This window comes from Mauremys reevesii, linkage group 15 (assembly GCF_016161935.1).
Source record: "Mauremys reevesii isolate NIE-2019 linkage group 15, ASM1616193v1, whole genome shotgun sequence".
Lineage (NCBI taxonomy): Eukaryota > Metazoa > Chordata > Testudines > Geoemydidae > Mauremys > Mauremys reevesii.
The window spans coordinates 15,002,534-15,074,101 of NC_052637.1; the positions used below are offsets into that span (position 1 = coordinate 15,002,534).

Sequence of the window (71,568 nt, forward strand, 5' to 3'; positions counted from 1 at the left end):
GCCTGGGGACAGTGCGGTCCTCTAACCTATCCTCTGTCCCCCCTGGTTGCAAGCTCCTTCCATTCCTATCATTCCTTGTGGTTCCCGTTAAGCCATCCCTTGGCCCACACTTGGTGCTGCCTCCATAGACTCCTCCCCTCTTTCTATCGGACTAGCCGCTCTTCTCTTTTTCCTTGGCCTTCCACCGTCAGCTACCACCTGCTTTACCCCTTCCTCATTCTCCAGACCTTCGAACCTGTTCCTTAGCTCTATTTCTCCCTCACTGGCTCTCCTTTTTCTCGGCCTGCTTCTCACGGTCACATCCTTCCACCGCCCATCTTCCTCATCCGGCGCTCCCCCCTCACTGGCCTTAGCCCCTGCTTCCCCCGTACCCCTGGGCATTCCCCTTCGGTCACTGCTTGCCATTGCTCCATCAGCTGCTCAAACCCCCTTCTATGCTCTACCAGGGTTTCTACCTGCAGCTCTAGGCCTTGGATCTTTTCCTCCAGCAGCTCTATTAGGCGGCACTTCATGCATACATAGTACTGTTCTGGGTCCCTCGCTAGAACCATGTACATACCGCAGCTGCTGCATGCTCTCATCCTCGGTGTATCCTCCGCTGCTTGGCTCATGGCTGCTGCTGTCTCAGCCTCGCTCGGCGTTCTTACCTGGGGAACTCAGGGGACACGGCGCCGCCCCCTTCCACCTCCCCCTGTAAACTCCCACTCAAACTCCCCTATTAGCAGCCCTGTTGACCGGCTCCTGGGCCGCTGCGATCAGCTGTGCCGCTGCCTGGCTGGGCGGACGCTTTTATAGGCCCCCTCCTCCGCCTAGCTCCGCCCCCTAATCAGGGCTCAGCAGTCTGCCCCGACAGAGAGAGACACAAGCACCCCAAAGACAGACGCAAACACAAAATACCTGGCTCCTCCAATGGGAACTCCCACTCAAACTCCCCTGTTAGCAGCCCTGTTGGCCGGCTCCTGGGCCGCTGCGATCACATATAGTGCCACTCCTCCCTCTGTATGACCTGTTCTGTCCTTCCGATATATTTTGTACCCCGGAATGATTGTGTCCCATTGATTTCTCTCAGTCCACCAGGTTTCTGTGATGCCTATTATATCAATATCCTCCTTTATCACAAGGCACTGTAGTTCACCCATCTTATTATTTAGACTTCTGGCATTTGTGTACAAGCACTTTAAAAACTTGTCCCTGTTTATTAGCCTGCCTTTTTCTGATGTGCCAGATTCTTTTTTATGCGACTGTTTATCATCTGATCTGGCCCTTACATTATACTCTTCAGTCCTCTGCTCCTGACTATAACCTGGAGATTCTCTATCATCAGACTCTCCCCTAAGAGAAGTCTGTGTCCGATCCACACGCTCCTCTGCAGCAGTTGGCTTTCCCCCATCTCCTAGTTTAAAAACTGCTCTACAACCTTTTTAATGTTTAGTGCCAGCAGTCTGGTTCCACTTTGGTTTAGGTGGAGCCCATCTCTCCTGTATAGGCTCCTCCCATCCCAGAAGTTTCCCCAGTTCCTTATGAACGTGAACCCCTCCTCTCTACACCATCGTCTCATCCACGCGTTGAGAGTCTGAAGCTCTGCCTGCCTACCTGGCCCTGCTCGTGGAACTGGCAGCATTTCTGAGAATGCCACCATAGAGGTCCTGGATTTCAGTCTCTTCCCTAGCAGCCTAAATTTGACTTCCAGGACATTTCTCCTACCCTTCCCTATGTCATTGGGAAGGGTAGGAGAGATGTCCTGGAAGCCAAATTTAGGCTGCTAGGGAAGAGACTGAAATCCAGGACCTCTATGGTGGCATTCTCAGAAATGCTCCCAGTTCCACGCGCAGGGCCAGGTAGGCAGGCAGAGCTTCAGAGTCTCAATGCTTCTTCAGGGAGTTTCTTGAGCAGATGGTGTAGTTTCCTTTGGTACTCCTCAGTGAGATCAGAGGATAGTGGCCTGTAGAATGTGGTGTTGGAGAGTTGCCTGGCAGCCTCCCGTTCATAATCCAGCCTGTTCATGATGACTACAGCACCTCCTTTGTCAGCCTCCTTTATTATAATGTGTTCTCACCTTTTCATCTAGTGTTGGGAGTGGACCACATCTGCCCTGATTGAATTGACCTCGTTAGCACTTGGTCCTCCGCATAGTTATGTAACACACCCATCTCTGTATGTGTATGTATATCTGCCCACTGAAGTTTCCACTTCATGAAACTGAGAAGTGGGCTCCAGCCCACGAAAGCTTATGCACAAGTAAATTTGTTAGTCTTTAAAATGCCACAAGACTCCTCATTGTTTCCATTGATATGTGTTGATTCCAGCCCAGACACTCTGAGTGGCTCTACATCTCAGATCTCTGGCCTGTTCAGCCTAGTCCCAGTGAGAGAAGCAATTGTTTCCCCCAAAGTAGTAGCGATGCCAAGGGGAACAGTAGAGCGTCCTACTGATAGTTCATTAAAATATTTCAGTAAAGTTCCCCATCTGTCACACCTTCATGGAGAAAATACGGGGTACTAAGGTTCCCTTTGATATAGGGTAGAAAGGCAAAACAAGACCCAATGGCTGGAAGTTAAAACTGAACAAATTCAAATTAAAAATAAGACACAGAATTGTAACACTGTGGGTGATTAATCTTGGAACAAACTACCCAGGGAAGTGGTGAATTGTCCATCTCTTGCTGTCTTCAGATCAAGGGTTGGTGACTTTCTGGAAGATGCTTTAGTCAAATACAAGTTTGGGCTGAGTACAAGGGTAAATGGGTGAGAGTGTTTGGCCCATGGCACAGAGCAGACTAGATGATCTAATGGTTCCCTCTGACTTTAGTCTATGAATACTGGGAAGTGAGCTAATGTAAACGTAACTGATCCATGGACCAGGGCTATGAAAGTCTGACAACCGTGGCACTGTCACTGCGTCCAACTCACTCACCGTCTGGTTTGTTATTTCTCCTGTTCCCCAGACCCAGCTACGATGACGTTGAAGGTTCCCTCATTCTCCCCTGGCTCCACAATGAGCTCTGCTCTGCCCGGCTACATCGCTCTCTGCCTCACTCTACAGGTTCACAGGCTGGTGTCAGGTAGGAGCTCCAGCCTCCTCGCTGGGTTTGCTGCTGTTGGTATTGCTGGTCATTAACATCCATCTCACATCACTGCCTTGTCTTGTAAACCACTGCTCAACGTGCCCACAACCAGCAACATGGAGAAACCACAGGGCACTGCTGGGTCCCCACTAATCATGGTTACTATCTATACATCATCATATCAGGCCTTGACACTACTACTGCTCTGGCTGATTTCTGGCAGCTTCAAACACACAGTACACAGTGAGCACCACTACAGGGCTCACAAACTATTTAAAAAGTCACTTCCAATTCCTAGACACTTCACTGCCAGACCATATATGTTACAAGTCAGACTCTTCGGTGACGAAGGAGTCCTGAATCCTAGACTCTCCAGTTTAGAAGTAACAACCCACATGTCATTCATGCTGCACTGAACACATCTGACTAGGACTCAGAGCTAGACTTCATCTCACAGTGAGGCTGTTTGCTGGCTTTTTCATCCCATGCCTTCCGTGAACCCCTTATAGTGACCCACTCCACCCCCAGGGCTGCCTCCACAGCTACTCGGGCATTTTGGTTCCCTCCTATAGTTTCCATCCTGCTAATTTAACTGGTTCTCTCTGAATGCTGTGTCTCTCCACCGAGATCCCCCACCCCCCACTACCCACCCCTTCCTGTGCAGTTCCACAGTGACTAGCTCTCTGTTTCCTTCACTTTTTTTATCTGCCTCCTTCTCCCCTCCATTATCTGGCCTCTGACTTTACCTTTGAAGCCATCGCCTGTGTAGTGATGATCTGTTTTCACCTTGCCGGCTTTTACATCACCCCTCCTGCAGATGAGGAGGCCCCAGTGCTGGAGCAGCATGAAAAGGCCTGGGTGTATCAAAGAGCCAGTGCCCCAGCACCATTATCCCCAGGGAGCCCATGAGATGTGTTGAGCCCCATTCAGAGATAATAGGGACAGTGTCTAACACTCACATGTGAACTCTGCGTGGCAGATGTTGCAACAACATGTGACATTTTGGGGACTGTTGAATTCACTTTATGAATGTTCTGCATATTTTTGTGTCCCTTTTATCCATGGCCTCTATACATGTCATATGTACCTTTTGCGGGCTGGGGATTGTAATCTATGCCATGGGGGAGGGTTACCCCACCTCCCAGCCCCACACACTCTGTTTCTCTCTTTCACACACACCCTCTCACATTTCCCCCCACACATACTCTGTTTCTCACACTTCCCCCATACACGCTGTCTCTTTCTCACACACTCTAACACACACTGTCTCTCTCTCTCTCTCACATACACACCCTCTCACACTTCCCCCCCACACACTGTCTCTCACACTTCCCCCATACACTCTGTCTCTCAAACTCCCCAACACACACAAACTCTCCCCTCAACACACACTTGTACTACTGTTGTTGTTAATTCTTGGTACTTCCTGTCGAAATGCACAATGCACATATATTTCCTGTAATTTTATTCTTTCAAAGTTCCTTAAGGATAACAGTGCTGCTATTTTATTTATTTATTTATTTTACGTGTCTGTGCATTTCATAATTTTATTTCTCTCTTATGCTTAAATTTAAGTCTTTGAGTAGTGAATTCTAAAATGCCCAACCTGTCCTGGCTGGAGTAATTCTCATTAGTACTTTTATTACCATATTGTGCTTTGCCATTCATTATTTAAAGTGGTACACTCAGATAATAGTATCCTTCTAAAATGTAAATTTAGCTTGTACTCACCTTAGCAGTGCCAGTTTAACAACAACAAATGCTAAACACGTAACTTTAGCCATTGTGCAGATGAAGGTCACTTATTTTCAAATGGCATTTTTAGTTATATCTGTAAAATAACTTAAAATTCATATGAAAATAAAAGCGGTTCCAAGTCTGACACTAATAGTAATGATGGAGTCAAATGTTAGTGAGTCACGTGCATGACTGTGATAGGTAAACATGAACGCAAACACAATTAGAAAACTAAATTCCCATTGGTAATAAAAGAGAAAAAAACTTTTTTAAAATTAAGTAAATACTTTAGTGGAGTGAAGAACAATTGCCTAGAATAGAGTAGATAATGGCAGTAAAAGAGATTGTGTCTGTTAGCGAAAGTAAGCAGATTTTACTTATTTTTATTTATCTCTACTAAAGAGAGAGTACAAAGTATCACACTTGTGTTTCTTATATCTGTGTTAAAACTCCAGAACTGATAGCTCAAGGTTTAGGATTGGGAATATCTTGCTATTTTATCTCCTGAATGTTCTAAATTTATATATCAACATAAAAAGTGGCTTTAATTGGAGTTTGTCTATATTTTTTCTTTCTTTTTATATGTAACCTTTCTGTCAGGTGGAGTCAGCAGCAACCAGGGCCAGGTTCAATATCTATGGGTTCCTCTTCAACAACCCAGAACTGGCTCCATTCCCCACTCAGTAACCTAGGCAAATTACACACCACCCCTGGGTGCCTCTGAGAGACAACGCTTCCCCGCTCACAAGCACAGAATCTGAGTGTAGAAAAGAAACTCAATGAAAGGAGGGGGGAAGTCAGTTGACATTAATTAGGGAAAATGCCACAAGCAGGACACCCACCCCAGAGTGTGTAGGGCAGTGTCTTCTGCTTCATGTTCTTGAATTCCACAACCAAAAGTCCCCTTTCTGAGTCCCTCTCTGCTCCCACACCCCACCCCACCCCACTCCACTCCACTCCACTCACAGTGGTTGTCCTTGGTCAGTGAGGAACCAGGGATCAGAGGTACGTCTGTGTGGGTTAACCTCCCACCCAGGGAAGAAAGCACCTGGCTTGATCTACCATCTGAGCACTTGCTCTGACTAGTTCCCCACCAGCCCCTGATCCTCTTGCCAATCCCCTTCTACCATCTGTGTCTGCTGTGATCTTGGCAGGTCAGTCTCTTGAGGTTTTAGCCAGCTCTTAGTAACTGGAAGCTCTGAGGCTGGGTAGACACACTATCCCACCAGAAGTGATTATCATCATCAGCTCTTTTAAACACTAAATAACAAAAAGCTCCTAATGGAGCCTATTTAGTACTATCTTTGAACCATGAGAAGAAACAAGTTAAACCAGACTATGGACCCTTACAAAGCATCATACCTCATGGCTAAAACACTTGCCCCTATTCCTGCTCTGTTTTCCCAGGAAGATCTGGTATTCCAGTCCCTGGCTTAGCGAGGTCCTTTCAGCTCAGGGTGACCCCTCATTTGGGACAAGTTAAGCACAGTTCTGCTCCCTTCTACTCAGACAATAAAGACAACAACACTGATAACAGCATTTCACTACCCCTGCATTCAGTACTAAAGTGATCTGTAACCCAACACCAGCCACAGTTGATCACTTGGAGATACACAGCTCCTGTCTGCTAGATATTTACACAGAGTAGGTGTGTTCATGTAAATACAGTTTGCTCCTGAAGTCTCTCTCCCTCTCAGCTAGCTGTCAAGGGAGAGTTCATTCAGACCCTGCTTACCTCTAGGAAATAGATACAGTGCTCCTGTCAGCTAATTACTAAGTGTTATATATATATATAAAACAAACCCTAGAGTTTTCAGGTATCTAAGTAGTCCCTGGAATCACAGTTAAAATTACCTCCACTCCCCAAAATCAGAAATGGCACCTCAGTGAGACAGGAATGGCCCAAGGGGCTGTGGGCTTTGGCAAGATGCAGCCCCTGTGCGATAGTGTAAAGCCTGCCTTGAGCTGCAGGCTGAGTGCCAGGCACCAGGAGTCGCAGCAGAAGACAGGGTAGCATTATATCACGCCACCCTTACTTCTGTGCTGCTGCTGGTAGCACTATTGTCTTCAGAGCTGGGCACCCGACCAGCAGCCACCCCTATCAGGCCACCCTACCAGTGCTGGGGCTGAGCTCTAGCACCTCTTTTAATATAATTTAAGCACTGGGGGGGGGGAGGCAGTGGGGCAAGGAGGTGATGGGGAAGTGGGAAGACTGTGGGTGCCAAGAGTGATGGGGGGAGGCACCAAAATACAAGTTTTCCCAAGGCACCATTTTCCCTAAGGCTAGCCCTGAGACCAGGTCAAGAAGCCCAAGAGAACAAAGATTTTTGGTTTAAAAGCTGGATTTGAACTGACCAGAGACCCAAGATCTTGGGCTACAAATTGACATGACCTGTTTACCAAGGGGACAACCTTTACAGAAAGGTTTGAAAGACTTTGAACCCTACCAGTGAGTCCCATGTGCCAGATGAGAATCCTTTGGCACAAGCGTAACGTGTTCAGACCTTTGATTGGTTTATGGTAACTTTTCTCTGTCAGGCTTTTCTCCTTAAATGTTCTCTGCTTTAGAAGAGCTCTTTGGTTATTGGTAGCCACTGGCACATGCTGTTCATAGCCCTGAGAGAGAAAACAAAGCACAGATGCTGGTTTTTGATCAGGCCTGCTGAGAAAACCACAGTGAATTAAGTGGCCTGAAACCCCAGTGTGGAGTAAGAGGGTCCCCTGTTCAGAGAGAGGTGACGGCTGGAGGCCTGAGACCTAAGGAGACATTCCTTGAGCAGACCACAGAGGGGTCAGAGGTGCAGTTACCTCAAGCCTGTGACTCTCTGAACTCACAGATGTGCCTAGGGCACTACATGGGGCATGGTGTTCACTTCTAACCCAGGGTGCTCTCTTACTGTGAGTCTTACTGCTGAGTTAATGCTACCCCCAGCCCCTCACCGATTTAATTTCCATTTTCCTTTGTACATTTCACAGCACAGTTCATAGTGACTGGACCTGATCATCCAGTCATTGCCTCTCTAGGTGAGGAGGCCGTCCTGTCCTGCCACCTCTCCCCCAGGATGAGCGCTGAGAACATGGAGGTGAGATGGTTCCGATCCAAGTACTCTGAAGTCGTGCACCTGTACCGTGGTGGGCGGGATCAGTATGGAGAGCAGATGCTGGAATATCAAGGAAGAACTGAGCTCTTGAAAGATGACATCACCAATGGGAGAGTTTCCCTGAGAATACGCAATATTCAACCCTCCGACGATGGGCAGTACACATGTTATTTTCAGTCCAGTGTCTCTTATGAAGAAGATTTATTGGAACTGCAGGTGGCAGGTCAGTAATTTCTTCTGATACTTTGACGTCTTCAACAGGGTAATAAGTGGAGTCTGAGGGTTCATTGTGAGATAACAGTGGACTTTTCTTGTTATAGTGGGTCAGTAGCTCTGCTCTGATTAAGATTTGTTCTAGTTCACTGTTTAACAGCTGCTTTTTTTCTAAGGCTCTAAAATTCACACTCAGATTGCCTTGAAAATTTCTGTGACTCGTCGGAGTCTGGGGTTAGTGGCCTAAATTTGAGGTCATTAGAGCAGCGATTCTCCACCAGTGGTACATGTACCCCTGGGGGTATGCAGAGATCTCCCAGGTTGTACATCAGTTTATCTAGATATTTGCCTAGTTTTACAACAGACTACATAAAAGGCACCGGTAAAGTCAGTACGAACTAAAATTTCATACAGACAATGACTTGTTTATATTGCTCTAAACGCTATACACTGAAATGTAAGTTCAATATTTATATTCCGATTGATTCATTTTATAATTATGTGGAAAAAATAAGAAGTCAGCAATTTTTCGGTAATAGTGACTGTGACACTTGTATTTTTATGTCTGATTTTGTAAGCAGGTACTTTTTAAGGGAGGTGAAACTTTGGAGGTAGCAAGACAAATCAGACACCTGAAAGGTTAAGAGCCACTGCACTTCTGCTGACACAGCCTACCAACCTTGGCAGTGCAATGAGACACCTATGTGATCCGTCTCGTCATATCACAGTGACCTGCTCTAACTAACCCCTCCCCCAGTCAGTACAACGACTCCGAACATGGGGAAGGCAGTGGGAGTGCAGGCGGAGCGATGCTGGAATCCAAATCCGAGAAACACCAGAAATGGCACCTTCCTCATGCCTGTTTATCATGGCACCACCCTCACTGAACTGCTCCCTGTGCCTATTGCCAGTCCCAGGAGGCAGAGTTAAGGTTGCAGAGCAGGGGATCTGTGTGCCGTTACTGTGTATCTCTTGGGTTTCAGGAATGTATGTTTAGCTGCTCTCTGCATTTGGAAAGGCACAAGGCCCTGCTGGAAAACTGTAATTCTGCGTTGGGAAGTACTTTGTGTGAATTAATACATAACTGTAGAGCCCTCATGGCCAGGATGGAGTCTGCTCTGCAGGGTGGCTCTGACCAAGAACAGGCACACACTGGAGCACAGCGGGGTAACTCCCTTCCACCCCAGGGGCACCTGTTCCAAACCTCACCGGTGTAAATACACACACACCAGAATAGATCAGTGAGTATAGGAAAGTGGACATATTTATTTTGCAGAGGGATGAAAGTAGAAAAACAACAGGGGGAAAATATGTGCGCACTGGTAAAACAGGTTACAGTCAATCCAAGGACCCATGGGTCTAGTGGTACCACAATAAAAATGGGAGATGCCAAGCACAGTACCATAGGACAGACACCGAGCTCTGTGTCTACACTCAGAGTTCAGGAGTCCTGGCCTGAGTTCCCGTGCAGCAGTGAGTCTGGGGGGCTCCTGGTTGTCTTTGACACCAGTGAATTTTGCACAGTAAACCCCTCCAGTGCCCTCTTCTGCTACTCTCTGCAAAGCCCCACAGAGCAACAACCTCCCCACTTACCTGGCTAACAGCCTCCTACCTTAATCCCAATGCAAAGTCACAAGCCCCAGTACTCACAGCCCCATACAGCTCTGGGTGACAGCAAAACTGGGTCTGGCTCTGGTTTGTCCTTATCAGGTGATTCCTCCCTGGCACAGTGCTCCTCCTGGCTCCCATCCTGGGATGTCCCCAGCCAGCCACTTTGTACCTCCTAGGCTTTGGGCAGGTTCTCAGCTGCTTCACTAGGTGAGGGTCTGCTCACTGTAGACTTCTTTTCAGGAGGTACAGACGCACACACACCCTCTTGCTCTCCCTTTCTCCACTCTCCTTCTCTTGAAGCACCCAGGAATTCCTCTGCCCAAGGGGATCACAAATGTTTGTAAAATTATCTTTGTAACTAAGTGGAAGTAGTGGAAGACTTTAGCCTCCCTGCCCACTCCTTCCAACGGTTCTTCTGATCCAATCCTTTTTCCTTTGTGTACCTGCGAATCCCCAGCTAGTTGGAATCAATGAGCTGTTAAAAGGGAACAACAACAGAAGCATGGAGGGTTACACAGAATTTTCACATCAGGCCTTTTAACCTCAGTCCTTGTCTGTGGCTCTTGGGCATTTCCTATGAGTCTGTCAGACCAAAGCCGTGTGAGTCACACCCCTTCTGGGTGAGCACTCCGTAGCCTGTTGTCTTCTAGTCAAGAATCCCATATGGGGAAGGCTCCAGACACTGGTAGCTTCTTTGTCTCTCTTTGTAGGTCATTTTCCTTTCTTGGTTGGTCTGTGTGAAATTTCCAAACAGCCTAAGGGCCTCTCTGCACATACACACTGACCCTGCAATAATGAATCTCTTTGAATTCACACTTTTGATTAAGGTACAAGACTCTTGTTTCAATTAAGATAATTTTATTTCAGTTTAGCTCATCAATAATAAACTCCCCAATTGTGATCTGGAGTGAGAGGTGTTACCTTAACCCTACATTTCCTTGTTGAGTGTTTGTGTTTCTGTTTTGCTGAGTTTATTTCCTGTTTTCTGCTGTTCACGTCTTTATTCTGGAAGGCTACATGGCACTGCCAAGCAACCCAAACTCCCCTATAACAAGGGTTTTTTATTTGCGAATTAATTTAAAGTTTGTCTACACATACATGGGCACTAGTTTTGATGAACTAGTGCAAAGCTCTGTGTGGACACTCCTAAAAGAGTTTGGAAAGGGCTTATATTGATTTAGCTTGAGTCAATTCCTTCTTGATTTAAGAGTGTCCACACAGGGATCTATACTTGATTAACTAAACCAGTTTAACTAAAGTGGAGCAAATTTGTGCATAGAACGGCCCTGACATTAATATTAATTTTACTGTAGAAGCTTCTACAGAACCAGACTAACACAGCTACCTCTCTGATATTAATTTTACTGTTTATCAAATATTAATCTGACCAGATTAACTGACCAGCCACACTCATGGACTCACATTTGATTATTAGTTTAACAGAAAATGGCTTTCGATAGTGTAATAAAGCTTTTGGCTTGTTACTGGGCACTGTAGGATTATCACAAGTTCATTTATTTCTTCTGTAGGTTTGGGCTCTGATCCTGTCATCTCTGTGGAGGGACATCAGGATGGAGGGATCCGGGTGGTGTGTCGATCATCCAGATGGTACCCAGAGCCCGAGGCTCAGTGGAGAGATCTCCAGGGGAAGATCTTACCATCAGCCTCTAAAGAAATAACCCCAGAGGCAGATGAGCTGTTTCAAACAGAGATTGCTATTGTTATACCAGAAGAGTCTAACCAGAAAGTGTCCTGCTGTGTCAGGAACCTCCGACTCAACCAGAAGAGAGAGTCAGCAATTTCAGTAGCAGGTCAGTGCCCGTCCATGCCACATCTGTATAGACTGAGATGCTGCAGACATGGGTAGAGAGTATTTATCATTGTGTCTCCTGTTCATTGGCCTGAACCTTCAAGGTGCTGAGCACGTCTTGGAACATAACATAAGAACATAAGAAAGGCCGTACCGGGTCAGACCAAAGGTCCATCTAGCCCAGTATCTGTCTACCGACAGTGGCCAATGCCAGATGCCCCAGAGGGAGTGAACCTAACAGGCAATGATCAAATGATCTCTCTCCTGCCATCCATCTCCATCCTCTGACGAACAGATGCTAGGGACACCATTCTTACCCATCCTGGCTAATAGCCATTTATGGACTTAGCCACCATGAATTTATCCAGTCCCCTTTTAAACATTGTTATAGTCCTAGCCTTCACAACCTCCTCAGGTAAGGAGTTCCACAAGTTGACTGTGCGCTGCGTGAAGAAGAACTTCCTTTTATTTGTTTTAAACCTGCTGCCTATTAATTTCATTTGGTGACCCCTAGTTCTTGTATTATGAAAGTCCTGAGCAACCTCAGTTCTCTTTGCATATGTCTACACTGCAATTAGACATCTACTGGTGGCCTGTGCCAGCTGGCTCAGGCTAAGGGGCTCAGACTAAGGGGCTGTTAAATGGCAGTGTAGACATTCAGGTTCAGGCTGGAGACCAGGCTTTAGGACCCTGTGAGGGTCTGTACAAGAGTTCACTGGGGCTCGACCCTCTCCGGGGCAGAGGGGAGCCTCGCCGGCTCACTACACCCCGATGGGTCTGGGGGATTAGTCCGGCCCGGGGTCTCCCTTGGTAGCCCTTGCGGGAGTCCGCTGAAATGTGGTTAGTCTGGCCCTGGCTCCGGCGGGCAACAACCACTGAGTCAGGAGGCTCAGGCCGGGCTGAGCCGCAACAACAGTTACAAGCCCCAGCCCTAGGTCAGGGCGAGGCAACAACCACTGAGTCAGGAGGCTCAGGCCCTCAGGCAGGGCTGAGCCATAACAACAGTCACAGGGCCCAGCCCTAGGTCAGGGCAAGGCAACAAACGCTGAGTCAGGGGTGCTCAGGCCCTCAGGCAGGGCTGAGCAGGGATAATAGGCTTCGGCCTCCTCAGGCCAGGGAGAGGGGAGACAGGCCCTCCCACTCCACTGCGGCCCAGCCCGGGGCCCTAGCAGAGGCTGAAGATCCGCTGCTTAGTCAGTGGGGATCCTGGCCGCAACACACTGACATAGGCTCTGGTAATGTTGCAACCAGACTGGGGTCAGCTGCCCCTGGGCTACTTCCATACTCCCTCTCGAGCCCTACCTGGGTCCTGGCGTTGGCTTCGGGGGGGGGGGGGGCGGGGTCCAGAAGCATGGGTTCATTGGGCCAGGGGTTGGTCGGCACATCCAGCAGCTCCTCCGGATAGCGGGCATGGGGTAGCTCTGGCCAGTCTGGGCAGCCACCTTGGGCCGCAGGAGCTTCCCAGTCTCGGGCTCCCCTAGGGACATCTGCTCTCTCCTGTTACTGGGCTCCTACTGAGCTCTGAGGGCTGGCCTTTACAGTTCCGGGTCGCCGCCTGACCCTTTGAGGGGTGGGCTCAGAGTTCCCTAGCTCCGTCCACTCTGACCTCTGGTGGGCTTTTCCTTCTCCGGGGCAGAGGGGAGCCACACCGCCTCACTACAGGGTCCCAGAACTCGGGCTTCAGCCTAAGCCCATCTACACTGCCATTAAACAGCCCCTTAGCCTGAGCCAAGCGCACCTGAGTTAGTTGGCACAGGCCAGCTGCAGGTGTCTAATTGCAATATAGACATAAACTTTGACTCCAGTAGCAGCTGAGGGTGTTTAGCACCTTGCAGGCTGGGACATCATTGGCCACATTTTCAGAATAGCTCATTACCCAGCTGTGATTGGTCAGACCCCCTTGGGATGCCACCTGATATGTTGGGATGCCACTGAGTCAGTCTATTCTACCAGCCTGGGTCCCCTTTACCTGGTCTTGCTGGGCCAGGCTCACAAGCCTCTTCCAGCCAAGCACACAGGCAGGGCCATGTCCTGCTGCAGAACAATACAGATACTGAGATCAGCTATGGGAAGACTCAGCTTAAGGGACTTGCCACAGCCCCAGGTGTTCATCTCCCTTGGAGTGCAAACCCAGATTTATATGAAATTCACTCCTTCCCTCAATGTGGAGGAAGGTATGCACACACACACACACACACACCCCTTGAAATTATATAAACTGGATTATATTATAAACAAGAAATATGTTTACTAACTACAAGAGATGGATTTTAAGAGGTTAAAGAGGTAGCAAACAGAACAAAACAGATTACTAAGAAAATAAAGCAAAGCACACACACTAAGCTAGATTGACTAAAGAAAATGGTTACATATAACAATTCCTTACTCTAGATAGTGGTTAGTTTTAGGTCGATTCCTTCACAGACCAGATATCTTTCCAGCCCAAGTCAAGCAGTTCTTGTTTCCAGGTGTTTTTCAGTGTCTCTTTGGGTGGGAAAGCAGAGGAGAAATGAACTGAAGACCTTGATTGTTTCCATCTTCCACCTTATGTAGGATTGCCATAAGGTGGGAATCCTTTGTTTGATTCCCCCAACTCCCAGTGGAAAAGTTCAGCAGTCCAAAATGGAGGTTAGTATCAGGTGACCAGGTCACCTGACTCTGTAGCATCACAGCATCCATGAGTTAGTGGTACTATGGAGTGTCTGCAGGAAGGCCAAGCCTTTTCACAGTCCATTGTCTTCACTGATTGGTCATCAGCCCTGTCTGGCTTCTCCGTTGTTGTACCTGAAGTGTTAGCAGTGGGTGTCACTCAAAGTAATATAGTTGGAATACAGATACATAGTCAATATTCCTAACTTCAGATACAAAAAAGATGCATGGATGCAAATGGGATAATCACATTCAGTAAATCACAACATTTTAAATGATACCTTACTTGCATAAAGTACACAGTAATGTCATATCCATATCATAAGCGTATTTTCAAAAACAATATGAAGTCTAATGTCACACCAGCAATCATCATACTTCTCAGGAAGGGTGGGGGAGGGAATTCTTTTTGTTCTTGTGGTGTAGTGAGGGCTGTGTTGGTATTGCAAGTTGTCACTTTAAGAGACGGGTGTTTGCCAGGTGCTGTTTGCAGAACAGAGGGCTCTGTAAAAATGCAAAATCAGAGCTTGTCTTCAGGAACAGTTAGTTTGTGGCAAGCTAGGGTGTAAATCTGGTGCACACTAATTGTCTGTGTGGCCCCTGCTACGTGCACTCATAATTCCATAGTGTGCTTTGATCTGCCCCACTTTGAAATGGGAACAGATCTACGTACACCAGGGAACTTTCAGTGCACGGCAGCAGGGTGCACACAGCAGGCTAGTGCAAGGTGGATTTACACCCCAGCCTGCCGGGCACTAACTGTTCCTATAGCCAAGCCAACGTAAAGCAAGGTGCCCACTGCCTTAGGGAGCAGCCCCTCTCTGGTTTGGGTTCTTGTGTGTTATGGTTCTGGATTCTAAGAAGTAAAGTCCTGTTTATGACATGCCCTAGGGTACAGTCTGGACTGTTGAACTGCTGTGTCCCTTTAACTCTCCAGCCCAGGATGCCTGTTCCATGGCTTTGCTAGTGGAAAGCAGCCTCTCTGGGCTCTGCTCACACACAGCCATTAGCATGTAAAGTCACTCCCAGCAAAGATACATGAATGCTTTCCCAGCCACTTATGAACTACATAACATACAGGGTAACACTCAGAAATTCCCCAGCCTTGTACCTGGAAATGTGTATCCTGTCATGTCCAGCACATTACTGAACAATCTTTAATAGCACTGCTCTACAGCCAAAATGCTTCTGAAATAAATGTAGTCAAACTTTACTAATTCTGGGTCACTGAGAACAAAAATGATGCTTAAAATTGTTGATTGGCTCTAGTTTTCAAGTTATGTTATTGGGTCAGTATATACGACCCTTGACTTGGGAATAGCGGAGGATAAGTGAGTTATAAAGGGAAGGGATCTCAATTTAAACCAGAAATGACTAAAATACATCTTTGACTGGATCTATGAATAAATCTATGACTGGGTTTGGACAGTACTTGCTTTTTAGGCAAAACAATGAATGATGCAATCTGAAGCTGGTATTGCATCATACATGATATGAATTGCATAATGTTATTCCTAGAAGTCATGGATGATGCAATCATAACGAAGCTTACATCACTCTGCTGAACAAATTGCCCTATATCAGCTCTAGAAATCATACAGTGTCGTGCTCTCTTATTTGTCAGTGTTTGATTTTGCAAAGGGACACATTTCTGTTTAGCCAAAGTGAGCAGAGATGCCTCATACTTGTGTGAACAGTGCAGATAACTTCTGCTATGTTTGTGGTGAAGTGACTTTTGCATCACAAAAGTGCAGTATAACCACTATGGTTAAGAAAGTCTATCACCTTTATTTTGGCTGCAAAATTGGAGATCAGGACAAGAGGTGGGCCCCACACATATGCTGCAACACTTGTGCAACAAATCTTCGCCAGTGGTTGAACAGGAAAAGGAAATCTATGCCTTTTGCAGTGCCAATGATTTGGAGAGAGCCAACAGATCATACCAGCAATTGTTACTTCTGCATGGTGCCTCCAGTTGGGAAAGGTGTGTCAAAGAAGAAAAAGTGGACTGTCCATTATCCAAACATTCCATCAGCTATACGCCCAGTACCCCACGGAGAAGGACTGCTGGTTCCTGATGCACCAGAATCATTCTCACTTGAGTCAGACGAGGAAGAGGATGAAACTTCTGGTCCTGAACCATCAATGTCACAGGACCCACATTTTCTCCCATCCTCCTCCTCTGAACCACACCTCATAACACAAGGTGAACTGAATGACCTTGTCAGGGATTTGGAACTACCCAAGAGTAAGGCAGAGCTGTTGGGCTCCAGACTACAGCAGTGGAATCTCCTGGCAGGTGATGTTAGGGTTTCCATGTTCCGTGACCGTCAAAAGGATCTTGTCCCATTCGTCTTCATGGAAGGTGATCTTGTAGCCTGCAACAACATCGATGGTGTGATGGCAGCCCTCAACATCGTTCACGATCCAGATGAGTGGAGACTGTTCATTGATTCGACACTGCTAGATTCTCGCTAGAAAGGATCAAGGGAGACTATGCCAGGTTGGGTAAGACGCTCAAGGAAATTGAGGCTCAGGTGATCTTCAGTGGGATTCTACCTGTCCCTAGGGAAGGGTGCCAAAGGGGTGAGAGGATCGTGACGATTAATAGTTGGCTGAGGGAGTGGTGTTACAAGGAGGGCTTTGGGATGTATGGGCACTGGGAGGCTTTTGGGGACAGACAACTGTTCTCAAGGGATGGGCTCCACCTAAGTAGGGAAGGAAGTAGACTTCTAGGAGGGAGGCTGGCTCATCTGATTAAAAGAGCTTTAAACTAGACACTGGGGGGAGACGGTTGGGAGAGGTCCTGGTGCTCTCCACGCCAAATTTATACATTGGGAGTGAGAACAACAGGATAACAACAGATATAGCCAGAGGGGGGCAGTTACGTGTAAGGAAGAGGAGGGGGACGGATACTAGATCTATAAGTCATACTGGAAGTACTGTGTCCCTACCGAGTTGGGTGAAAAGAGTGAGAGGAGCCCAACAGGAAAAATTAGGATGTTTGTTCACCAATGCGAGAAGCTTAGGTAACAAAATGGAGGAACTGGAGCTCCTGGTCCGGGAATTGAAATCGGATATCGTAGGAATAACCGAAACATGGTGGAACGGTAGCCATGACTGGAGTACAGGTATGGAAGGGTATGTGCTGTTTAGGAAAGACCGATGCAAAGGTAAAGGTGGGGGAGTAGCACTGTATATCAATAATGAGGTGAAATGTAATGAGGTAACTAGCAATGCAATGGATAATACAGAGTCTGTTTGGGCAATGGTCACATTGGGGAAGAAAACTACCAGAGCCTCACCCGGGATAGTGATTGGGGTGTGCTATAGACCGCCGGGATCTAGCTTAGAGATGGATAGAGAGCTCTTTAATGTTTTTAAGGAGGTAAACACTAATAGGAACTGCTTGATCATGGGGGACTTTAACTTCCCGGATATAGATTGGGAAACAAATGCTAGTAATAATAATAGGGCTCAGCTTTTCCTAGACGTGATAGCTAATGAATTCCTTCATCAAGTGGTTGCTGAACCGACGAGGGGGGATGCCATTTTAGATTTGATTTTGGTAAGTAACGAGGACCTTGTTGAGGAAATTGTTGTAGGGGACAACCTTGGCTCGAGTGATCATGAGCTAATTCGTTTCCAAATAAATGGGAGGATAATCAATAGTGCATCTGAGACTAGGGTGTACGATTTCAAAAGGGCTAACTTTACTAAATTAAGGCGACTAGTTAGGGAAGTGGACTGGGCTAACATATTTAGGGATCTAGGGGCAGATGACGCCTGGGGTTACTTCAGGTTGAAGTTGCAGGAGTTGTCAGAGGCATGTATCCCGAGAAGGGGGAAACGGCTCATAGGTAGCAGTTTTAGACCGAGCTGGATGAGCAAGCGTCTTAGAGGGGTCATTAAGAAAAAACAGAAAGCATACCAGGAGTGGAAAATGGGAGGGATCAGCAAGGAAACCTACCTTATTGAGGTCAGAGGGTGCAGGGAAGCTGTGAGAAAGGCAAAGCGACGAGTAGAGATGGACCTAGCGAAGGGGATTAAAACCAATAGCAAATGGTTTTTTAGCCATATAAATAGGAAGAAAACCAAGAAAGAAGAAGTGGGACCGCTTAAAACTTTAAACGGAGTGGAGATTAGGGATAATGTTGGAATGGCACAATATCTGAACGAATATTTTGCCTCTGTCTTTAATGAGGCTAATGAAGGGCTAAGGAATAGTGATAGAGGGACCGATGGGAATGAAGATATGGGGGTAGACATTACGGTATCTGAGGTAGAAGCCAAACTTGAACAGCTTAACGGAAGTAAATCGGGGGGCCCGGATAATCTTCATCCTAGAATATTAAGGGAATTGGCGAGGGATATTGCTAGCCCGTTAGCGATAATCTTTAATAAATCCCTAAATTCGGGGATTGTACCGACTGACTGGAGATTAGCTTATGTAGTTCCTATATTCAAGAAGGGGAAAAAAAGTGACCCGGGGAACTATAGGCCTGTTAGTCTAACATCTGTAGTATGCAAAGTCATGGAAAAAATCTTAAAGAGAGAGTGGTTCGGAGCATGAGGCCGATGGCAACTGGGATAGATTACAGCATGGATTTACGAAAGGTAGATCGTGCCAAACCAACCTGATCTCCTTCTTTGAGAAAGTAACAGATTTTTTAGACAAGGGAAATGCGGTGGATCTAATATATCTGGATTTCAGTAAGGCGTTTGATACGGTACCACATGAAGAATTACTGGTTAAATTGGAAAAGATGGGGATCGAAATGAAAATCCAGAGGTGGATAAGGAGCTGGTTAAAGGGGAGACTGCAGAGGGTAGTATTGAAGGGGGAACTGTCCGGTTGGAGGAGGGTTACCAGTGGAGTTCCTCAAGGCTCGGTTTTGGGACCGATTTTATTCAATCTATTTATTGCTGACCTGGGAACCAAGAGTAGGAGTGGGCTGATAAAGTTTGCGGATGACACCAAGTTGGGGGGTATTGCCAATTCGGAAGAGGATCGGGATATTCTCCAGGGAGATTTAGATGACCTTGTAAACTGGAGTATTAGTAACAGGATGAAATTCAATAGTGAGAAGTGTAAGGTTATGCATTTAGGGATGACTAACAAGAACTTTAGTTATAAGCTGGGGACGCACCAGTTGGAAGTAACGGAGGAGGAGAAGGACCTAGGAGTCCTGGTTGATCGTAGGATGACTATGAGTAGGCAATGTGATGTGGCCGTTAAAAAAGCTAATGCGGTCTTGGGTTGCATTAGGCGAGGTATTTCTAGTAGGGATAAGGAGGTGCTAGTCCCGTTATATAAGGCGTTGGTGAGACCTCATTTGGAGTATTGTGTGCAGTTTTGGTCTCCCATGTTTAAGAAGGATGAATTCAAACTAGAACAGGTACAAAGAAGGGCCACTAGAATGATCCGAGGAATGGAAAGTTTGTCGTATGAAAGGAGACTTGAGGAGCTCGGTTTGTTTTCCTTAACCAAAAGAAGCATAAGAGGAGATATGATTACACTCTTTAAATATATCAGAGGGATAAATACCAGGGAAGGAGAGGAATTATTTCAGCTCAGTGCTAATGTGGACACGAGGACAAACGGATAGAAATTGTCAGTCAGGAAATTCAGGCTTGAAATTAGACGAAGGTTTCTAACCATCAGGGGAGTGCAATACTGGAACAGCCTACCGAGGGAAACAGTGGGGGCGAAGGACCTCCATGACTTTAAGATTAAGCTAGATAAGTTTATGGAGGAGATGGTATGATAGGATAACGGGCTTAGTCAATAGGCCAATTAAGTGCCACACTGGTAAATAGTACAATGGGTCAATGGTATGATATAACCTTTTCCAGAGGGTTTGGCTGGAGAGTCTTGCCCGCATGCTCGGGGTTCAGCTGACCGCCATATTTGGGGTCGGGAAGGAATTTTCCTCCAGGGAAGATTGGCAATGGCCCTGGAGGTTTTTCGCCTTCCTCCGAAGCATGGGGCAGGGGTCGCTTGCTAAGGAGTGGGTGGATCGGCTTATGTGGCCTGCATCTTGCAGGAGGTCAGACTAGATGATCATAATGGTCCCTTCTGATCTTGAATTCTATGATTCTATGATTCATCGAAGACGAGTCTTAAAGCTGTTTTACTGCATAATGGCAATGTTTTGTCATCAATTCCAATTGGTCATGCAGTCCATATGAAGGAAACCTATGACAACATGAAACAACTTTTGAGGTGCATAAACTATGACCAACATCAGTGGCAGCTTTGTGGCGATTTGAAGGTTGTTGCTCTCTTGCTTGGTCTGCAGACTGGATACACAAAGTACTGCTGTTTTCTCTGCAAATGGGATAGTTGTGCAAGAGATTCCCACTACATCAAGAAAGATTGGCCACTCCGACAGTCATTGGAGCCTGGGAGGAAAAGTGTTCAGCATCCACCACTTGTTTAATCAAGGAAGATTTTGTTACCACCCTTACACATCAAGCTGGGTCTGATGAAGAACTTTGTCAAGGCCATTGACAAAACACAAGCAGCTTTCAAGTACCTCCGTGGAAAATTTCCAAGGTTAAGTGACGCTAAGATAAAGGAAGGTGTCTTTGTTGGTCCTCAGATTCGTGAACTTCTACGAGATGATGCATTTGACCATGCACTGCGTGGCAAGGAAAAGACGGCATGGAAAGCCTTTCAGTTAGTGGCAATAAATTTTCTCGGAAACAACAAGGCAGACAACTACAGGTTGTTGGTGGAAAACCTCCTCAAGGCATACAAAAGCCCTGGTTGCAACATGTCACTAAAGATACATTTTTTGCACTCTCATCTAGATTTTTTTCCATCAAACTGCGGAGCAGTGAGCGACGAGCACAGCGAGCGATTTCACCAGGACATTGCAACAATGGAGAAAGGCTATCAGGGCAAATGGAGCCCATCAGTGCTTGCAGACTATTGCTGGACAGTGACAAGAGATGCTTCATTTAATGAATACAAGAGACAAGCCAAGAAGCGCCGAGTAGACACTGAATAGGACTAAACTATGTACATAATAGTTTTTTGCCTTTTGTTTCGTAATACATTTTATTTATATAACCTTTTTGCTGATTTTTAAAGTGTTACATAAACAGGACAGGTGAAATATTATCATGTAAAGCAACCATAAACACATGAAAAGACCTAGGTTTACAATTTATGATTAAAACTCTACTATCTACACAATATACATAGACATAAAATGTAAAAACTCAAATATCTTAGAAACAGTAGCCAATCAGTTGTTTTAATTGTCATATTTGAATTCAGCACATCAAAATACATAATAAAAAGGACATTTTATCACTGAAGCAGATGACTTCTCAAAAATTGTAGACCAGTGTAGTCAGTCATTTAATCAAAGGAAATGATTCTGCTGGGGTGTTTGTTAACCTGAGTACAGATTTCCCAAACACTTCAACCAAAACACACTGGTAAAGGTAAAAAAATAAAATAATTTTATTAACTACAGAATGGTAGATTTTAAGTGATAATAAGTGATAAGGCATAAAGGTCAGAATTGGTTATAAAATAAATAAAAAATAAAACCAAAAACTAATTCCTAAACTTTACCAAGCCAAGTAAGATTTGAAAGCAAAAAGGTTTCTCACACCCAAAAACTTACTGAAGTCCAAACTAACTGGAAAGCTTTCCAGCTAGGACCAACTCTTTCCCCCCACCCCACACAGTTCAATGATTCTCCTACTGACTTTCAAGCAATCTTATTGCTGTGAGTAGAGATAGGGCAGGAGATGTAATGTGAAGATCACTGTCTCTTATTTTATACCCTCCTCCTCTCTTTGAGGATTACTTCCCACTACGGTGTAGATGAAACAGTCGCCTGTGTATGTGAGATTCAAAGAGTCTATCCGGAAAACTGTAAATTTCTTGTTCACACCAGCCGTGTATGTAATATTTGAGATGTCACTGGGGATGATATGCAAATCCTTTGTTTACTGTCCCCCTCATGGCGAATGGTTGCCTCAGCAGTAAATAGCTTTCCGTCACCTGTCGTCAGTTCTTTGTTGTCTCTGAGGAGCTAGTCTGTGGATATTCCACAGAATTACAACATATTTCACTAACAAACATAGTAAAATCTCATAGCTCCACATACAATGTTAACGTACACATTTTAACAGAACAATGATGTTCATTGAATTATGATTTTTCAAGTGATACCTCACAAGGCATACTTTGTACAAAATATATCATAAGCATAGAACTGTGGTGAACATGAGGGTTCAGGGTGTTATATGGGGCACAGTGTATCACAGTGTTACATAAAGCGCAGTGCGATGAGTTGTGACCGCTGCCTTAGGGACTCCATTGTGGGGTTCTTGTGGGTTGAGGTTTTGGATTCTAAGGGATACAGTCGTGTTATGCTGCAACCTTCCAGCCAGAGTATTTATGTTTGTATCTAATCTCTCTGTGTGTGCTGTGAGGATCACAGTTCTCAGTGCAGGGAGGGAGGGAATCAGAGGTGAAAGTAAGCCAGTATGGCTTCCCCAGGCTGGTGCTTTAAAGGGCTCCAGGGTCCCCGCAGCAGCCAGAGACCCCGGGCCCTTTAAAGCAGCACCTGAGTCCCGCTGCCAGAGTCCCGGAGTTGCGGTGGCAGGGTTCTCGTGGTGATTTAAAGGGCCCGGAGCTCTGCTGCGGTAGTGGCGGCCAGAACCCGGGGCCCTTTAAATCGCCCCTGAGCCCCAGGGCCCCAAGCTGCCTCTGCAGCTGGTAGCTCCGGGGGTGATTTAATGGCCCAGGGCTCCCAGCCACAGCCGGAGCCCTGGGGCCTTTAAATCTTGATTTAAAAGGCCTGAGTATTTAAAGGCCCTATCTCTTTCGGTTGAGGCCATGCCCGCCTGCTCAGTAGCTGCTTTCTCCCCACCTCAGCCCTCTCCAGGGCTGCTTTTAAGCCCTTTGAGCCCCTTTTTCCAGATTGTATATGAATATGTTAAACAGGACTGGGCCCAATACAGATCCCTGGGGGACACCATTATTTACCTCTCTCCATTCTAAAAACTGACCATTTATTCCTACCCTTTGTTTCCTATCTTTTAACCAGTTACCAATTCATGAGAGAACCTTCCCTCTTATCCCATGTCTGCTTATTTAGCCTAGGGACTGCATGAATACCAGTGGGGGACAGGTGTAACATAGCAGAGCTCCACTCTACCTCCTCCCTACCTCCAACATGCCCCCTCCCATTAATTAACCATGCTCAGTAACGAGGCTAAAGGTTGGACTTTCATTGACTTAATAATACAGCACAGAGGAACCACATCTCCCTGTGTAGTTCCCTGTGAGAGTCTTAACTATTCAGCGTGTCACCACAGTTTCAGTGTCCTGCCTTCATTCTGCATGTGTTTGCTTGCAAGTCAATGGCACCTTCTCTTGCAGAGCTGTTTTTCCCGAGAGTCAATCCCTGGATGGTGTCTGTATGGGTGAGCCTGACTCTCCTGGCTGTTCTCATTGTCCTGGCCAGTTCCTGCTTATGGATGCAACACAGAGTGAAAGGTGAAGTAACAAGAGGGAGGATTGTGGGATGGGGGAGAGATAAAAATGAAAAACAAAAGTAAAGCTACAGGGATTAAAGGGGTTTTGATTCCATGTTCAGAAGAGTATTGGATTCGGGAGGAGGGTGAATGATGACTTCATATTTGAACTGAGAAGGGTTAAATGGCTTCATCCCTTCAATGCTCACTAAAGGACCCCAATCAAATGTGACTCTGAACTATCCACAGGGATCAGCACTGCTTCCACTGAAACACCCGGGTGGGGTTCAGTGAGCTGGGCTTAGAGCGCTGATATTTGTAACTTGGCACGGAAAAACTAACAGAAAGTAGGAGGAGAGAGGGGATTTCTTTCGGTTCTAGTTCTGCCCCTCCCAGTCTGTGCATGCCCCTCCCCTTCCCCATCTAGGTGAGTGGGAACTGCGAATGGGAAAGTAATTTAGAGGTTAGCAATTATCTTATCTACACTGAGGCTATGTCTACACCAGAAACTTCGAAGCGCTCCCATGGCAGCACTTTGAAGTGTGAGTGTGGTCATGTGCAAGTGCTAGGAGAGAGCTCTTCCAGCACTCCTGGTAATCCACCTCCGCGAGGGGAATAGCTACACTAGCGCTTTAAAGTGCTCAAACTTGCTGCTCTCAGGGGGTTGATTTTTCACACCCCTGAGCGAGAAAGTTTCAGCGCAGTAACTTGCCAGTGTAGACAAGTAAATTAACTCAGCTGGAGGCTGGGTCTACACTGCACACTTATGTCGGTATAATTATATCCTCACCTGTGAGCAACTCAGTGATCCCAACCTAGCTCTCGGGGAGGTGGAGTATCTTCCCCAATGGGAGAGGCTGTCCTGTCAGCGTAGGTAGCATCTCCACTACATCTGCACTGGTGCAGCTGCAGTGCTGTGGTGTAGACAGGCCCCGAGATCCTGCTACAGGGACAGGGCAATAAACCCTCTATTGTAGTACAAATGCTCAGCTGTAGGTTTTCCTCTGATCACAAGGGGCAGAAATTGGCCTTCAGTGATCTGGCCATTTCTAGCAATGCTGGGTTTTCAAAGCTGCCTAAGGGATCTGAATTCTCAATTTTTGTTTAAATTAATGGGCACCAGTTGTGCAACTCCCAAGGCAGCTGTGAAAGTCCCAGCCAGGGTTTTCTCGCCTGAAGTGCTGTGTGGGAATTTACAAGTATCTGAAGAATTGGGAAGGGGAAATGTCTGTTCCAATGATTTCCCAGTGGGGACGGAAGCAGGTAATTCAGAGAAGCAGAGAGGAGCTGTGTTTTGTACTTGTGAAAGCTGGAACTGGGTGTTGCACCTTTAGAACTGTCACCTGTAAGCTTTCTGCCTGTTGGGACTGGCAGCAACAAGGGCCAGGTTCACTATCTAGGGGTTTCTCTTCATCAATGCAACACAAAACCAGCTTGAGCCCCCACCCAGTAACCTGGGACAATTACACACCATCTCCTTGGTTGCCTCTGAGAGGCAATACTTCTTCTCTCACAAGCACAAAGTCTCAGTGTAGAAAGAAACTTTTAATAAAAGAAGGGAAATAACCCAGCATTAATTTGGGGAAACATTGCAAACAGGGTTCATAAACATAAACCATGAGCCAAACACCCACCACCAAGTAAGTTGAGCAGTGTCCTTTCCCCTCAGGTTCTTAAGTCCAGCAACCAAAAGTTCCTTTAGTGTGCCTGTCCCTTCTCTGCACCCCACTCACAGTTGTTGTCCTTGGGTTAGTGCAGACCCAGAGTCCAGAGATGCATCTGCAGAGTTCACTTCCCACCCAGGCACATTACTAGCTCCACTGCCCAGGCACTCATTTGCCACTCCTCTTCATCAGCCACAGTGCTGGCCAATCACTGTGCCTCTTTGACAGCTACCCTGCAAGAGAATTGTGTATTCTGTTTCTCTTCCCCAACCACCCTATCACAAGATCTCCCCACCAGCCACTCAGCTGGCCAATTGATACACCAATCCAGCAGGATGTCTTTAGGTCCTCCCCACTTAGTACAGCTCTCACAATTTTAGCTGTTAGAGTGTGGGAACCCCACTGTGGGTGCACACTAGGCAGCCTCTCACATGAGAAACACTATCCCAAAGCAAATCTAACACTTAGACCTAAATATCAGTGACTTAAGCTCTGGGCTGTATAATAAAACTCTCAATTAAACCCAAATTAACTTTGCTGTAGGTAGAAAGAAACAAGTGAGTGAATAGCCAACCAGCCAATCTCACTAGATTGTGGAGCCCATGTCCCCTGCCTAGTGAGTGCCATTAGTTGAGAATCATAGAATCATAGAATCTCAGGGTTGGAAGGGACCTCAGGAGGTCATCTAGTCCAACCCCCTGCTCAAAGCAGGACCAAACCCAACTAAATCATCCCAGCCAGGGCTTTGTCAAGCCTGACCTTAAAAACCTCTAAGGAAGGAGATTCCACTACCTCCCTAGGTAACCCATTCCAGTTCTTCACCACCCTACTAGTGAAAAAGTTTTTCCTAATGTCCAACCTAAACCTCCCCCTCTGCATCTTGAGACCATTACTCCTTGTTCTGTCATCTTCTACCACTGAGAACAGTCTAGATCCATCCTCTTTGGAACCCCCTTTCAGGTAGTTGAAAGCAGCTATCAAATCCCCCCTCATTCTTGTCTTCTGCAGACTAAACAATCCCAGTTCCCCCAGCCTCTCCTCATAAGTCATGTGCTCCAGCCCCCTAATCATTTTTGTTGCCCTCCGCTGGACTCTCTCCAATTTATCCACATCCTTCTTGTAGTGTGGGGCCCAAAATTGGACACAGTACTCCAAATGAGGCCTCACCAGTGCTGAGTAGAGGGGAATGATCACATCCCTCAATCTGCTGGAAAGGCCCCTACTTATACAACCCAAAATGCCATTAGCCTTCTTGGCAACAAGGGCACACTGTTGACTCATATTCAGCTTTTCATCCACCGTAACCCCTAGGTCCTTTTCTGCAGAACTGCTGCCCAGCCATTCGGTCCCTAGTCTGTAATAGTGCATGGGATTCTTCCGTCTTAAGTGCAGGACTCTGCACTTGTCCTTGTTGAACCTCATCATATTTCTTTTGGCCCAATCCTCTAATTTGTCTAGGTCCCTCTGTATCCTATCCCTACCCTCCAGCGTATCAATCACTCCTCCCAGTTTAGTGTCATCTGCAAACTTGCTAAGGGTGCAGTCCACACCATCCTCCAGATCGTTAATGAAGATATTGAATAAAACCGTCCCCAGCACCGACCCTTGGGGCACTCCACTTGATACCGGCTGCCAACTAGACATGGAACCATTGATCACTACCCATTGAGCCCGACCATCTAGCCAGTTTTCTATCCACCTTACCATCCATTCATCCAGCCCAGACTTCTTTAACTTGCTGGCAAGAATACTGTGGGAGACTGTATCAAAAGCTTTGCTAAAGTCCAGAAATAGCACATCCACTGCTTTCCCTTCATCCACAGAGCCGGTTATCTCATCATAGAAGGCAATTAGGTTAGTCAGGCATGACTTGCCCTTGGTGAATCCATGCTGACTGTTCCTGATCACTTTCCCCTCCTTTAAGTGGTTCAGAATTGATTCCTTGAGGACCTGTTCCATGATTTTTCCAGGGACTGAGGTGAGACTGCCTGGCCTGTAGTTCCCTGGATCTTCCTTCTTCCCTTTTTTAAAGATGGGCACTACATTAGCTTTTTTCCAGTCATCCGGGACCTCCCCCGATCGCCATGATTTTTCCAAGATAATGGCCAATGGCTCTGCAATCTCATCGGCCAACTCCTTTAGCACCCTCGGATGCAGCGCATCCGGCCCCATGGACTTGTGCTCGTCCAGCTTTCCTAAATAGTCCCGAACTACTTCTTTCTCCACAGAGAGCTGGTCACCTCCTCCCCATACCGTGCTACAGAGTGCAGCTGTCTGGGAGCTGACCTTGTCTGTGAAGACAGAGGCAAAAAAAGCATTGAGTACACTAGCTTTCTCCACATCCTCTGTCACTAGGTTCCCTCCCTCATTCAGCAAGGGACCCACACTTTCCTTGACTTTCTTCCTGTTGCTAACATACCTAAAGAAACCCTTCTTGTTACTCCTAACATCTCCGGCTAGCTGCAACTCCAATCGTGATTTGGCCTTCCTAATTTCACACCTGCATGCCTGAGCAATACTTTTATACTCCTCCCTGGTTATTTGTCCAATCTTCCACTTCTTGTAAGCTGTTTTTTTGTGTTTAAGACGAGCAAGGATTTCACTGTTAAGCCAAGCTGGTCGCCTGCCATATTTACTTTTCTTCCTACACATCAGGATGTGAGTCCCTCAATCAGACAATGTCAAGTACAATTCTACTGCCCTGGATTCACACACCAAGGATAACAACCATTTATTATCCTCCCAATAACAAGGAGACTGGGGATCCCACACCAGCCAAAAATGATCATTTTGGCAAGCAATCCCATCATGCTGAGCACTTAAGCACAGTGGGTGTGCCTATGCAAACGAGATCAGCTCCTGATATCCTCTTCCCCAGCTCAGCACTAGATGTCACGGTAGAGCTCATTCAGGCTAAGTCTACACTAAAAATCTCAAAGTTGAAACGCAGCAGCACTGCCATGGAAGTGCTTTGATCTGACAGTGTGGTCACCCACGAGTGCTTAAGAGAGCGCTCTCCCAGCACTCTATGTAATCCACCTTCACAAGGGGAATAGCTCCCAGCGCTTGGAGCCTGTCTTCACTGGTGCTTTAGAGCGCTCAAGCTTGCTGCGTTACAGGTGGGGTGTGTTTTTTCACACCTGAGCCAGCAAGTCACTGCACTGTAACTTGCCATTGTAGACAGGCTCTCAGACTCTGCATACACACCCTGTCACCACCAGGTGGTTTAATTTATGGGTTTAACAAATACATTATATGGGCTGAGTCCAGGTTAGGTGGCATGGTTTAGCAGGATTTCAGGTGGTCAAGGAAGGAAAAGAGGGAAAACGTCCCCTTTCCCTGAGTGTGGCTCCTTGTGGTTGGAGTAGCGAGGCCTAGTAACTGGAGATCTGGGACATGCCCTTGCTCTCAGGGCAGAGAAGCCCTATTGCCCTATTGCCAGAATCTATGGGGTTGCCCTTGCCCTTAAGGCAGTGAGGCCCCATGGCCAGAGTCAATATGGCTGCCCCTGTTCTTAGGGCAGCGAGATCTAGCAGCCAGAGTCAATCAATCCGGGGATGTAGCACCCAGTTGCTCTAGCCTCCAGTAGCAGTGCCCAATAGTCACCATCTCAGGCAGCAGCACCCAATATCCTTGGGTGGCCATTGCACCCAGTGGTGGGCACGGAAAGGGGTAGGGGGACCTTGGTGCACCCTACTCCCCTGGGTCCCAATCCAGGACCCTCTGAAACCAGTAGCCCTGCTTTCAGGTTCAGGTTCCAACTTCAACAAATGCTGTCCCTAGGCTGCTTCCCACCCATGATTCCAGTGATGGCATTTCCTCCCCTGGCAGTGGCTGGCTGTCTTCCTCTGTCTCCATGGTCAACCTGGGCCCTGCCAGGGACTTGGCATCTTCAGCCTCCACAGTCTGCAGCTCTAGCAGGTTCCTGGCAGGTGCTCAGAGCGTGCGTACGCTCTCTTCCTCTGTCAGCCCAAACTGGACTGAACTGCTCCCTTGTATATCCAGCGTCCAGTTGGAGCGTGTCCAGTTGGGGCAAGGAAGCATGGCCTCTCGCACCCAGAGACTGTGTTCAACCCTTGTTGGACAAGTGCAGGGTTGATAGGTCCCATCACACAGGGATTCACTCATTTTCAGTCATATGTAAAATTTCTCTATGTGTCCAGGGAGAATTAGGTTGGGTTCATTTCCCACCACTAAAAAGTCAGAACAATTAACTGTCACTGTCTTGTTCCCTGGGCCTTTCAGAGAATTATCCCACCAGCTGCACTGGTGAGCTGTGGCTCGGATGCTGTAATAACACAAACACACCCAGGACTTGCACGGCTGGTCTGAGACACTGCTCACACAAGATGGCCTCACTCAGGCTGTGCTCAGCAGTGACTGGCAGACATGACACTACCGCCATTTCCAGCTGACGCACCAAGGGGACGAGCTCCCAGTGGGAAAGAGCTGATCTTAGAGGCAATGCCTGTAGGGACCCATCCACCCCCCCTCCCTCACTCCTCCTGACCTGAGCACTCAGCTAAAGAAAGGCATCTCCACCTTCTTCTTAGCTGGGGCACTCCCATCTACCCAGGCCCTAGGAGGAGTTGTTCCCAGGTATCACTAGGATCAGGGGGCAGGCTAGGATGCAGCCAGCCAGACCCTATCCCTTATCCAGCTCAGGTCAATACCCCATTCCCATCACTCACTTCCCTCCCCCATTCCCCCAGTCAGGAGCTGGGGAGAGCTGGGGCTTTTCAGGGAATGAGCACAGAGGGGAGCAGACAGAGAAATGGATAAATAAAAAAGAGACCTTCTCTCCTCACCCCCGCAACAACCAGATCAGACAGGGGTGTGATTGGTCCCAGGGAGCAGGGATAGCTCCTGGGGGAGATACTTAGAGCAGTTCCTATAGGTGATGGTCAGTGTAGGAGGGAAGCCAGGGATGGTCAGTGCAGGGATGTTGAGACAGATCTGTCTGTGTGTCCTGTTTGTCAGTCTGTCTGCCTCGCTTTAATAGTTACAGCACAACTACGTTAATATCAGGAACCACTCACCTCTCACCCTTTTCTCCCTCTAGAGACTCTGCGATCTGAGATGGAGAGTGAGAAAGGTGAGTGTCTGGATCCCTTTACACTAGCTGACAGTAGAGTTATCCCCATAAATAAAATAGGGTGAAATCTTGCCATTATTAATGAACTGTTGGAACAATTTCCCAAGGGCCATGGTGGATTCTCCAGCACTGGCAGTTTTTAATCAAGATTGGATGTTTTGCTAAACAATCTGCTGTAGGGAATTATTGTGGGGAAACCCCCAGGCTTGTGTTATGCAGGGATCAGACTAGATGATCACAAGGGTCCCTCCTGGCCTTGGAATCTGTGAATTGATTAATCACCCCTCATCCTGTTCTCTCTCTAGAGACCCTGCTGTCTGAATGGGACCGAGAGAAAGGTCAGTGTCTGGGCCAGCTACAAAATTAACATTATCCCCATAAACACGAGAGGGGGAAGTCTCACCTCTTCCTCTTTTCTCCCTCTAGAGACTCTGCGATCTGAGATGGAGAGACAGAAAGGTCAGTGTCCCGACCAGTTACGTTAGCTGTGGGGTTACCGTTATAAACACGATGGGGGGAATCTCATGTCTCTCCCTTTTCTCCCCCTAGAGACCCTGCAATCTGAGATGAAGAGACAGAAAGGTCAGTGTCTGGGACCAATGGGATCTGATGGGTTGAACATTTCATGTCATGTCAATCAAGTCAGCTCAGTCAAGCCAACTTAACTTAATCGAAAGTCCCATTTACTGCCAGTGGAGTCACAGTTTAACACCTTGAGCTCAATTTTAGCAGGTGGAGTTTGAATGAGTGATGGGGAACATCTCCATCTTGACACCAAAGCCCAAGCAGGGAGCTCAGGGCTGCTCACACTGACACAGATGGGCTCTATAGGATGAAGGGCCCATTTGTCCTAATAAACCCCACGGGAATTACAGAAATGGCATCTTGATCCCAGGGCCCTGAATACACCGGCCCAGTTCGGTCAGTCTCGTTGCTGGAGATGGTAGGTATGTCCACAGGCGTCAACTTTTGTCGGTGCCGGTGGGTGCTCATGCCCCTGCCCCCGGCCCCACCCCAACTCCGCCCCTCTGCCCCATTGGATCTCTCCTCAATCCCCAGCCCCGCCTCCTCACCCCAAGCATGCCGTGTTGCCCCTCCTCCCCCCTCCCTCCCAGGCTTTCTGTGTGAAACAGCTGTTTCATGATGCAAGCGCTGGGAGGGAGTGGGGAGAAGCAGGACCCAACGGCACGCTCAGGGGATGAGGCAGAGCAGAGGCGGAGGTAAGCTGGGGCGGGTGGGGGGGGGCGGGGAGCACCCACCAATTTTTCCCCGGAGTTGGCACCTATGGGTACGTCTACAGTGCAAAAAACCACCATGGCTGCAAGTCTCTGAGCCTGGGTCAACTGACTGCAGGGCTAAATCTAACGGTGTAGCCATTCCTACTCAGGCTGGAGCCCAGGCTCTGAGACCCTCCCCATGGTCGTGCTTCAGAGCCCAGGTGCCAGCCCGAGCAGGAACGTCTACACTGCTATTTTCAGCCCTGTAGTGTGATCTCTGCAAGCCCTAATCAGTGGCCCCAGGCTCAGACCCACTGTCACAAGGTTTTTTGCAATGTAGATTAATCCAGAGAGACTTGTCCAGTGTTTGATAGGATCCCTCACCTGGGAACCCTCTGTGTTCTGACCCTTCCATGCCCATGTAATATGGGGGGGGCGGGATTTCACCCTCAGTGATTCACCCACAACCTCAGTTCCAGCCTGCAGCGACTCTGCACAATAATCATACAGGTCTGGTCAATGCAGAGCAGTGTGTGTGTGGTTCTACATTAAATAAAACTGATTTTAAAGGTACACAATGTGTTTCTATTTTGCCCTCAAGATGTTACTACAGGGCAGAGTTAAGGTTGTTTAGATGCCTTAGCTGCATTTCTAGACTATAGATTTCTTTTATAATTTAACCATAATTTGTATTTTTATTTCCTGGGTGTATTTCCTTGTATTAATTTGTATTTCCTTGGTTTGGGAATAATTACAACATTCCTCCTGTAATGTGTTTTATCCTTAAGTTACAAGTATGTTCTCTCAGCCTTAGCTCCTCATGAATGTAGTTTTTATCTGGGAATTGCATTGTGCATTATAGCCCAGATCTATGAAGAAACTTAGTCACCTAAAGCCCAGGCATAGGCCTCTGAATCCCAGTTTTAGGGACTGTGATCCACAAAACCTCACTTGGCTGAAACCTACCCCTGTAGGTGCCTAAACTCATCCAGGGCATAAATCTCTGGTGTAAAAGTTCTCTCAATGTCTAAGTTTCTGCCCCTGGGCATGAGGATCACATGGATAACTTGCTGTAGACTTCTGGGCACCTAACTCCTACTTGTGCCCCTGGCAACACATAAACTTGAGAGGGGGAGCAGCTAGCTCACTCATGGGGCCTGATCCAATAGATGTGCTCAGAGGCCACCCAACAGCAACAGCACACTGCATGAGGTGGGGGATAGAGATCATAGAATCATAGAATCTCAGGGTTGGAAGAGACCTCAGGAGGTCATCTAGTCCAACCCCCTGCTCAAAGCAGGACCAATCCCAGACAGATTTTTGCCCCAGATCCCTAAATGGCCCCCTCAAGATACAGTGAAACTCCCTTGTACCATTTAGCCCGGGGGTTAGGGTACCCACTGGGGCTGTGGGAGACTCTGGTTCAAGTCCCCCATCTCTGCCAGATGAGGAGAAAGCATTTGAACAAGGATCTTCTACCTCACAGGAGAATGCTGTAATCACTGGGCTATGGGACATTCTGATGTGAGGCTCCCTCTGTCTCTTTTGTTCACGTTGTTACACTTTAATTAAATATTAACTCAGAATCACTCTATAACACCCCTCTGCCCTTCGGCCATCTTGTATGGAGTGTGGCCAGTGCCTTACTCTGTCTCACAGACACACTGCCTGGCTCCAGAAGAGGGCTCCTGGCTGTGGATTGCTAGCAGAGAAAGGAACCACCATCAGGAGAGGGGCGGAGCTTAGCACATACCCCTCTTGTCAGCCTCTCCCATTGGCTGGCTTACATGGCTCCTAACACACTGGGTTCTGTGGATCCCATTCTAAGGCACCTGCTTCTCCCCATTCATTGTATCGGGAGCTCTGAGATGCCTTTGGGGTTACACGAGTTCGCCAGGGTAAATCGCTGCAACCTGTTCACAGTGTGGGAGCCTTGTCTGTGCCCACCAGGGGAAACTCTCCCAAAGCTACTGGCTACAGGCAATACGAGGCGCTGTGCTCCGGGATCCATGAGCCCCGCTGTGTCTCTGCAGGCTATCAATTCACACCCCAGCTTTGTTACACTCGAGTGCCCAGTCCCCTGTCTCCTGCTGGACACCAGCAATGCACACCGATCTGCTGCCTCAGTGGAAGCAGTGCACTCCGCTTACCGGCTTCATCTTCATTCAACACACTCCTTTGCACCAGGCACTTAGACACATCTACAGTAAAACCAAACTGAAGTTTAATTAATAGAGTATCAGACGGAAACTCAAATAAAAGCAAGTGTAGATTTGGAAACATAAAGTTACAGGTATAAGAAACACAATCTATAGCCTATTCTTGTTAGCAGGTTATCCTGTCTGACAAGGTATTTCTCACCCCCGGTCAGTTCTACTCACACTGGCTGTGAGAAGGCTGGTGCAGGGAATGGAGTTACGAATTTCCAGCCTTTCACACAATGAGACTGAGGTTTTCAAAGCTGCCTCAGAGATCTGGATGCCCATTCAAATTCCTGTTTGAAACCTTGTTAAAACTTTGTTTTCATACTTTTGTTACTATAACTGTAACTCTTCTGCCCCTCTGAGCTGGCAGCAACAAGGGCTGGGTTCAGTATCCAGGGGGTCCGTTTCAATAACACAATGCAAAACTGGCTCGAGCCCCCACCCAGTGACCTGGGACAATTACATACCACCACCCCCGGGCGCCTCTAGGAGGCAATACTTCCCCTCTCGCAAGCACGGAGTCTGAGTGTAGCAAAATCCTTTTAATAAAGGAGGGAAACAATGCAGCATTACATTGGGGAAACACCACAAACAGGATTCATAACACAATTCATGAGCAAAAGACCCACCTCCAAGTAAGTTTGGCAATGTCCTTTTCCCCTCAGGGTCTTAAGTCCAAATCACCCCAAAGTCCAACAACCCCAAAAGTCTCTGTCTCTGATCAGTGCCACCCCAGAGTTCAAAAGTTCATCTACAGAGTTTCACACACCCCCAGCCTGGGTGGAAATGGGGGGGCACACAGGGTGTAAAGGGGCACCTTACATGGGCCAAGGCCAACTGCCCCGCCTCTCTGTGGAGATCTACTGCAGCCTTCACCATGAATGGCTCCGCTCTGCTCCACTCACTGTTCTGTGGGCCTCTCCAACCATCCCACATGCTGCTCCGCTCCACCAGCTGCTCCACTCCACTAGCCATCCCATGAATCACTCCAGCTGTCCCCACAAACTGCTCAGCTCTACTCTGCTGTGCTCACCACTCCAACCATCCTTCAGACTGCTCTGCCAGCCCCTTAGCAATATATTTTCAGGCTCTCCCCACTAGTTAACACAGCACTCAGTGATTTCAGCTCAGTAATTTTAGCTCTTTTAGTGGTTTCAGCTTGTAGTAGGGGAACCCCAGTGCTGGTGCACCATTGGCCCAAAGTGAATTCAGCACAGCAGTCTCTAGTTAGATTCATGATTCAGTGAGTGGTACATAGTTGGTGGTGAGACCCTCTGTCATAAAACAGGTTCATAGTCCCTCATTCACATAATCAGGGTAACAACACTTTATTCCTCCTATCCCAATAACCAAGAAATTGGGCATCACACAGCTGTCAAAGTGACTATTTTGGGCTGCCGTGGACTCATGCTAGGCGGGGTGGGTGTGCCTATGCAAACAAGTTCAGCCCCCTAAGTTCTTTTCCATACTCACCATAATTCACCACCAAATGTCAGGGTAGAGCTCATCCTGACTCTGCTTACATCACATTAGTTTATAGGCGACTTTCAGAAAACCCTGAACTTCAAGATAACAGCTTTTACATGGGGATAGCTCTCTAGGTATCTGTAATGAACCGTCCCTTAGATGTATAGTCACTAATGCCCCAATTCAGCTAACTACTTACATATCCGCTTAATTTCTTTGCTGAATGGAGGCTTAAAACAGGGAGGAGAACCCAGGAGTGGTCAGAGTAAATCAAAGCAGGGCCCCCGAGCCTGTGAGCCTGTCTGGGACAGTGGCTAGTACCAGCTGGTTCAGAGGATGTTGCAAGAGACCCCCTAGAGGCCAGTGATGGAAAATCTGCCTCCAGCCAAAGTGTCGTCCTAGCTCCCCTCACTCAGAGGTCGACTTAGGCCCTGAGGCAGGAGGGTTTGTCTCCTTCCCAAAGTTCTCCTTCCATTTCAGCTAAACAGATGAACTTCCCCACCTAACTGACTCCCACAACCAACCCCAGCCACCAATTTGCCACCTGTGACTCCTTCCTCTACACCCCCCCACCCGCCCCATGTCACTCTGCACAGGATCTCACTGGTTCTTTACAGAGAAAATGCACAAGATCAAACATGACCTCACCCCTCCATCCCTTCCAAAGTTACACCTTTTCTCTCCTGCTCCAAACCCTCCAGCTGCTCCCGCACCCATCCCTTGACCCTCGCTCACATCCCTCATGCACCCTTCTCTTTAACTAACCTCCCCCTCTCCTCTGACCCTTCCCCTCTCCATACCAATGTGGCTTTGTGCCAGCCAGGGGCTGTCCCGCCAGCCTGTGCCCCACAAACACTCTCCAGCCACAGGGTCTCAAGGCCCTTCCCTCCCAGCCTTGGTTTTATTTCTTCAAAACTGTTTAACACAAGTTCAGTATATCAGTCATGTCCTTTCCCCTGAGGTGGACTCTTCTGCAGAGGCCTGGCCCCTCCCTGGAGGATCGCACCCCACAGGCCATCTGCCTGACAATCAGACATGAACAGAGCTCTTTTCCCTGTCCTAAAGTGTCCTGCAGGTGTCTTCCTGCTTCCTGAAGCTCTCCTTAGCTGAGGGACTTGCTGGCCAGGCCTTTATGAGGACCAGGACATCTTTAAGCCGTCACCTGATCCCTGGCCTTAACATCAGCTGATTAGTCACAGGGTGGGGCTGGGCTCAACTCCCCTTAAAAGACCAGACACCCTGTGACACTTAGTCTCTCCCATCTTCACACTTTCCATTCCCGACCCCAATTCCCTGTCTACTAATTGCCCCTTCTGCCTTCCATCTCTGAGCTCAGTGAACGCTCTGTATACAATCGCTGTCTGGAGTTCCTCTCCTCCAATTCTATCCTAGACCTGCTCCAGTCCGTCTTCTGTCCCCTGCATTCCCCTGAAACCACTCTTTAAAAAGTCTCCAATGACCTTCCTGGCCAGATCCTATGGCTTCTGCGTGATCCTCATCCTCCTTGTTCTAGCTTCATGCTCCTCCTTCTGACACCACTAACCACTCCTGTCTCCATTAAATCCTTGGCTTTCACAGCTCCATCCTCTTCCAGTTCTCATCCTGCCTCTCTAATTGCTTCTTCAGTGTCTGTTTTGTTGGACCAGTCTCTTCCTGTCTTTCTCTTTCAGAGAACACTCCCCAGAGCCCAGTGCTTGGCCCCCTGCTCTCCTCTCTCCACACTCTGCCTCTAGTAGCTCTTACCTACATGCATAGCTTCAGATACAACCTCTGTGCCAATGTCTCTCAAATTCCCTCTCCACTAAAGACTGTTCCCACATCTCGGCCTGTCTGACATCTCCTCATCAATGTCCAGAGGGCAATTTAGGTTCAACAGCTGAGTGTTTAATCTCTTCTGCACCCCTCAGAGCCCTCCACGCTTCCTAGTTTCTTCATCTCTTTTGATAATACCATGAGCCCTCTCAGAGGCAGGGAACTGAGGCTGCCCTCCCTGCCTTCCTCTCTGCCTCCCATCCACACTGGGCCCCACCAGAGCAAGGTACCAGGGTGTCTGCCCCTCCTGTGGGCCAGACATTGTAGCTCTGAGGTGAGGTGTGAGGCCTGAGCTGGCTGTAGGGAGCCCAGAGCAGAGTGGGAGGCTTGGGGTCTGAGCCCTGCTCGAAGTGGCTCCTTATGGGAGGGGACCAGGGCTATTTCCCCTGCCCTGGCTGGGAGAACCACTCCGTGATGTTGGCCTGGGCTGGGAGTTGGGCAGGTGGGCCAGGGACTGTCGCTTTGTTAGATGCAGTTTGTGTGGACAGAAGGGGACAGTGGGTGCATATGGGAGCCATAGAAGAGGCTGTTGTTTTAGTTGTGGCAGGATCTAATGAGGGCCTGAGAGAGAGATTGTGCTGCAGGGATGGAGAGAAAAGGGCAGATACTGGAGATAACACTCAAGAGGCAGCAGCAGTGTTTGGAAATGACCTGAGTGTGCAGAGGGAGGAACCAAAAATAACCACAAGGCTGTGGGCACTGAGATTTGACCAGGGCGATCACTAGGGAGCCCAGTGACAGTGGTCTGAGTGGAGCGGGAAGTCAGACTGGAAGGGATCTAGGACAGCTGGAGACACAAGCAGTGTTTGCAGCCTGGGTTCACTGAGTTCAGAGACAAAAGGGAAGAGCGAGATGGGGCAGCAGTTAGAGGGATGGGTGGGGAAGAGGAGGAGGTTTGTGGGTAAAGTTAGACCAGGGCATAAATATTGCAGGGTCAGGCCCTGAGACTGTAAACTCTTTGGAGTAGGGATTGTGTCTTCTTATAGTCTGGAGTGTGTGCATACAGGTCCTAGTGCTGTGGGGCCTGGCCCTGAGGGTGTGTGCATAGGTCCTAGCACAGTGGGGCCCTGCTCTGAATGTGACCTCTAGATGCAATTGGAATGCAAATAATAATGTGCAGTGGGGCAGGAGACTGGCCAGGGGATATGGAGGTATGGCATTGGGCGGGGCTTAAAGGTAGGTTTGCCAACCCTCCAGGATTGGCCTGGAGTCTCCAGGAAATAAAGCGCCTGTGTGTGTCTGTTCAGAGGATGAGGGCTGAAGAGGGGCAGGTGGGGAGGGTTTTGGGGATCAATATGGGAGGGACAGAGAGTCGTGATGTGGAGCCAGGAAGCCCTGCTCTCTGGTCCAGGTTTACCTGTGCAGTGTCTGAGGTGTATACATGTAACAGCTGGGGCAGGACAGGTTGGGTCCCTGCCTCCATAAGAGGCTGGCTGCATTACGTTTTGTTAACTCCCAATGTCTTTTACTTTCCAGCGGAATATGAGGCCGTGAAAGGTATGTGTGTTTTTACTAGTTTTGATTATGGTTTAATTTGGAGAAGGAACACACAGAGCTGTGAGAGCAAAGAAATGTTAGTGTAAAAAATTAATGTGTTACTGTTACAGGTAATATACATGACAATGGGAAATTCTGATATTACCCAGAAATAATGGATGGAAAATTTGTGGTATTGAAATATGAATATTAGCTACAGTTGCCAGTGGCACAAAACCATACACCCTTGCCCCGCCCTCTTCCCTGCCTATTCCCCTAGGCCATGCTGGGGCAAGGATTTGGTGGTGGGAGGGGGTGATGGCTCCAGCTGGGGGTGCTGGCTCTGGGGAGGGGCCAGGGATGAGGGGTTTGGAGTGCAGGAGGGGGTCCGGGCTGGAGCCGAGGGGGTTGAAGTGTGGAAGTGAGCTCAAGGTTAGAGCAGGGGTTGGGGTGTGGGAGGGGGTGTGGGCTCCAGGAGGGAGTTTGGATGCTGGTGGGAGCTCAGGTCTGGGGCAGCAGTTTGGGGTGTGGGCTCTGGGAGGGAGTTAGGGTGCAGGAGAGGGTTCTGACCTGGGGCCGGGGGTTGGGGTGCTGGAGAGGGTTTGGGGTGCGGGCTCCAACCTGGCAGTGCTTACCTCAGGCAGCTCCCAGTCAGCGGGGCTCCCTGCCTGCACTGGCTCTGCATAGCTCCTGGAAGCAGCCAGCATGTCCGGCTCCTAGGCGCAGGGTCAGCCAGGTGCCTCAGCGCTCGCAGGCACTGCCCCCGCAGCTCAAACTGGCCCTGGTTGCCGGCCAATGGGAGCTGTGGAGCTGCCACTCAGGGCAGGGGCAGTGCTCAGAGCTTCCCTGATCAGCCCTGTGCCTAGAGGCCTCAGGGACACGCTGGCTGCTTCCAGGAGTCCCACGGAGCCAGGGCAGGCATGGAGCCTGCCTTAGCCCTGCTGCACTGCCGACTGGACTTTTAACAGCCCGGGCAGCAGTGCTGACCGGAGCCGCCAGGGCCTCTTTTCAACCAGGTGTTCCAGTCAAAAACCAGACACCTGGCAACCCTAATATTAACAGTTTTATTTTTCACATTAACCTTGGAAATACAGTCTTAAACACAAACAAACACACTTCCCTTACTGACTAACAGACGTATTGGAGCATGAGCTTTCGTGGGTGAATACCCACTTCGTTGGATGTCATGCATCTGATGAAGTGGGTATTCACCCACGAAAGCTCATGCTCCAATACGTCTGTTAATCTATAAGATGCCACAGGACTCTTTGCTGCTTTTACAGATCCAGACTAACATGGCTACCCCTCTGATACTTGACTTCCTTTATTGACACCAGAGACGCCCTGTAACGAGAACAATAATTAGTTTACATGAATAGGGTCCACCCTGAGAACTCTCCATGGATGTTCTCCCGCATACATAGGTTTCCTTGGAGCAGGATCGAGCCCTCTGAGCCCTACTGGTTTCCACACACCACACACAGCAGCTGTAGGATCAGGCACATGGGTCTGATCCCACTGAAGCCGGCAGGAGTTGTAGGCGCTCAGCACCCCTTGGGGTCACCAGCATCACCCAGATGATGGAGACACTTATGAAGGAAGAGTTCTCTGAGCTGCAGGCCCAGGTTCACTGCTGGGCCAGGAACTTGCTCAAGGTGGGGGGCGGGAGCAGGGTGGGAGCTGGTTCTGGCTCTCAGGCTGCCCCAGGGGCTGTTTTGATTCACTCCAGCTGGCCGTGATCCCTGAGAATTGGTGATGTGCCCTGCCCTGCCCCAGCACACACCCCAGCCCCTCAGCCCCAGCCCTGACATGTCCCCTACACCAGGATGAGGGGGGCAATTGGCACAGGAGACAGTTACATTGTTTTACCCCAGCTGGGCTCTCCCTACGCCAGGGAAATCCTCTGATGTTCAGGGCCTGGTCCCAGCCAGTCTGCACCATCCCAGCACACAGTGACCAGAGCAGGGAGTGAACCAGGCCCTTTATCTGCCCTCCCCCGATTCACATGAGTGATCCCCATAGGTGCGGCCCCATTGCTTTCTTGGGGGAGGTTTTGTGGGATCAGGTGCGATAAAGGAGAAGCCCTAACTACTGATTAGGAGCCCAATCCTGCTGTCCTTACTCAGGCAAAATTCCCACTGAGGCCAATGTACTGTGGATTTAGAACTGGACACTTTTGTTACTGAGAATCTCTCCTATTGATTCATTTATGTTCTTTTCCCCCTTTTCTCCCCTCTCATTCCCATGGACCCTCTGGCAGAACTGGGTAAGTTCAGTGTCATTTGTTTTTCACAGTGTGACTTGTTGAGTCTGTGACTTGCTGAGGCTGCATTTCGTTTGTGTAAATTCTCATGTCTGATTATTTCAGGACTCTCCAGAGCCCGAGGATACGCAGGTAACTAACACTGATACTGCCGCAGTCCCTCTCAGTCCCATTCCCCTGGAATACGCTGTCCCTGCTCAGTCCTCTTACAGCTCTCACAGTAACTAAGGGGTCGGGCAAAATGTCATTGTCATGGAACAGGTCCTCAAGAAATCAATCCTGAACCACTTAAAGGAGGGGAAAGTGATCAGGAACAGTCAGCATGGATTCACCAAGGGCAAGTCATGCCTGACTAACCTAATTGCCTTCTATGACGAGATAACCGGCTCTGTGGATGAGGGGAAAGCAGTGGATGTACTATTTCTGGATTTTAGCAAAGCTTTTGATACAGTCTCCCACAGTATTCTTGCCAGCAAGTTAAAGAAGTCTGGGCTGGATGAATGGATGGTAAGGTGGATAGAAAACTGGCTAGATGGTCGGGCTCAACGGGTAGTGATCAATGGTTCCATGTCTAGTTGGCAGCCGGTATCAAGTGGAGTGCCCCAAGGGTCGGTGCTGGGGCCGGTTTTGTTCAATATCTTCATTAACGATCTGGAGGATGGTGTGGACTGCACCCTCAGCAAGTTTGCAGATGACACTAAACTGGGAGGAGTGGTTGATACGCTGGAGGGTAGGGATAGGATACAGAGGGACCTAGACACATTAGAGGATTGGGCCAAAAGAAATATGATGAGGTTCAACAAGGACAAGTGCAGAGTCCTGCACTTAGGACGGAAGAATCCCATGCACTGCTACAGACTAGGGACCGAATGGCTGGGTAGCAGTTCTGCAGAAAAGGACCTAGGGGTTACGGTGGACGAAAAGCTGAATATGAGTCAACAGTGTGCCCTTGTTGCCAAGAAGGCTAATGGCATTTTGGGTTGTATAAGTAAGGGGCATTTCCAGCAGATCAAGGGATGTGATCATTCCCCTCTACTCAGCACTGGTGAGGCCTCATTTGGAGTACTGTGTCCAGTTTTGGGCCCCACACTACAAGAAGGATGTGGATAAATTGGAGAGAGTCCAGCGGAGGGCAACAAAAATGATTAGGGGGCTGGAGCACATGACTTATGAGGAGAGGCTGAGGGAACTGGGATTGTTTAGTCTGCAGAAGAGAAGAATGAGGGGGGATTTGATAGCTGCTTTCAACTACCTGAAAGGGGGTTCCAAAGAGGATGGATCTGGACTGTTCTCAGTGGTAGAAGATGACAGAACAAGGAGTAATGGTCTCAAGTTGCAGAAGGGGAGGTTTAGGTTGGATATTTGGAAAAACTTTTTCACTAGTAGGGTGGTGAAGAACTGGAATGGGTTACCTAAGGAGGTAGTGGAATCTCCTTCCTTAGAGGTTTTTAAGGTCAGGCTTGACAAAGCCCTGGCTGGGATGATTTAGTTGGGTTTGGTCCTGCTTTGAGTAGGGGGTTGGACTAGATGACCTCCTGAGGTCCCTTCCAACCCTGAGATTCTATGATTCTATGAAAGTTAGAGAGAGAGAATAGAGAATACACACACACACACATTCACTCATGGTACCTGCTGTGACGGGGAAGCTGGTGCCACAGGCAATTGTTTATCTGCTCTCTGTGGCTATGTTATAGCCTCTAGTCAATTGATTATTTATTTCACTGCTCACCATTTTTTGGCAGAAACATCCAGCTGATGAGCTTATCCAGCCGATGAGCTTATCCAGCCCTGCTGGATGCAGTGCAGAGAGTGGGGGGAGGGCAGAGGCTCTAGAAGGGTTGCTGGGGTGAGGAACAAGGAATCCAAACCTCCTCTCCCCGCACTGAGGTCTTCTTGGTGTGGGGAATTCACAGGGAAGAACCCAGCATGGCTAGTGTGGAATCGCTGTTCTGCACCCTAATAGTGAGGGTGTGAATTTAAAGCTATTTCGCACTAACTCCCCATGTGGACACTATTATTCTGCACTCAGTCTGCAGCAGGGGGTGAGGGCACTCAGTTCCAATGGGGATTAACCCAAAGCAGACACGGGCACTCTTAGCATGGAATCAGAGTGTCCGCACAGGCAGTCAGTGCTGACTAGCTGTTCTGCACTAGCTATTCAGGGCTTTTCCCTGTGTAGACAAACACTTAAAGTTACTTCCAAGAGAAATAGGAGAAGCATCCCCACCCTCCTCTCACCTGGACCACAAGCCCTGACTGTCCCTTGCTCAGCTGTCCACACTCCAGACCCCCATGACAACTCCACACCCCAGGTGCAGGCTTCAATAGGAACATCTGCAGCACCTGGGAAATCTGAGGGCAGCATTAAACAAATAGAATTTCTTATTGAGTTAAAGGCTGGATTCTGCCACCCTGGTGCAATGGGACTCGAAGGGCTGCCCAGCGTGAATCAGTGGGGCACAATCTGACCCTGAACTCACGGATATTATTTGCAGTGCAGGACAGCCTGGAGTTTCCGGCCACACTCAGGGCCCTGGTGCCGGGAGCTGTAAAACATGTAACAGACCGTCCCTGCCCCAAAGAGCTTCCAGTCTGAACAGACCAGATGGACACAGGGTGGGGGAAGGAAGGACGATTATCATGGATGGCACATGAGCCCCCTTTGGGGAAGCTAGCCACGAAGCCCAGCCCCTTCTGCCACGTGCCCCATCTCCCTCAACTCTCAACTGGAGCCCCATATATCAGCTCCCCCCTGTCAACCAGTGCCCTGAATGCGCCCCCCACCCCCATTCCCCGTAGTGGCCTGATCAAACCGTCCTGAGCCACTGGCCTGCACCAGCACCATACCCCCCCAGTGCCAGGTCACCAGCTGGCCTCCACACTGTCCCCAGCACCGGGTTGTTAGCCTCAGGCCAGCGGCAAAGCTGAGCTCCCGCCGGCTTGGGCAATGGCTTGAGGGAGAGCACAGAACATGAGTGGGGCCAGAGCCTGGCCTATTTTACCCACCACCCATGACGATTATCCCCATTTCATAGCTGGGGAATTGAAACACAGAGAGACTCAGTGACTTGTCCAAGGTGACACGGGCAGCCTGTGGTGAAGCTGGGCCTAGATCTGCTGGTTCCTAGGACAGCACTTTAATCCTGAAGGGAGTTTGTTCGGGTAGAGGGGGAGCTGGTGGGAGAAGGGAACAAAGTGAGCATGAGGGTGAGTGGGGCTGGTAGTGGGGGAGCAGCAGGGGGTGAGGGGTTAGCAGGGCAGAGCTTGGGAGGGGAGCAGAAGGAGTGGAGCCACTGAAGGGGATGGCAGTGGGTGTGAGGCATCCAGGGTGGTGAGGAGGACGAATTGTGTGGCAACCATCAGAACAGAATCGCAGAGCAAGGCAAGAGTCAGGGAGGCCAGATGCTCTTTCCAGGCACCAACCTAGGCTCAGGTTCAATTCATCCCTGCTCCCCTCCTCACCTCTGCTCCCCTCCCCCTCGCTGCCCCCAGCCCAGTGCAGTCTGTGTCCACTGGGCCTGGTCACAGATGGCTCTGGGCCATTTCATGCCTCTGAGCCTGTAGGGATCCCAAGCCTCCCATCATCATCCCCCTCCCACACTCCCTCAGCTGGCTCAGGGTGGCCCTGCAAACACCCCACCTCAGCTTACCCTCTTCACACTCCACATTACTCCACGCAGTCCAAAAAGTCTGAGACAAAAGTCCCCTGCTGAGGTCTGTTTTTAGTTCACGTAAACCCCAAAATAAAATCTTTTCTTTTGCTCTGCTCCAGCCCTGGCTCTCACTCCAGCTCCTCACTCTTGAGTCAGGAGTCCCTCAGCTCCCCCATTCCCAGAGCCGGGCTTGGTTCTGTCTTTCTCATGGAATGAGGAGCCCCCAGCCCTTCTTCCTGGAGCTGAGCTTGGTTCAATCTCCCTGGTGGAATCAGGAGCCCCCAGAGCTGGGTTCAGGTCAGGCTGCACCTTTATTCCCTGCAGCTCTCAGCTTTAGGGCTCTGTCCTGCTGTAGCTGCTGTGGACTGTCACTGTCACCTCTGGGGGCTCTTCCCCTTAGGGGAACCCCTCTCTCTGGGGGCATCCCCTCCTGGCTTCTTGCTCTGGGAGCTCTCCTGGGAGCTCCTCTTCTCAGCAGCTTCCTGTCTCTAGGACCCTTCAGCTGAGCCCTGGTAACCCTTTATCAGGATCATTAGCTGTTTGGCTGCCAACCAGCCACCTAGGGATTTAATTACTTCCAGGTGGGGCTGGGTTGGTGGGTTCTCCCTTACAGGAGCCTGTCATAGGTAGGCTGGTCCCCGACCCTCCTTAAAGGGCCAGCCCCCCGTGACATCCCTTCCCCCCACAAAGCCAGACTGTATCTAAAGGAAGGCTTGACCATAGCTCACACTTGGTTATTGTCTGCACCCAGAGGGGCACTTCCTGCCCTGCTGCCGCAAGGAAATCTGCAAGGCCCTTGGCCATATCTTTATTCTCATCACTGAAGTATAAAGAGACCAGGAGTTGTGTCCCCAACGTTCTATGTAGCTCATGTGACAGGCAAAATCGCCCATAGTCTGCAGCGTGACATAGTTCAGAACTTATACCCCCTGTAAGGGCATCTCTGCACTGCAAACTTAAGTCAACCTATGTCAGGTCGCCTTACGGCCACGGCAGTAATTACTGGGGTGGCTGTTCACACTGCCCTCCTTCTCTCAGCTGTGCTCAGCTCCCCGCCAGGAGTCCAGCTGCCCCACAGGGATCTTGGGCAGCCACCCAAGCTTCTCACCTCCCTTAGCAGGGAGCTAGGATGGAGGCATCTGGGCTTCAGCTGAAGCCCACCATGGGCCTGGGCTTTCTTGATAATTTCACAGAGCCATGAAATTAACGACAGCCAACAGCTGACATAAGGCAGTGTCTACACCAACACTGCATCACCCTAACTACACCGACATTAGTCCTATGCCTCTTGTGCAGGTGGAGTTATTATGTCGGTGTAGTACAGCACTTACGTCAGTGGGAACAAGGCTGTCGTGTGTACACTGACATAATTAGGTCAGCATAAGATGCCTTGCATAAGACTGACTCTGTGGTGTAGACCAAACCTAAGTCAGGCCCTCTGGTTATCGGAGAGATAGTCAATAGCACTGACCTTTCACCACTGGTGTCATTCTCCTGTGTCAGATATTGATTGGCCACAGCGATTCCCTCCATGCCAGATACACACCAGCTGTGTTCAGTGTAAGGTCAATTAATGCTCTGCCAGCTCTGACTGAGGAGTGTTTAAAAAGAGTATTTAGCACACAGCAGCACCTAGTGGCTGAACAGTATAATACAGTTTAGCATTCCATTACATCTCCCCCTTTAAATCCTACATTCCTACCATTTACAGTATTTACACAGTCACACTGTATTTGGGGTGCAGTACGGATCCGTCTGTCAGGTGTCTCTGAATGGCACTGGTCTTCTAATTACATGACCCGAATATGTAACAGATTGGTCCTTTGCGTGTTCATTAGTTGCAGTGACTGACTGTGGTTGGTTTGGAATCCTGGAGTCTTCTTACTCTGCCTCCACCATCTGTAGAGTTTGCTCTGTCGATTGTTCTTTTTGAGAAACAAACTGTAGATACTGATAGTTTCTGCTGAGCTCTCCTCTGTCAGTCTCGACCACATACAACCTGGACGCTGGATTATTTTTCTTTACGACAGCTGGAGTATTCCATCCAGTTTGACACAAACACCATCACCAGATTCTAGATCTGGTAGGTCTCTGAGTGATGACTGTTGTAAAAGTGTTCCTAAGCTCTTTTTGCCTTTTTATCTGATTTGGCAACTCCCTACGTTGGGAGGGCAGTTCTGAGTTGTCTTCTCATCAGGAGTTGTGCTGCACTGTATCCAAGAGCTGCTATTGGTGTTGATCTGTAACTCAGAAGAGCAAAGAATGGTTCTTTCTGCTGTAGGATATTCTTGGACAGTGGAGTCGCATCATAGGTGCTGTGATAGACCCAGGCCAGTTGGGTACAGCAGAATAGCAGAAGGCAGATATACTGGCCATTGGATTAACAGTTTTCTGTTCCCTGACTGACCAGAGCAGGGGCTGCTCCAGGCTAATGAGAACACCTGACTCTAATTAACCTGCAAAGAGTCAGGTGAGGCCATTAAGTTAATGTGACCACCTGACTCTAATTAAGGCGCTGCTGATACTATAAAAAGGGCTCACTCCAGTCAGGCAGGAGGGAGCCAGAGGACAGGAAGTGCAGCTGAAGGGCTGGTTAATGAAGACACCCTCAAACCATCATTAAGGGAGCCCTAAGGTAAGGGTGAAGCAGGGAGAAGCAGGAGAGCTGTGGGGAAGTGGCCCAGGGAAATGTAGCAACTCTGGCAGTGAAAGGTTGGCTGCCAACAGCTGCTACCATTAGGGTCCCTGGGCCGGAACCCGGAGTAGAGGGCGGGCCCGAGTTCCCCCCAACCCACCACTACAGGAACATCTCCTGAGAGGGGAAGTCAGGCCCCTGTCAGGACAGGAGGCTAAACACAGACTGTGGGAGTTCTCTCACCAACCTCCTTGCAGGTCTATGATGAAAAGGGCTCAGTAGACAGTAACCCTGGCCCTAGAGAGAGAAGGGCTATGTGGAGGGTCACAGTGAGCCACTGAGGCTAGCATAAACCGCCTAGAAGTGCAGGACCCATGGGAGCAAGGTCAGAGCTCTACCACAGTGCATTTAACTTATGTGATTTTAACTATATGTGCTCGGCAAAACAAAACAAAACAAGAAAAATAACAATTTAAATATTGTACCTGTAGTGCGTGTGAGTCCGCTTGCCATTCCACTCAATGAGCATTTGATTATACGCGATTTTCGCCTTACGTGCTGACTTTAGAACATAACCCCCGTGTAAGATGCGACTCCCCTGTACAGCTCTTTCAGCTTCTCCATTCGCTTGTGAGTAATATGGGCTGCTAGTAATATGAGGAAGACCATATTTTATTTGGATAAGTTAAATTCTGCTGCAGTGAATTGTGGTCCATGCTCTGTCACAAGTTCTTCTGGAACCCTGAAATGATCAAAAATGCGCTTCAGTTGCTCAATAACACTGTGATGTGTTACGTCTTTCAAGTACACGATTTCTATATACCTGGAAAAATAATCCACAACTACCAAGTAATGTCTCCTGAATTCACATAAATCTGCAGCGAGTCTCTTCCAAGGTCTCTTTCATTCAGACTAGCTCCTTCTTTGCATCATTAATTGTTACTGGCCATATCTTTTTCCCTGCAGCCTTCAGCAAAGGAGCTCTGGGAGCCCATTCTGGATCCTCCTCCGCCCACATGACTGTGTGCAATGTTCTCAGCTGGAAAAGCACCTGCCTGCTCCTCTCCTGGCGGGACGTCTTTTCCTTTCGGATGGACTTCTTTATAGCCCAGCTTTGGTTCATGCTTTGTGTTGCTTTTCCAGGCCTCTGTGAGGGAGAGGTCCCTTGTCTCTTCCCTTCTTGTTTCAGCTTCATCTTGGATGTAGGGTGACCAGATGTCCTGATTTTATAGGGACAGTCCCAATATTTGGGGCCTTTTCTTATAAAGATGCCTATTGCCCCCCACCCTCTGTCCCAATTTTTTACATTTGCTATCTGGTCACCCTACTTGGATGTGTGTTTTTATGTTATTAACATGGTTGCTTTTCCCTTTAGCAACCGGAATCCCCACCTCAGACAGCCCATCTTTCACCCGATGGTCCTGTACCACTGCATCCACCACAGCACTGACCTTGTCTCCAGCTGGCTGGCATAGCTCACTGCTCGGCTGCTCTGTTTTCTGGAGAGGACTCATCTTCTCTCTCTGGCATAACATGATCTCTTTCCATAAGGGCTCTCCTGCTTCATATGTATCTCAGAACTGGGCTTCATTCCACACTTGATCTTAAACTGATTCTGGAGCATTGTCAGCTCCTTCTGCACCAACAAACACTGCTGTTCCCTGGTTACTTTCCAGTGCTGAGACTGGATAGCTCCTGCTCCTGCTGAATGGCTTGGGCTGAGATTCAGTCCCTTGGGCAGCGTATCTCATGTGGCCAAGGTAGCACAGGTGGCAGCTTCAGCTACTGCCTGAGTACAAACCTGCCCAGCCCCCTTGGTACGTACTCAGGCAGCTGGCCCGAGCTGCCCACACTACCCTGGCTATAGTGTTACCTTCAGTGTGCTAGCCTGAGCAGAGCTAGTGCAGGTATGTCTACATGAGCTGGGAATCTCCCCTCCCAGCTCAGATGCAGATACCCTCAGTTTCACCTTCTCCAACTTTCTTCCTTCTGACCAGCCTGGCAGGCTATTGTGTCCCAGCAAACCCTGCTCTAGTTTTCCAGCCACACCACTCAGATCCTGCAGCCCTTTCTGGGCCCCTCCTTCGCAAGGCCTAGAGCTTGTTCAAGCCCTTCCCATTTTGGCTCCTGGGTAACTTTCCTCTTCCATGGCTCATTTTCTACCTTGGCTGCCTTGAGACTGTTGTTCCCCATCTCCCTGTTGCTTTGCTCATCCCTTGGCTGAACTATTCCAGTCTCCAGGTGCTGCTTCTACTCTAGGGCCAGGGCTCCTTGACCAGGGATATTGGCAATTCCAACTGCCACTTCCTCCCTGTGGGATGGTGCCTGGCGCCTGGTGCATTCAGCAGCTGTGAGTTTCTTCTGAATATAGATAATCACACCAGTCCTTGGCTCATGCGGATGCTGGAGCTTTATCTCCAATGGCTGGGCTTCTTGGGAGCTAGAGCAGAATTTCTTCTGCCAAATGCCCTATTCCTTTTTCAGTGCATTGACTCATTTGCTGTTCACTAGCCCTGTCAGAGCTCTAGTCACACCCCTCTCCTGGGACCACAAGAAATGCTGAATCACATTTAGCTTCTGCCCCAGCTCCCCTGGCCCAGAGAGCCGGCTGTCCACTAGAGCTGCTGGTTGGATCATTTTCCAAGGGAGTCCTTTCAGGTTCTTGGGGGAAGCTGCTCAAACACCCCCAAATCCCAAGCTTTGATTCTGGGAGGGAGGCTAAGGTATCCCTGGTAAGCAGAGGCCTCTCCCTCTGATGCTTATACCCCAGAGCCTGCTTTCTTAGTGACCCATTTTACCCAGTACTAGAAACTCTTCCTACCCCATAGCAACATCCCCTCTGCCCAAAAGCCAAGGTTCTTGCAGAGCAGCATCTTTTTACATGTCCCCTTTCCCTGCACTCAAAAGAAATTAACCCTTGTGGGGGGTCACTTTTCCCAGCCCAAAATGGAGTTCCCACAGTCCTGGGCCTGACTTCCCCATGGCAGGTGTCTTTAGTGACCTGGGACTCCCCTGTTCCCCGAGTGTTCTGGGAAACCAGGCCAGTCTCCCCGTCCTTGCTCCTGGAGGCAGCCCCATATCATGTGCCCGTCCTGCCCACAGTCAGTGCACAGCATTGGACCAGCCCTGTCTGTGGTGGGTCAGGGTGATTCTTTACAGTCACTGGCCCTCCTCAGTGTGTCGCTGTGGGTGCCTGGGCACTTCCACCAATGGGAGCTGGAACAGCCATGGCTGTTGCTGGCCCTCCAGACACCAGCTTGGGAGAGTGAATGTTCCTCCGGCGTGGAAGGTGTCTGTGCTGTGCTGCTCTGTCAGCCCTCCTGGGCGAGTCTCAGAGCCGGGGTGACAGACGTTGGCTTGTGGGGTTTGTGCTGCAGCATTTAACACAGCTGTGTAGATGTTGTGTCTGGGGCTGGAGCCTGGGTTTGAAGCCCCCCCCTGCTCCCTGGGCCTAAGAGCCTGAAATTAAGACTGAGCAGAAGGTCTGTACAGCACCATATCAGGAGCCCCACAAACCTCAGTCTGTTCTCCTGGCTCTGAGACTTGCTGCCAGGGGCTGTGTAGACGAATCCAAAGTGTCTCAAGAGTCTGGGTGTGAAAGTTCCCAGCGTGTCTGACCCAGAGCCGGTTAATGAGAGTGAGGGGGGTGGCTGGTCCAGTTGTTAGATGGAGACACCTGAGCCCCTAAGGATCTGAGACGGTCTCTGTGACTGTTATCCACTCTGGGAGATGCCCAGGTGCAGCTGCAGGGGGTCTGTGCTGCACTCAGAGTCCAGAGGACAAATGGCTCTAGGCAGAGAGTTCAGGCTGGAGCGGAGTCTCCATTTTCAGCCTGATGTGGGGGTGAGATCAGGGTCTAGAGGGGGGAATTTTTCTACCAAGGGCAAATTTAACATCAGCTGGTGCCCTGAGCCTGGTCTGCCCGTAACTGTGTGTTTCTGGGGATGTTGACAGTCACTCACTGCAAGTCTCTGGAGTTTGGACTCCTACATTGCTCAGATAGGTTTGAAGTGGGGCTGGGAGAAATGTTTTGGAGAAATAGTTTATATTTTTGCTTCGATTGAAACTATTCCTGAATCCATGTTGAGTTTGCTGACTAGTTTCAATGAACAATAAAAGGTGCCCCCTGTGTGATGTGAGGCGGGAATTAGAATGTGGGTCTCCCCGCTCAGGTGAGGGCTGGAACCGCTGGGCTCCGGGTGTCTGACGTGGGGCTCCCTTAATCTCTCCTGCTGAAGACACCCCCTGTGTCTAAACACTGCCATGGGCCTGGGCCAGAGCGTGGGCGTGAGAATGACTCTGCAGCCCAGTGAGTCGGGCCGTATCTTGGAGCCCAGAGTCCAGCTCCCCTGCCCCAGTGACTCTGTAATTACTGACCCATAACCCCAGTGACAGGAGGGGTTACAGCCCCTGGCACAGCAGTGTCTCAGGCTGTGTCTGCCAGGGTTTCCTTGCACCGATGTAACTGCCCGGGTGCAAACCCCTAGTGCAGACGCACTGCACAGGTATGGGCTAGGACTGGCACCCAATGCACCTTCTCCCAGATGGAGGGGGCAGGAAGTGAGGAAATCCCCCCCTCCAAAGCAACAGAGATTCCCTGGGGTCTGCCCCATCCCTCGTATGCCTCTGCTTCCCAGGTGCCTGTGACTCCACAATACCACTTGGCCCTTGCCTCTGTTCAGCCATAACCCCAGTGAGGGGAGGGGTTACGGCAGGGGATGGCCACCGACATAACCCAGCCAGCCTCCTCTGACTTTAGCGCAGGCAGGAAGGGGTTAAGCCCTAAGGATGCATTGTGCACCAGAGCCCAGAGAATCTGATTGCAGGGGCTTCAGCGAATGGGTGGCTCAGCAGGGGAGGGTGCCTGGGGGATTGAGTAGCTCCACACTCCCTGGGGGCAGGACCTTACCCGGGGGCTGCTGTGGATCCTGCAGGTTTGGGGCATGAACAGGCTGGAAATTGCTTCCCTGGCCCCACTCCAGAGCTTACCGTGGAGAGGAGAGGCTTCCTTGTGCCAGCACTGGGGGGGCAGGGGGAGCAGGGGAGGTTGGCACATGCAGGGCTCGGCTCCTCCTGGCCAGTGCCCTGGGCTGGAGGGTCTTGGGTTTTCCCTGAGTGCTGGCCCAGCCACAGGCAGTGGGGGAAGGAAAGAGCCTGCCAGCGAGGCTGCTGGGGAGCAGCTGAGCACTCGGGTCAGGGGCTGGTTCTTCACACAGTGCTGGGAGGAGGATATGCCCCGCTGAGGGGGAGCAGATATGGAGGAGCAGTGGGGCTGGGGGGCGGGAAGGGGCAAAGCAGGGAGAGGACAGCGAGAGGGGGATCACGTAAAGGGCCGGGGGTGGGGGGAAGCAGGGGCAACATGTAACCAGCTGCCACCTGGTGCCTGCCTGCACTCACCAGCTACCGCAGCTCACAGCATGCAGCCAGCACTAGCTGGAAACGGGACAGGGGGCAGGACCCTGCTGGCTCAGAGCTGGCACACAGTGGGGGCTGCACCAATGGACCAGCAGGGGGAGAGTCCAGCCCTGCGTTCTGCATCTTCATCCCACCACCAGCCTTGCAAACCCACCCCCATCGTCAGCCAGTGGCCACCTCCTCCCCACTGCTGGTGGGTGGGTCGTGGGTGTCTGGTGAGCAGGGATATGGCCAGCAGCAGGACCCACAAATACCAATGGGGCAGAGACAGAAAATACAGGACAATTTGCCCATTTTTTAAAAAGAAGCTGGGAGACCGGCAGGAGAGTTTAATATGGGACTGTCCTTTTCAAAAAGGGACGTCTGGTCACCCTACCTCTGAGGGGAGTCTGGCCTGTCTGCCTGTGAGGAGACAATGAGCCGGGAAAGGGCAGGGGGAGCAGGGGTAGGGGTGGGAAAGTGTCAGTGGGGGATGGGTGAAGGGGACAGGATAGAGCGACCAGACAGCAAATGTGAAAAATCAGGAAGGGATGGGGGGTAATAGGAGCCTATGTAAGAAAAAGACCCAAAAATCGGGACTGTTCCTATAAAATTGGGACCTCTGGTCACCTTAGGACAGGATGATGCTAGGAGAGGAAAGGGGAGGGGCAGGTGACAGGAGCAGAAGGGGGGCAGGGGAAGACGGGAGGGGCAGGCACAAAGGCAATGTGGGGGGCAAGAGAAGTGGGCACCAGGAGGTGGAAGGGATGAGGAGTGGGGCAGGTGCCAGGATCATGGGACGGGGGAGCAAATGGGCAGGCACCAGGAACAAGGACCTAGGGGTTACAGGGACGAGAAGCTGGATATAAGTCAGCAGTGTGCCCTTGTTGCCAAGAAGGCTAACGGCATATTGGACTGTATTAGTAGGAGCATTGCCAGCAGATCGAGGGAAGTGATTATTCCCCTCTATTTGGCACTGGTAAGGCCACACCTGGAGTATTGCATCCAGTTTTGGGCCCCCCACTACAGAAGGGATGTGGACAAATTGGAGAGAGTCCAGGAGAGGGCAATGAAAATGATTAGGGGGTTGGGGCACATGACTTATGAGGCAAGGGTGAGGGAACTGGGGTTATTTAGTCTGCAGAAGAGAAGAGTGAGGGGGGATTTGATAGCAGCCTTCAACTACCTGAAAGGGGGTTCCAAAGAGGATGGAGCTCGGCTGTTCTCAGTGATGGCAGATGACAGAACAAGGAGCAATGGTCTCAAGTTGCAGTGGAGGAAGTTTAGGCTGGATATTAGGAAACACTATTTCACTAGAAGAGTGGTGAAGCACTTGGATGGGTTACCTAGGGAATTGGTGGAATCTCCTTCCTTAGAGGTTTTTAAGGCCCACTTGACAAAGCCCTGGCTGGGATGATTTAGTTGGGGATTGGTCCTGCTTTGAGCAGGGGGTTGGACTAGATGACCTCCTGCGGTCTCTTCCAACCCTAATCTTCTATGATTCTATGACACAGAGTGAGGCCGGAGCCTGGGGGCAGAGGGGCTGGCTGGGGCAGAGGCAGTCACCAGTGGGCGGAGGAAAGTGAGAGGAGGGGAAGGTGCCGGGGGAAGAATGGGATGATGGGAGGGATGGACACTGGAGGGAGGGGGTTAAGAGGGAAAAGGAGGGTCAGGCATCAGGGCCATAGAGTATGCATGAGGGGCAGTACTGGAGATGAGGGGAGGAGTGGGCACGAGGGGCCAAAGGGGGGCAGGAGAAGGGGCAGGCACTGGGCTCAGAGGGGAGGAGAGGGACAAGGTTCACACCAGGGGACACAAGGGGTGAACAGAGGGGCAGGCACTGGGAAGGCAGAGGGTGGGTAGAAGGAGGGGCTGGCATCAGAGGAAAGGAGGGGGTGGGGGAAGGTGCAGGTGACAAGGGGAGAAAGAGGGGTGAGGGGTAGGGTGGGTGCCAGAGGGCCATGGGGGGTGAGGGGTGGGGCAGACCCCAGGTGTCAACAGGGGATCAAAGGAAAGGGGCAGTCATAAAAGTGGTGACGGGCATGAGGGGTGGGTGCCAGGAAGACAGAGGGGGGCGAGGGAAGAGGCAGTCACCAGGAGGGATGTGGCAACTGAGCAGAGGGGCAGATGCAAGGAGAGGAGACCAGATGGGCACCAGGGGGCAGATTGGGGGCAAAAGACCAGGTGAGCACAGGGGGCAGAGAGAGGGGTTAGGGGATGTGAGCACCGGGGGGGCAGAGATGAGGCCAGGGAAAGGGCGTACACCAGGGGTCCAAAGAGGGGAAGGGAAGGGCAGGCACCATAGAGGCAGATGGGGGCAAAGTTAGAGCTGCGACTCGGGGGGCAGAGGAGGAGTGAACAGAGGGGCTGGCACCAGGGCACTAGAGGTGGGGTGAGGGGTGCTGATGTCAGGGGGGTAGAGGGTGAGGGGAAGGGCAGGGGGGAGAACTAAGGGGAAGGTGCCAGGGAGAGGGGGTGCGAGGGAAGGGACAGGTGTGGGGAGTGATGGGGACGCAGGTTAATTTCCCTTTGATCCCAGTGACCAGCCCCTGCCCCTGGCACTGACTCTGTGACTCTCTCCCCAGTGGACGTGACTCTGGATCCAGACACAGCTCATCCCAACCTCATCCTGTCTGCGGATCGGAAACATGTGACACATGGAAACTGGGATCCGCCCAACAAGTCTGAGGGAGCTGAGCATGATATCTGGGTCCTGGGCACTGAGGGGTTCACGGGTGGGAGGCATTACTGGGAGGTGGAGGTGGGAGGCAAGATAGGCTGGTACCTGGGGGTTTGTAGGGAATCTGTGAGCAGGAAGGGGAAGGTCACACTCACACCTGAGGATGGATATTGGGTCGTGTGGCTGAGAGGTGGAGTATACCACGCCCTCACCTCCCCGTCGACCTCCCTCCCCGTCAGCATCAAGCCCAGCCGGGTGGGGATTTTCCTGGACTATGAGGCAGGCGAGGTCTCGTTTTACAATGTGACTGACAGGTCCCGTCTCTTCTCTTTCACTGGCACCTTCTCCGGGACGCTCCGCCCTTATTTCAGTCCTGGTTACTATGTTTGGGGTACAAACGCGGCTCCCCTGAAAATCTGCCCAGTACCAGCTCAGGCTGGAGGGAATCTTGGTTCCTGACAGTGACCCCGCGGCACAGACTGGCTCTTCCCAGTACTGCTGCTCTTTCCGCCCCCAGTCGTGGCGGCCAGTTACTGCAGACAACTGGACTTTTTGTGCTGACCACATGATGCCAGTGTCCCTGTTCAACTGGAGGTTCCAGATGAGAACTGAACACCTGGCAACCTCAGCCCTGGCTGGGTGAATGTGTCCTACATGCTGGAAGGAGCAAGACAGATTTTCCCCCCCGTCCCCCCTCTGTGTTTGCTCCACCCCTGGCACAGGGTGATGCTGGTAAGAAATACTGCCAGACTGTGGTTTTTGCTGTCCTCACCTTTCCCCATCCCCTGCCCAGGGGTAGCAGATGGTGGTGGATGGGGATCATTCACTCCTGTCAGAATATTCTATCCCTGTGAAATCTCAATGTAAAATATGAAAGAAAAAAGATTAATCTAATTTAGAAAATATTATTGTCACAAGGTGTAAATGCAAGAACATTTTCATTTACATTTCAACAGCATTTCAAAAACAAGCATCTAAACATATTTTTTAGAAATGGAATTATGTACATTTATTTTTTTAATTTTCCCTCAAATCTATATGGAAGTTTAACTTCTCTAAATAGTATAATTTGTATTTCAGCTGTGGAATTTCAAGAAATCCAAAATATTTATCTTAACAAAAACAATTATTAAATTGTCAAACTGGGTTGTTCAGTTACAATGTACATATGTCATAAACATCACAACTATACACATGTGCAGCTGCTCTCGCTCTCTTTTCCTCTATTTATTGTCTTGACTGGTTCTCTCTGGAAGGCAGGGCAGATACACCCACCTCCTTCACTACACCTTTGACAATTAATTGGTGAAAAAATGATAACTTAAATATGTTGCTTAATTAATTCTAACTCACACAAGATTATAAAATAGTCTTTGAACTTCTGTTAGTATTAAATCATGTGATTTTTAACTTTCTAGCTTCATATAATCGGTAATCAAGATATGACCCTTCTTTTCTTGTTCTCACATCAATTAAGAAAACATGGTCCTGAACCTCAAACACTATCTTCCTATGTGTAGAAAACTCTTCTACAATATCCTTTTCTTGTTTATTTTTCTTTAGAAATATTATTTGCAGGCAATGTACTGTCAGTGTCCACTGTTGATTTCAATGCACTGCTGGGCTCTTTATGTTCTTGGTTCTAAGGATGAAACAAATGTATTTTGGTAAAGAAATAGAGACAGGGTTATATTCCTTTACTGAATCATCACAAATTAAGTTAATTGTATTAAAGACACTGGCACTTGATGACACATAACATGAAATTTGGTGATGCTTTATTAGGAAACCTTTCTTCTCAGCCATAAATCAGTTGAAAGGGTGATATTTTGTTGTCATGTGAGGTTTAGAGTACAAAGAAAATAAAGTTGCTCCAGGAAATTCATCTCAGTTCCTCTTGGTTCTGTCCACCATCTTCAGGCATACTCTGTAAAAATAGTGACTTTGATCTAATTCCTTCAAATTGGACATTGAACTAATTTCTTCAAGAGCTAGCTGTGCAGAGTATGAGGGGAGGCACATTGCATGGCATTGCTAGGATTACTTTTTGTTTTAAACGTGATGTGTTATGAATATTTTCAATGTCAGAGGGCCCTAAACTTACTTTGATTATTTTAAAATAAATACTCTAAGTTTATCTTTTGATGGATTCATTCATGTTTTTATCCAGTCTGCTGCTGTCTACGTGGAATGGGCTGCTGAAGCTATGTGTTTTTTCCTAGTTTTTAACACAGGGAAATGTTAATCTAAAAATAGATAATTTTTCCCTAAAATTTCCTTCAGAAATATCTGCGATCCTTTCCCTGTTTCTCACTGAATTATGTGTAATTACTGTGGTTTCTTATCCAATCTTATTGTGGTATTACATGGGAAAAGATGTTGACAAATAGGTTAATATACAACATGTTTTTTACTATCTGACAAGACATAAAATGAGTTGTCACTAACAATTTACAGCATGAAATGTCATGAAGAGATTGCAGGCAATGTTCATTTTTAAATGTCTAACTATGAATGGGCTCCCCCATCAGTTCCAGCAACCCTGGGCTAGCAGACCTCTGTGTGAAGTAAGCAGCCTCCAGGCTCCAAGGGAACCGCCACCAAGGGTCTTTATTACATTTTATGGTGCATCACAGAATAGCAGGAGTTATGAAAAAAAACCCTTCCTGCTCCCTGGTTCATCCTTTTATACTGCTGCTTTCCTCTCAGCGCCGAGCTAGTGACCTCATCAGGCTCCCTACAGGTGCAAGTGATCCCCTCTGCCCTTCTGCAAGGGGGTACTCTTGTGGGACACTTCTGAGAGTACCAATTCAGGGCAATTTGCTGAGAAACAGGGCAGTCACAGCCTCAGGCTGGCGGTTCTCCACCTCTAAGGCACACCAAACCAGCCAAACAAAGAGCACTTTGGTTTCACGCCACTGGCTAACCAGAAGTCATACAAGCAATTCCCTCAGGCACTCCAGCTCCCTTGTGCCACCAGAAGCACTCCTTATAGGGATGACTGATTATGAAAACCAGTGTCCCCAATTAAAGGTTCTCCTGATCCCAAAGGACCAGCCACAAAACCCAGGTCAATATAAAAATCAAATCTTACCCCAAAATCACAATTTTGCCAATCTTTTAGGATGTAAAATCTAATGGTTTATTCATAAAAAGAAAGAAATATATATGAGAGTTAAAATCAGTTAAAGGAATCAAATACATACAACAATTGAAAAGTTCTTGGTTCAGGCTTATAGCAGTGATGGAATAAACTGCTGCCTCAAATCAAGTCTCTGGAGTACACCCGCAGATTTGGATGAGTTCTTCAGTCCTTTGTTTAGAGTTTCAGGGTACGTCTACACTATGGGATTATTCCGAATTTACATAAACCGGTTTAGCAAAACAGATTGTATAAAATCGAGTGCGCGCGGCCACACTAAACACATTAAATCGGTGGTGTGCGTCCACGGTCCGAGGCTAGCGTCGACTTCTGGAGCGTTGCACTGTGGGTAGCTATTCCGTAGCTATCCCATAGCTCCCGCAGCCTCCCCCGCCCCTTGGAATTTCCGGGTTGAGATCCCAGTGCCTGATGGGGCAAAAATCATTGTCGTGGGTGGTTCTGGGTAAATGTCGTCAGTCACTCCTTCCTCTGGGAAAGCAACGGCAGACAAGCATTTCGCGGCTTTTTTCCCTGGATTGCCCTGGCAGATGCCATAGCATGGCAATCATGGAGCCTGTTTTGCCTTTTGTGACTGTCACCGTATGTGTACTAGATGCCGCTGACAGAGGAGATTCAGCAGCGCTACACAGCAGCATACTTTTGCTTTTGCATGACAGCAGAGATGGTTACCAGCCATACTGTACCATCTACCATACCATAAATTGGTAATAAGATGATTATGCTTACCAGTCCTTTTGCACTACACCATTTGCTGCTGTCATAAGTACCCCTGGCTGCAATCAGCCAGGGGCACCAAAGCCAAAATTGGGAATGACTCCCTGAGTCAATTCCTCCTTTTTTGGTATCTAAAAATAGAATCAGTTCTGCCTAGAATATGGGCAAGTGTACTAGAGAACCAGTGTATCATAGAACCAGAGAGCACAGCTGCTCTGTGTCAGATCCTGCAGAAATTATGAGCTGTATGCTATTCACAGGGGGTGCTCCTGCAACAACCCCACCTGTTGATTCCGTTCTTCCCCCAGCCTTCCTGGTCTACCGTAGCATTGTCCCCCCACTTGTGTGATGAAGTAATAAAGAATGCAGGAATAAGACACAGTGACTTGTTAGTGAGAAATGAGTGGAAGGCAGCCTCCAGCTGCTATGATAGTCCAGACAGGACATTAAGCAGTGTGGAGGAGAGAAGCCCAGCATCCTGCTGCTAATCCAAGGGCAATTGAATCATTTCTTTGCACATGAAGGGCGGGGGCTGATGGAGCTCAGGCCCCTGTTGCTATGATGAAGACAGTTATCAACCATACTACACCATCTACCAGGAAAAATTAGGAGCAGGCACCCTTGATTGATCTCACTGATGCTAATCAGCATGGTTACCAGCCCTTTTGCACTGCACCATAAGGCTGATGATGATGGTGGATATCAGCCATAGTGCATCATCAGCCACCCATGGTGGGGGGTAGGAGCAAGGATGTTGGTGTTGAGTGCTGCAGCATCGCGTCTATCTGCAGCATTCAGTAAAGATAGGGTGACATGTAAAAGAGTCAAGAGAGGATTGTTTTCCCTTTCACTTCTGGGGGTGGGTGGGTGGGGTGGTGCGTAAATTGCCGAGCTATGCCCTGACCCACCGCGGACACTGTGTTTGACCCTAGAAGCATTTGGAGCTCAGCCAAGAATGCAAATGCTTTTCTGAGACTGCAGGAACTGTGGGAAAGCTTGAGTCCTCCAGTCCATGAGCGTCCATTTGATTCTTTGGCTTTCCGTTACGCTTGTCACGCAGCAGTGCGCTGAGTCCCTGCTATGGCGTCTGTCTGGAGATTTTTTTTAAATGATTTTGAATTTCGTCTTCTGTAACAGAGCGCTGATAGAACAGATTTGCCTGCCCTTACAGCAATCACATCCGCATGGTCCATGCAGGAGCTCTTTCTTTATTTTGATTTTTAACTGCATCGCCACACGTGCTGATCGGAGCTCCACGCTGGGCAAACAGGAAATATTCAAACGTTCGCGGGGCTTTTCCTGTCTACCTGGCCACTGCATCTGAGTTCAGATTGCTGTCCAGAGCGGTCAGTGGTGCACAGGGAAATACTGCTGTGTGTTCACACTGTCAGCTACCAGTTATTAGTCATTTTAATTCTAGTGATCACTTCACACAACAAAGATTCCCCACTGAGTCCAATCAGCTTTGTTTTTAAACAGAAGAGTTAAATAATGTCTAGAAAAATTCTTTGGGCAGACCCTACTTATATCTATTTTTTTCTGTTACACTAGCAGTTTTCCTCCCTCAGGTAGCTGAGGGTGACCCCCCTCATTCAGGCAGGCTAAGCACAACTTCACTGCCCATTACTCATACAATAAGGATAATGTTTCACTACCCCTGCATTCAGTAATAAAGTGATTTGGAACCCAAAAACAGCCATAATTGATCACTTTGTTGAAGCAGTTCCCGCTGGTGCGCACTTATGCAGAGTAGGTGTGTTTAAACAAATACAGTCTGTCCCTGAAGTCTTCCCGCCCAGCTCAGCAGTAGATGTTACATGGGGGGGCGGGGCTCATTCAGACCTGCCTACACATCACTGAACCCAACACAGTGTATGAGCCTCACAGCTACTGCAATTGTCAAATCTGATTTATTTGAAGCTGTGTTTGTGTTCAATAGTATGGGTGCTGAAACACGGGGTTGTACTATAATCTAAATGTTTTATTCAATTGTCAATATAATATCCAGGATGAGCCTATGTGAAAGCGGAAGATCTCTGATAGTTGAAAGTCTCAATCCTTGTACCTATTATTTGTAAGCTATTGTATATATTTTTGGGTCTAGGCCCTGTGTTATAGTCTTCCTTTTGAAGGGAAATAACAAATCTCTAGCTAGGGATGTTGGTCTAGTTAGGGGGCATTGTAACTGCAGTGATATAACAGATTATTTTTGGAGTGTTATTCATAAAAAAGGCATTTGAAATTATTAAGTGTGTGTGTAACTGTTGTGATGGAGCAAGGCCGGATGGCTACAGGAAAGTACTGAGGAACAGGTATATTAGCCCCAGGCTAAGCAAATCCCTAGGACCATGGGAACCAAAATGGCAGTTGCTCCAGGGTAATCAAGGCACCTGGGGCCAATTAAGAACTTTCTAGAAGGCACCCGAGAGAGCTACATTGATTGGAGCACCTGCAGCCAATCAGGGCAGGCTAATCAGGGCACCTGGTATAAAAAGGGGAGCTCACTCCAGTCAAGAGAGGAGGAGCCAGAGGAAGGAAGTGCGTATGAGGAGCTGGGAGCCAGAGACACAAGGAACTAAGAACTGAGAGGGTGTACTACTGGAGAATTGAGGAAACACCATATGATCAAGCAGTATCAGACACCAGGAGGATCCTATGGTGAGGATAAAGGTGTTTGAAGGAGGCTATGGGGAAGTAGCCCAGGGAGCTGTAGCGGTCAAGCAGCGGTTACAGGTAGCACTATAGAGACTGCTGCAATTCACAGGGCCCTGGGCTGGAACCTGGAGTAGAGGGCGGGCCCGGGTTCCCCCCTAGCCTCGCTACTCCTAATCAGACATAGGAGGAGTTGATCCAGACTGTTGGGTTTCATCCGAGAGGAAAACCACTGAGGGGAGGAAATCTGCCAATAAGTGCAGGACCTACTAGAGGAGAGGAGGAACTTTGTCACACTGTCTTATGGTAAAGAGAGATAGTGGATTCCTAAGGAGAGAAAGAAAGTGAATGCCATTAGAATGCACAGCATCCTGGATGATTTTCATGAAGCCCTGCCTCTTCCACCTGCAATTCTGGGAGTTCTTAGACAAATCTCATAATCCTCTGCTCCGATGGATCAAGGTGGCCATTTTCCTTCATGGAGACCTGCTTGGCAAGTTGAGTTACAGCATCCCCAGCTCAAGGAATTTCCTGGAAGGGAAGTTTTATGTCTTTTGCTCTCTACACAATAGGGAGCAGTTCTGAAATGTTCACAGCACCCAGATAACTCAAGGGTGGAGTTTAAAAGGGAGCTAAGAATGCAGACTACCAATTCCAACTCCTGGAGGAATTCTGTGCCACTGCCCATGTGCAGAATTCATGTCTGGCGCAGATTTCTTTTCCCCAGAGACAATATATTCTGCCTGAGAAGTGCTGCTGTCATAAACAGATAGTTAAGGGTTAAGGTCTCTTTTACCTGTAAAGGGTTAACAAGCAGCAACCTGATGAACACCTGACCAGAGGACCAATCAAGGGACAAGATAATTTCAAATCTCTGTGGAGGGAAGTCTTTGTCTGTGTTCTTTGGTGGGGGCTTTGTTCTCTTTTTGGATCTAAGAGAGACCAGATGTATATTCAAGCTCTCCAAATTTCCTGAAGTATTTTCTTCTATTCAGTATAGGGTGAGCAGTGGCAAAGATGAGCAGGGGCAGTGGCAGTGAATTCTGGGACTTCACTGACCATCGGTGAGTGGGTGCAACAGAGGGAGTGGTGTATAAAGGGATGTTTGTTTGTCACACTCTCACCCCACAAGGTGGGAAACTGAGGTAAAGACCACTGCCCAATGAACTCTGAGGTGGGTATTTACTTAGGGTTACCTGCTTTTGAATTGTGGTTGTGGTGTTTTCCCAAATTGCTAGGTTCCCTCTCCCGTTTAATAAATCGTTGGTTTTGTTTTTGTTATACACACACTCAGTGGTTGTGAAAGGGGAAGTATTGCTTCTTAGAGGCGCCCAGGGGTGGGGTTCAGTTTTCCCAGAATAGAGCCAGTTCTGTTTTGCATTGTTAAGAGGAACTCCTAGGTACTGGACCTGGCCCTTGTTGCTGCTGACCCCACCTGCCAGAGGGGTTACACAAGGATCGACAGTGTAAATGTTCAGTCAGATTGTGATCTAGATCTCCGTTGTCTTTGCCTTTGTTCAGAAGGACACAAATGTTCCCTTCCCCACACATCCCTAGGAGAGTGCCTGTATTCTGGCAAGCTGACATATGAATACAAAAAAGAAAATCACATGTGTGATGAATGATTCCCAGCTATTAACAGTAAGTCTCTGCTGCACTGCCCTGTGTTACCCTCTGTTGTACCCTAATTTCTTCAGGAGAATGTTAGTCATTGTCTCGATAAGGAAGAAGATTAGTGAGCCTGTTAATAACCCTCCATCTCTGTGTACTCAGGAACAAGATCAGGGCTGTTTCCAAAAAATCAAATCGAGACGAGAGGAGGGAGAGAAAGAAACAGTGACAAGTGTTATCTTATTGTGTTAGTCATAATTACAGCTAAGTGAACAGGCATGAGGAACATACACTATGTTTGTACTAGAGAGAGATCTCCTGTGCCTATCTAAACACAGGACTAGAAATCTCTTATGTAAATTCTTGTCTCCTGCAGGAGTATTATTTCCCTTTCATTAGATAAGAGCATACAATCAACTAAAAAAAATGCACAAGCCAAAACCAGTAGCATGATCAGAAAGCTACCTCTGGGGAGTGTGGGACGGAGAGAAAGTCTGTCCCTACAGCCACTGGAAGCTCAGAGACAAATGCAAGAAGCTTGTTCCATCTCTTCTTTTGACCCAGATTGTCATTATCAAACGTCCAAGGGTTTTGTCTAAAGCCCTTTGAAATAAAAGGAAAGGCTCATTACAGCTGGGTGGAATTTTTTGCACCATTTGTTCATTGAAAAATGAAGTTTCAGTTGACCCCAAAATATTGAGACATTTGACATTAATTTGCTGAATGCTTTTGGCCAAAAAAGGGGACTTAGGGCACCATTCAGAAAATTGCCAGCGCAGACAAGGCCTTCCTTGTAACGTGTAGCCCAGTGGTTAGCGCACCCAGCTGGAATGTGAAAAACCAGCGTTCAATTCCGCCCCCATCTGTCTGAGGTGGAGTGGGGATTTATATGTGGGTCCCTTATATTGTATGCGAGTGCATTAGTGATGGGGCTGTGGGACTGCCTGAGATGGTGCTGTTCCAATGTGTGTAAACGATTAGAGTCAATAAAGCAGGATTTGAACCCTGGTCTCCCCCCCAGCAGAAAAATTCTCTGGCCTATAGGATTTTCTGGGGTGGGTTAATTTCAGTCTTGCCTGTTGAAGCTGTTCCGCTTTGTATAAAATGTTTGAATAGTCACAGGTCAAGAGAGTGAGAATCACAATCTAGGCCAATGCTTAGGGGACCCACATTCATGTCCCTGCTCCAGCGGTTATTTCTTTACACTGGAACAGCATCACTAGGTGCTAACCACCCACCAGAACAGCCCAGGTGCTAAGGCAGTCTCTGCAACGAGGGAGACCTCAGTTCAAACACCTATTCTATGTGAAGCAACGAGGGAATTGAACCTGGGTCTCCCAGATGAGTGCCCTAACCAATGGCCTAAACATTATAATGGAGGCTCCTCTTCAGGCCATTTTGTGGATCTCTTTTAGCCCTTTATTTCCTTTGCTTTCATGTTAAAAAGTGCCTTGAAATTAAACGAACAGGTGCACTTGGGTCAACCAAAACATTTAGTTCAACCCGAAATGAAACTTTTGTCAGCTTCTCAGTTTGCTGGAATTTTGGGGGGATTTTCAGCTAAACACTTAAAGGCCATGTTCCCAGAACATCATTCTCATGCCACGTGCATGGAACTGGGCTGGCTTGGATGGTGCAGCCCACTAGGAACTGTGACATAGGTAGGGGTTGCCTGTGTGTTATGCTCTCTTGATGGGGTGCATAATTCTCATGGTGAGTAGCTTAGGACAGTTTGGGAGTCTCTTGTTTGGGTGACTGTGTGTTCATTCTCAGGGTACGTCTACACAGCAAAAAGCAAAAACCCCGCAGCATTGAGTCTCAGAGCCTGGGTCAACTGACTCAGACTCCCAGGACTAGAAATAGCCGTGTAGACGTTTAGGATCAGGCTGGAACCCAGGCTCTGAAACCTGGTGAGGGGGAAGGGCTCAGAACCTGGGCTCCAGCCAAAGCCCCGACATCTACATGGCTGTTTCTAGCCTTGCAGCCGAAGCCCACGGCCAGAGTCAGTTGACCAAGGCTCTGAGACTCAGGCTAAGTCTACACCACAAACCTCAAAGCGCTGCCAGGGGAGCGCTCTGGTGGCAGCGCTTTGATCTGCCTGTGTGGTCACCCGTGAGCACTTAGGAGAGAGCTCTCCCAGCACTCTGTGTAATCCACCTCCACGCGGGGATTAGCTCCGAGTGCAGCTCCCAGCGCTCTGAGCCTGTCTTCACTGGCGTATTACAGCGCTCAGGGGTGTGTGTGTGGATTTTTCACACCCCTGAGCGAGCAAGTTACTGTGCTGTGACTTGCCAGTGTAGACAAGCCCTCAGGACCACAGGGGTTTTATCGTTGTGCTGATGTACCCCCAGGGTGTTTGTCCGGCTGGGCCGAGTATGTCTGTGTGGATGTATATAGCACGCACTGCTGGGTGATCGGTGTAGGTCAGTGGTGGGGATAGCAAATGATTTCTCCTTAACTGGCTGTGGGGAACTGTCTGGGCACAGGACTCTGGTTTGTTGCACCTCTAGTGTTTTTGCACAGACACTGTAACATTTGGCCCAGGGGTGGGTGACGGAAGTTCCTAAATGTTATATGCTTTCACTTTTATAAACTTATACAAAAGTTTACAAAATGTATAAAAAAATGTAAATTTTAAAAATGTACAGAAAAATCTTAACTTTAAATGAACAAAAAAGTACTGTATTTTCAGTGGACCTGGGCTCCACTGAACACACGTCAACCATAGGAGTCAGCCATTGCCGAGAACCTGCAGCTGCAGAGAGCGAATGAGCTGCTTGCTCCCTGCATGGCCTTCAGCTCCTGGAAGGTTTGTGCTGGGAAGATTGTGATGCAAAACCCTTTTTCCTCAAAAAATGCAGATCCAGGTCAACCAAAACAATCTGAGATTCTGAGCTGCTGTAGTCTAATTGTTTCAGTAAAAAAAAAAAAAAAAGGAAAAAAGAAAACAACTGTGGGGAAATGTCAGAACAGTTTCTTTCGGAACTTTTACGCAACTAATTGTTTCGACTTTTTGTTTTGGACAGACGTTTTGTTTCGGATTTCCTGTCAATGTTCTTTTTTAAACAACTATTTAAACTATTTAAATATATTTTAAAAACCATGAAATTGAAATTAAACATTTTGTTCAATATGAAATAAAAAACATTTTGCAACATTTAGTTTCACCAAAAAAATTGAAACATTTTCATTTGGGCTTGACCCAAAATAAGTCTTTTCCCTCTGTTTGCGGGATCTTCAACTGAACTGAATATTTGCACAGCCCTTGTCGAGCCTGGCATTGCGCCAGCTCAGGACCGTGACTGCACGGCCTGGCCCAGCCCAGCCGTTGGGAAAGCCATGGCAGGAAGCCCACAGATTACTCAGCCCAAGATGGGTAGTGGAGGTGGCTCTCCGATGAATGACATAAGTAACAGCTGCAAAGGGACTGGCTCTGACACTGTGAGCCATGGGGCCCCTCGCACTGCTGGGCTTTGCCTCGCTCTGGGCTGGGCTGGGCTGGCGCTGGCTGAACTGGTCCCCACCTTCAGTAAATGCAGACGCTATTTCTACAAAGGAATTGAGCCCCAAGGGTTTGACACTACACACAGAGCTAACATTTGCCAGAAATATGGAGGAACATCATTTCACAACCTTTTACACAGAGAGCAGCGGAATCACGGTCTGGTCAGCTTACACTATAGATGAAGGAAAATGAATAGATGCCTCAGAAACATGGAAGGTGGAGTCACAGGTCAGTCTTTCTCCTGTCTGAATCTCTCTGTGTCTTATCTAGGCACCACAACATGGAGCTCTTGATGGCTCTGCCACCTGGAGTGGGGGTGGCACAGAGACCCATCCCTTAGGTATAGGGCCCTGGGGCTCCGTTCTTCCCTCTCTGAGCAGCAGCACGGCCCCTCTCAGGAGGGCAACTGTTTTCGTGTTCTCTCCACAGGTACTAGTGCAGAGAGTGGAGTGGATGATACATCTGAGGGAACAGAGCAGAAGGAGACTCCACTGATTGGAAGGCATGAGATGCGCCGTCCTAGGGATGGGGGTTCCACGACCACCACTCCCAGGAGGAGGAGGAGGGTGGTGGTGGTCGGGGACTCTCTCCTCAGGGGGACTGAGTCATCTATCTGCCGCCCTGACCGGGAAAACCGAGAGGTGTGCTGCTTGCCAGGGGCTAGGATTCACGATGTGACAGAGAGACTGCCGAGACTCATCAAGCCCTCGGATTGCTACCCCTTCCTGCTTCTCCACGTGGGCACCAATGATACTGCCAAGAATGACCTTGAGCGTATCACTGCAGACTACGTGGCTCTGGGAAGAAGGATAAGGAGTTTGAGGCGCAAGTGGTGTTCTCGTCTATCCTCCCTGTGGCAGGAAAAGGCCAGGGTAGAGACCGTCGAATCGTGGAAATCAACGAATGGCTACGCAGATGGTGTCGGAGAGAAGGGTTTCGATTCTTTGACAATGGGATGGTCTTCCAAGAAGAAGGATTGCTAGGCAGAGACGGGCTCCACCTCACGAAGAGAGGGAAAGGCATCTTTGCAAGCAGGCTGGCTAACCTAGTGAGGACGGCTTTAAACTAGGTTCACCGGGGGAAGGAGACCAAAGCCCCGAGGTAAGTGGGGCAGTGGGATACTGGGAGGAAGCACAAGCAGGAGACTGCAAGAGGGGAGGACTCCTGTCTCAGACCGGGACAATCAGCGAGTTATCTTAAGTGCCTATACACAAATGCAAGAAGCCTGGGGAACAAGCAGGGAGAACTAGAAGTCCTGGCACAGTAAGGGAATTATGATGTAATTGGAATAACAGAGACTTGGTGGGATAACTCACATGATTGGAGTACTGTCATGGATGGATATAAACTGTTCAGGAAGGACAGGCAGGGCAGAAAAGGTGGGGGAGTTGTGTTGTATGTAAGAGAGCAGTATGACTGCTCAGAGCTCCGGTATGAAACTGCAGAAAAACCTGAGAGTCTCTGGATTAAATTTTGAAGTATGAACAACAAGGGTAATGTCGTGGTGGGAGTCTGCTACAGACCACCAGACCAGGGGGATGAGGTGGACGAGGCTTTCTTCCAGCAACTAACAGAAGTTGCTAGATCACAGGCCCTGGTTCTCATGGGTGACTTTAATCACCCTGATATCTGCTGGGAGAGCAATACAGCGGTGCACAGACAGTCCAGAAAGTTTCTGGAAAGTGTAGGGGACAATTTCCTGGTGCAAGTGCTGGAGGAACCAACTAGGGGAAAAACTCTTCTTGACCTGCTGCTCACAAACAGGGAAGAAATAGTAGAGGAAGCAATAGTGGATGGGAACCTGGGAGGCAGTGACCATGAGATGGTCGAGTTCAGGATCCTGACACAAGGAAGAAAGGAAAGCAGTAGAACAGAGACCCTGGACTTCAGAAAAGCAGACTTTGACTCCCTCAAGGAACTGATGGGCAAGGTCCCCTGGGAGAATAACACGACAGGGAAAGGAGTCGAGGAAAGCTGGCTATATTTTAAAGAAACCTTATTGAGGTTGCAGGAACAAATCATCCCGATGTGTAGGAAGAAAAGTAAATATGGCAGGCGACCAGCTTGGCTTAACAGTGAAATCCTTGCTCGTCTTAAACACAAAAAAACAGCTTACAAGAAGTGGAAGCTGGGACAAATAACCAGGGAGGAGTATAAAAGTATTGCTCAGGCATGCAGGTGTGAAATTAGGAAGGCCAAATCACACTTGGAGTTGCAGCTAGCCGGAGATGTTAGGAGTAACAAGAAGGGTTTCTTTAGGTATGTTAGCAACAGGAAGAAAGTCAAGGAAAGTGTGGGCCCCTTGCTGAATGAGGGAGGGAACCTAGTGACGGAGGATATGGAGAAAGCTAGTGTACTCAATGCTTTCTTTGCCTCTGTCTTCACAGACAAGGTCAGCTCCCAGACAGCTGCACTCTGCAGCATGGTACGGGGAGGAGGTGACTAGCTCTCTGTGGAGAAAGAAGTAGTTCGGGACTATTTAGAAAAGCTGGACGAGCACAAGTCCATGGGGCCAGATGCTCTGCATCCGAGGGTGCTAAAGGAGTTGGCCAATGAGATTGCAGAGCCATTGGCCATTATCTTTGAAAAATCATGGCGATCGGGGGAGGTCCCGGATGACTGGAAAAAAGCTAATGTAGTGCCCATCTTTAAAAAAGGGAAGAAGGAAGATCCAGGGAACTACAGGCCAGTCAGTCTCACCTCAGTCCCTGGAAAAATCACGGAACAGGTCCTCAAGGAATCAATCCTGAACCACTTAAAGGAGGGGAAAGTGATCAGGAACAGTCAGCATGGATTCACCAAGGGCAAGTCATGCCTGACTAACCTAATTGCCTTCTATGATGAGATAACCGGCTCTGTGGATGAGGGGAAAGCAGTGGATGTGCTATTTCTGGACTTTAGCAAAGCTTTTGATACAGTCTCCCACAGTATTCTTGCCAGCAAGTTAAAGAAGTCTGGGCTGGATGAATGGACGGTAAGGTGGATAGAAAACTGGCTAGATGGTCGGGCTCAACGGGTTGTGATCAATGGTTCCAGGTCTAGTTGGCAGCCGGTATCAAGTGGAGTGCCCCAAGGGTCGGTGCTGGGGCCGGTTTTATTCAATATCTTCATTAACGATCTGGAGGATGGTGTGGACTGCATCCTTAGCAAGTTTGCAAATGACACTAAACTGGGAGGAGTGGTTGATATGCTGGAGGGTAGGGATAGGATACAGAGGGACCTAGACAAATTACAGGATTGGGCCAAAAGAAATATGATGCGGTTCAATAAGGAAAAGTGCAGAGTCCTGCACTTAGGAAGGAAGAATCCCATGCACTGTTACAGACTAGGGACCGAATGGCTGGGCAGCAGTTCTGCAGAAAAGGACCTAGGGGTTACGGTGGACAAAAAGCTGAATATGAGTCAACAGTGTGCCCTTGTTGCCAAGAAGGCTAATGGCATTTTGGGTTGTATAAGTAGGGGCATTTCCAGCAGATCGAGGGATGTGATCATTCCCCTCTACTCAGCACTGGTGAGGCCTCATTTGGAGTACTGTGTCCAGTTTTGGGCCCCACACTACAAGAAGGATGTGGATAAATTGGAGAGAGTCCAGCGGAGGGCAACAAAAATGATTAGGGGGCTGGAGCACATGACTTATGAGGAGAGGCTGAGGGAACTGGGATTGTTTAGTCTGCAGAAGAGAAGAATGAGGGGGGATTTGATAGCTGCTTTCAACTACCTGAAAGGGGGTTCCAAAGAGGATGGATCTAGACTGTTCTCAGTGGTAGAAGATGACACAACAAGGAGTAATGGTCTCAAGTTGCAGAGGGGGAGGTTTAGGTTGGACATTAGGAAAAACGTTTTTCACTAGTAGGGTGGTGAAGAACTGGAATGGGTTACCTAGGGAGGTGGTGGAATCTCCTTCCTTAGAGGTTTTTAAGGTCCAACTTGACAAAGCCCTGGCTGGGATGATTTAGTTGGGTTTGGTCCTGCTTTGAGCAGGGGGTTGGACTAGATGACCTCCTGAGGTCTCTTCCAACCCTGTGATTCTATGATTCTATGATTCTAGGAGAAGCAGGGTCCCCTTTTGAACTCAGAGAGGTGGGGGTGGTGGCTGAGTGCTCCAAGTACTTTCCCAGCAGCCAGGGTGTCTCTGCTTTGGTGGGGGGACAGGCCCACTGCGCTCTGCCCTCTTGGCACACACAGAGCCCCCTGCTGGGAGGGGTTGGCAAGGACCCCAGAGCAAAGGAGCTGGGACTTAACTCCCCTTGCACTGTATGGGACAGCTCCCCTCTTCATAGCTATATTCAGGCTCTCTGCAGACTCAGGCAGGCGTCACTGTGTCAGTCCCAATCCCATTCAAGTCACATTTTCAAGCTTTTCTGTGCAACCACAAGAGCTAGAGACTTATTCTTTTTTAAAATGCAAGCTGAGATTCTGCCATGGTCCCAAGGAACCAGAGCCCATGCATGAGCATAGAGCTTCTCTGCCTGAATCCAGCTCTGAGTGAGGCCTTCTCCAGAGTCCAGGACAGGGACAAAGGGGACTTGGACTTAGCATTGCAATACCTAGTGCATAGGCACCCTGAAGCCTAATGGAACCCACAACAGCCCCAAGTGAGGTGTGCAAGCTCCATGTACACTACATGGGGAGAGATGGGTGCCTGACAATGGGATCCACAAAAGCCACATG

General features: G+C 48.8%; 1 protein-coding gene across 1 annotated transcript; it reads left to right on the forward strand.

Annotated features, from left to right (window-relative positions):
* Window positions 1–2,955: 2,955 nt before the first annotated feature.
* LOC120383108 (butyrophilin subfamily 1 member A1-like) lies at window positions 2,956–55,711 on the forward strand. Its single transcript, XM_039500734.1, has 9 exons — window positions 2,956–3,061; window positions 7,778–8,125; window positions 11,256–11,537; window positions 30,419–30,451; window positions 30,757–30,789; window positions 38,628–38,648; window positions 40,888–40,893; window positions 40,996–41,022; window positions 55,158–55,711. Exons 1-9 carry the CDS (start codon window positions 2,956–2,958, stop codon window positions 55,709–55,711), a joined length of 1,410 nt encoding a protein of 469 aa, XP_039356668.1.
* The last annotated feature ends 15,857 nt before the right edge of the window (window positions 55,712–71,568 follow it).

Coding starts and splice junctions, on each gene's coding strand:
- LOC120383108 (XM_039500734.1), top strand. CDS start 2,956: ATGACGTTGAAGGTTCCCTCATTCTCCCCTGGCTCCACAATGAGCTCT. Junction 8,126..11,255: donor ATTGGAACTGCAGGTGGCAG/GTCAGTAATTTC, acceptor TTTCTTCTGTAG/GTTTGGGCTCTGATCCTGTC. Junction 41,023..55,157: donor CAGAGCCCGAGGATACGCAG/GTAACTAACACT, acceptor CTCTCTCCCCAG/TGGACGTGACTCTGGATCCA.